This window comes from Vitis vinifera, chromosome 8 (assembly GCF_030704535.1).
Source record: "Vitis vinifera cultivar Pinot Noir 40024 chromosome 8, ASM3070453v1".
Lineage (NCBI taxonomy): Eukaryota > Viridiplantae > Streptophyta > Magnoliopsida > Vitales > Vitaceae > Vitis > Vitis vinifera.
In genome coordinates this window covers 3,185,994-3,258,082 of record NC_081812.1, presented here as the reverse complement: position 1 = coordinate 3,258,082, position 72,089 = coordinate 3,185,994, and the positions used below count along the sequence as shown (strand labels likewise).

Below are 72,089 nucleotides of genomic sequence, written 5' to 3'. Positions count from 1 at the left end.
TTCATGTTTTACCAATGTAGAACATGCTTAAAATTTAATCTAATTTTATTAAAAATTGCATGTGGGCTAAATCTTTAATTCAATCAAATTAATTATCTTTATGATAGACTTTATCAAACTATATTATTAAATTATGAAATTTATTACGAATATAGTTTGATATTTTCTGTCTATAATCTTTATGATAAACCTATTAAATTAATTCTTCCTAACTCCTATGGGTAAATTAGGAAAAATTAATTTTAATATTTTATCCTAATTAATTATATAAACATAATGAAAACCCTGTGGGGTAAAATCATCATATTTATATAATTAATTACAATTAATATCCATAATGCGATCCTTATTTACTTAATATATAATTTTTATATAATTAAGGATGTTGTGGCTATTCCTTAATTATTTAAAAAAATCATATGGTTTCACTAGACATTAAAACTATATGATATAATTTTAATATATCTAACTCAAATTCAGGCAATAATTGCATGCATTAAGAGATACAACTTTAATTTAGGCTACAAACATATAAAACAATATATAATTATTTATTTTGCATGTATAAAATTTACATGATAATTTAAAAAATAAATTAAAGGTTTCAGATTATGAATGAATGCCTAAATCCAAATAAAACACAATCAATTCCATGCCCAATAAAATTAAAATAAAAATTCAAATCGGGCCAAAGAGGGCCTAAACTGGCCCAATTTTAACCATCATTCAATGAACCAAAACTTAAAGCCCATAATTTTGTAAAATGGGCTATTGGCATGCATTGAGCTTAATGAGCCCAATAGCCTCTTATACCAAGGCCCAAATTTCCCATTTAATACATGGCCCGACACTTAATAGAACCCATTCTCTCTCTAGGTTCTAATTTACCGCCACCCTTGTGGATTGCTTCATCACCAGCTAACCATGGAGCCGCCTGCATCAAAGGCATAAAGAGCCTCACGGGTGTCTTCCGGCTACCAACATCACCAGCAAGTAAGTCGTCATTGGTGACTTCCAGCCGCTGCGAATAGCGCCTGAACAGCACTCCCAAAGGGCGCCTCTTGCCGGCGCGAAAAGATGCCTGAAACGGTGCTGGTATGGCGCCTAAAATGGACTGGTTACAGCCCCAGAAAATGGACTTTCAATGGTGCTGCATGTGGTGCCTGAATGAGGCTGGTATGGCGCCTGAAAATGGACTGGTTGCAGCCCCAAAAAATGGACTTTCAATGGTGCTACATGTGGTGCCTGAACGGGGCTGGTATGGCGCTTGAAATGGACTTGTTGCAACCCCAAAAAATGGACTTTCAATGGTGCTGCAAGTGGTGCCTGAACGGGGCTGGTATGGCGCCTGAAATGGCGCTAGTTGCAGCCCTAAAATGCACTCCCAATGGTGTCTCCAATGGCGCCTTAACAGCGCCGCTGAAGCTCCCGAAAATGGCTGCCTGTTGAACGCCTGTAATGGCTTTTTCTGAAAGAATTACGCCAACCCTTTGGATTGCCTCAAGCAACCATTGTTTAAATAATTTAGAGAGATCATAATAACAAGAATTTTCATTCAGAATTAATACAAAACAGAGGTAAGATTTAACGTGCTCTGATACCAAATGTAAGTTGTTTACATGCTATATATATATATGATTCCAATGAATTTGCAACATGAATCAAAACTGAAAAAGCCTAAGAATAGTCTACTTACCTCCAGCCATTGTAGTCGGTTTCAAAAACTTGATTTCCAAACTCTGATCTCCCTTTGTTTAGATGGTGTTTCTGAAGATAAAAACAACAGACGAGTTTAGGACCATTTTTCTTTTTAAAATCTTTATAACCGTGGCTTCCATCATACCACGTTGTTCTTGCCACCACGTTGAGCAGTTGCTGGAATGTGCTCCTTAACCGTAGCGGAAGAGAGATGGTGGAGGACGTGGTCAAAGTGCTGGACCACATCATGAAGTGAGAACGTGTGAACGTGTATTCAGCTTACAGTTTCCACCCTTGTGGTTTCATCCCCAGAAATTGCCAAAGAGTTTATGAAAACAGACGACGTCAGTTTTGCCCAAAGGCCTAATATATTGGTGACCAGCATCGTATCATATGGTTCTACTAACATTGGCTTTGCCCCGTACAGTGACTATTGGAGACAAGTACGAAAACTATGTGCCACTGAGCTTCTAAGCGCCAAGCGTGTTAAGTCCTTCCAATTGATCAGGGAAGAGGAAGTGTCAAATGTCATCAAAAGGATCGCTTCACATTCAGGATCCACAATCAATCTTAGCGAGGAGATATCTTCTGTGACGTTGCCATTATAGCAAGAGCGGCTTTTGGGAAAATATGCAAAGACCAAGATTCATTCATAGGGGCTGTGACAGAGATGGCAGAGCTGGCAACAGGTTTCTGCGCTGCAGATGTTTTCCCTTCTGTAAAATGAGTTGATCAAGTCACTGGAATAAGGAGTAAACTTGAGAAGCTGCATGAGAGGGTTGATAGAATACTTCAAAATATTGTTAAGGAGCACAAAGAGAGCATGACGACCAAGAGGGGCAAGTTAGAAGCAGAAGATCTTGTTGATACTTTCTTAAAGATTCAAGAGGATGGTGATCTTAAATTTCCCTTAACTGAAAACAACGTCAAAGCAGTCATATTGGTTAGTACTTTTAACTTTTGTTCTATCACAATATCATTTAATCCCAAAAATCTAATCCATTATAAAAAATCATAAGGAAAGAAGAAAATACTTCATCCACTTAGGCAATAAAATAGAAATATTTCTGATCATAATGAAAATCAGGAATAGATTTACTTCAAGTGCAATTAAAAAGCAAAAACTGATTCTCTAAAGAGACCATCAATGGTGGAATAATCAAGCTCATTAATCCTCTTTCAGGACATGTTCAGTGGTTGCAGGCGAGACTTCATCAACAGTTGGAGAGTGGGCAATGACTGAACTGATAAGACACCCCAGAGTGATGGAAAAGGCACAAGAGTAAGGCGGGAATTTGCTGGAAAAGGGACTGTGGAAGAATCCGGCATTCATGAATTAAAATTCATAAAAGCAGTAGTCAAGGAAACCTTGAGGCTACACCCTCCTGCTCCTTTGTTGCTTCCAAGGGAATGTAGGGAGAGGTGCGAGATTAATGGATATGAGATACCTGTGAAGACTAGAGTCATTGATAATGCCTGAGCCATTGGCCGAGATCCTGATTCTTGGACCGAACCTGAGAGATTTAATCCAGAGAGATTCCTTGACAGTTGGCTTGATTACAAGGGTACTGACTTTGAATTTATCCCGTTTGGTGCTGGAAGGAGGATGTGTCCGGACATGTCCTTCGCTATACCTAGCGTTGAGCTATCATTGGCAAATTTTATTTACCATTTTGATTGGAAACTCCCCACTGGAATCAAGCCAGAGGATCTCGACATGACTGAGATAATCAGCTTATCAGTTAGAAGGAAACAAAATCTGCACTTAATTCCCATTCCTTATAATCCATTTCCTGCAGAGTAAGACCACGTGAGGGGAAGCATTGGATAGATGCACTTGTTGTATTATGAATAAATTGTCCAACTATTGTCTTGATGAACTAAAAGCCGGTCACGTCATGATTAAACATGTTCCTTCTTTTGACCAAAAAAATCTAAATCTACCTTCCTTTTTAAAATATTAGTGTTTCATTCAACATTAGCATGCACTTCTTATTTCTCATTTCATAACTATTAACCAAAACCAACAAGCAAAAAACTAAAGAAAAATACAAAGTTTTAACGTTGTTTAATCATCTATGTGACCCCTACATCCATAAAGGGCATCAGTACTCAACAATCCATTAATCAAAAGAAAATAAGGGTTACAATGATGAAATTCTCAAAAGCTCCTCTCAATGACGGTCACATTCTCTAAAAAAAACCTAAATCATAATATAGTGTTAAATATATGACAGGGGCAAACTCATCATTCAATCCCGACATCTCGAATAAAATATAACAAAACTAATTTAGGTTTCACAACCAACAACACCAATATCCATCCTGTAAAAAGGACTCTTACTAACTATAGTTTAACTTTATTATTACATTTAATTTTATGATTACAACCACATTTGACTGCTATGGCTTTAACCTTGAAATTAAAATTATAATCAATAAATGTGATTTTGACAAGACAAAAGAAATAAAAGAAAAAGGTAATACATAAATATTGATACGGTAAGAAACAAATATTTTTAAAAGAGATTTTGATTTTAAAAAAGAATTAAAAAAAACTACTTTTATTGCAAACTCAACTGGGTTTGATTAACAAATCCTTCAATGCAATCCAATTGGAGCATTTAGATTAGCTTGGACATAAGCCTAATTCAACTCCCTTACGATAAGGAAAAAATGCGAACCAATTGCTTGATAGGAATTATATATAAATAATATCCCAAATAAATAATATATTTGTGGAGTAATTTTCTCACATGTTTGTTAGACATTAAATTTTTTAGTGGAATAAATTATTATTAAATTATTTTTTTAAAAGATGTGGTTCCTCAATTTGATAAAATTTTCGTGACATTTGTGTATACAGTTTGCTCCAAAATTAACAGCTTTTCAAATTAAGAATATTTTTATATTTATTTTCCTCTAAGAAAAAATTACCATCTTGTGACGTAGTCAGACCAAGGCTCTAAAAAGGGTTCCATCTGATATTGGGAAGACAAAGAATCCAATACAAAGCTTTTAGTAAGTTAGCATGGATTGCACTGCAATAATAGAATATTAAACTCTTTGAATACAAAGCTTACAGTAAGTGAGCATCATCAGGTGTTTTGAAAGGCAAAGGGATCCGGAGACCGGCAAAATGTACCTAAAATCCACATATGATATGACCAAAATAAACCTTGGGAGTCAAGTTAGAATTCCCATCTGATGATCAAGTTAGAATTCCCTAAGGAAAATAAGATCCAACCTTTTTTGTTTTTCATTTGGTACTGAGTCATTGATATAGCTTAATAACTAGCGTTTGGCTCTCATGTGGAGAGGAAGGGAAAATTCGGGGACAGCTGCCCTATTCCAGGTATTCTTTGTGAACTTGGAATGCTCGTCAATGCTATCACTGTCCGTATACTTACCTGCATGGATGCTCATCCCCAAGGTCCTGTATTGGGGAGAGACCTACGTCCAAATCACTTAAGTGAGATGGGGTTGCCTCTGCTTAGCACTCCATCTTCAAGACTACTCCTTGGTTGCCCCTTTTTTCGGGTTCCTGAAATTTTGACCAACACTAAGAGTAGGAAAAATGTTAGAGACGATTTGCTTCTGGGTAGTCCTAAAGCTAATAATGCTCATAAGGTTGACATAACTTGTATAATTGATATTGAGGACATGAAATATGAGAGATATTAATACCCTTATCCATTGTCATGTCAAATGACACATAAAACGGTGACTGGGTGCAGAAATGGCTATATGTTCTCCCAAAAATGGCAGCCAAATACGACCTAAAACATATTATTGCTAAACACACCATTGATGAAAAGGAAGTCTAACGCTCTCCATAAGCCTTGAACCCATTGAACAGGAAGGGAATAGCCGTAGAGGAGATAAACCAACGAATCTTATCAAGACTCTTAATCTCCGATGTGAGAAATGTAGGGTTGTTAGGTGATTTTTGGTTTGTGAGAGCATAACTGAGAAAAGTGGTGATAAGGATGATGATGGAAACAATTTCAAAAATCATGCAAATTATGGTGATGATCACTTTTAGATAGCCTTGAGAAAAACGGGTATTGCTTTAATACCACTTCAATAACAACCGAAAGTCTTGTGAAATTTATGTGTACAGTTTGATCCAAAATTATCAGCTTTTGAAATTAAGAATATTTTTATATTTATTTTCCTCAAATAAAAAATTACCCATCTTGTGACGTAGTCAGACCAAGACTCTCAAAAGGGTTCCATCTGATATTGAGAAGACAAAGAATCCAATACAAAGCTTATAGTAAATTAGCATGGATTGCACGACAATAATAGAATATTAAACTCTTTGAATACAAAGCTTACAGTAAGTGAGCATCATTAGATCATTTTGAAAGGAAAAAGGGATCCAGAGACTGACAAAATGTACCTAAAATCCACATATGATATGACCAAAATAAATCTTGGGAGTCAAATACGGCAGCTCCCAACCCCATTGATGATCAAGTTAGAATTCCCTAAACTCATGTTTAGTTGGATAGATATAGTATGGAATAAGATAAGAGAGGAGATATTATATTCTATATCATGTTTGGTTGGTGATGAGATGATAAATTATCTCATCATTTATCTTATCTTATGTTCAACCAAACATGGGATAAGATAAGTGATGAAAAATATTATTCACCTCTTTTTTTTTTTTTTTTTTTTTTTTTTTATCCCCTCTACATGGGATATGTTAATCACATGGTAAAATATGAGATTATATATCCCATGTATGATAAATTTATTTTTTATCATTTTTTTACTTTTTAAAATACTCATTTAACAAAATAATTTGTTATTATAAATTAAATTTATGATTAAAAAGGAAAAACTAAAAAAAATATTTATAAAATAATATTAATATATGATATATAAATTATTTTTATATATTAAATAATATAATATAAAAAATTTATTTATAAAGTTCAAATAATTTAATCATGAATATTGTTAAACATAACAAAAATTTCATTTTTTTTAAATTGAAAATATTTAAATATAATAGAATTTTATTTCATAAATTAAATAAAAATATAATATGGTATAAGATGTGCTACTTTAAAATATCATGTTTGTAAAATATGTATATCCAATGATATCATAATCCATTGGAAATTATATCCTAAGGTATGTATATCCTATCCAATGGGATATAATATCCTAAAATATACATATCATATCCTATCTTATCTCATCAACCAAATGTAACCTAAGAAAAATCTGATCCAACCTTTTTCCTTTTTCATTTGGCACCGAGTCGTTTACATAGCTTATTAACTAGCGTTTGGCTCTCATGTGGAGGGGAAAGGAAAATTCGGGGATGGCTGCCCTATTTCAGGTATTCTTTGTGAACTTGGAATGCTCTTGTCAATGCTATCATTGTCCGTATACTTACCTGCATGGATGCTCATCCCCAAAGTCCTGTATTGGGAAGAGACCTACGCCCAAATCATTGCTTAAGTGAGATGGGGTTGCCTCTGCTTAGCACTTCATCTTCAAGACTACTTCGGTGCGCCTTTTCTCGGGTTCCTGAAATGTTGAACAACATTGAAGAATAGGAAAAATGTTAAGGGACAATTTGCTTTTGGGCAGTCCTAAAGTTAATAATGAGCCTAAGGGTCACATAGCTTGTATAATTGATATCAATTGATAACCCGACTCTTGGTAGCTTGGCATGTAAGGGTATCAACAAAATTTATACCTAACGTCCTTACACTAAAGTAGCAAAGCTACTATAGCATAGTGGCTCTAGGATCGAACACTGGGAAGGGTTTTTACTTTAACTGGTGAAGTTCGGAGGATGGAGTGAACTTTTCTTAATAAAAATTAGTTTAAGATGAAAACATAAAAAGATGAAGGCGTTGTAAACTAAACTAACATGAAAATAGGTTAAAAGATGGAAAAAGAAGTTTCTCAAAGCTTTGGATAGCCATGCTTAACTCACTGTGTAAAAATGGAGATTTTGGAACTTTTCACCTCGAGTTGGGGAAGCAACTAAGGTGATGCTTACTTCCCGAACCGGTATGTGTTTAACAACTGAGTTTTAGTCCTTCAAAACTTACAAAAAGGGTAGCTGAACCTCATAAATGCTCTTTTAATGATATAGGTCATCTCCTCGACTTGCAATACAATGGCTCGTAGGAGATAACTAATGAACGTCAGTGGATCTAACAATAAGAATCCACTGAGACCAAAAGGTTATCAAGTATTGGCCATTCAAAGCAAGTCAGAGGGATTAAAAGCTTTACTTTGAATGAAAACATTTATGATGCTCAGCTACTTACATTCATGGCTTGGAAATCTCCATCCTGACACGGGAGCTTCACATGGCATCCATTACTTCAAGAAACTAAAAGGTTTTAGCCTCTCATCCTTGGGGATTTCATCCTCCAAGGATGTTTGGCTACTAAGAAAATAGAAAATAGTAGAGAGAAAAAGAAAGCAAAAGATATTTCGTATTTCACTAAGTGTAAAATTTTACAAAAGATGGTCTCCTGGGGAAAGTTCCCCGACGTTTTTAAAGTGAAAATTACAAAACAATACATATCAGGTTGTTTACCCCTGCATCCTTGCTCAACAACTAAGGAATCATCTAATTGGTGGATTACAAGGAGAGAATTGGCATTTAGACAACAAATATCTGAGGCAAAATAACAAAAAACGATGGTCGCAAATATCTGGAAGCACTCGGGAGAATTTCGCAGGCGCACAAAATGGCTGCGAAATTTCGCAGATGAACAAGATGGCTGCGAAATCATTTCGCAGCCGAAGGCTGATTTCGCAGCCAAAGGCTGATTTCGCAGCCCTGCGAAATTGGCCTTCAGCTTGGAGTGATCTGCTTCCATTGGCTCTAACTTCTTCATTTCAACTCCGATTTGCGAACCGTTTCAAGCATTGGATTGTTGACTTCCCGATCTTCGAAACGACATAAAGTATGCATAAATTGGACTTCAGGAAGTACTCCAAAAGTGGCTGAAATGACTGTCATCAAGAATGCTTCAAGGTGGATTCTCTCTTTACTTCTCCTCCTTGCAATCCGGATTGGTTATGGCAAAGGACTTTAAGGCTTCAAATCTCTGATTCTTCATGTTCCTGAGCTTTCTATTGCTTTACCATGGATTCCAAATAACTCTCCTCCATCTTGGATTGCTTTGGTGATCAAATTACTAACAAAAACACCAAAACTTACACAAAGTGATTAGAAGTGATTGCAAAGGTCCTTAATATGTTAATTGGGTTAAAGGGCAATAATTACTACTCAAAAGTGTTTAAAAGAGTTAATTACAAGCTATCAAATAGCCCTTTTTGAGTAGTAATCACTCCCCCCAACCGACATATTGCTAGTCCCTTAGCAAATAAGGAAAGAAAAACTAAGCAAACAAAGTGGTAAACAAAAAAGAGGTCATGCAAATCATTCAAAAAAAAAATAATTGAGTGGCATGACCGATATCAAAACACATCTCACATGGTGAACTAAAGATATGAAGATTCAAAATGCAATAGGAGTTGTCAAAGCTAAAAACTTAAACAAAAAGTACAAAGAGTGGAGATTATGCAATTAAGTGTCAAAAGAATCTCTACTCTCAAGGCTCCAAATCAAACTCTTCCATAATGAGCTAAGTGTTAACGAGATTAGGCTCCGGATATAGTATATACAACTATCCTCACCCTCCAACCTAAGCTTTTCTCGAACAAAGGCAAAATTAACCAACTCTTAATAGGTTAGGAACGCACCTTCTTATTCACAATTCTTTTTACTCACTAAACTTTAACCAATTCACCTATGTAGCAAGCAGAGGATCGATGACTCCCAACCAATCAAGGTTTAGGGCATCGGGTTTTAAAGGCTTTCGCCACCCCTTCGGATCATGCTTAGGCTTCAAGGAAAGAATAGAAGCTTATTCTCTTTTTCTTTTTCTTTTTCTCTTTTTTTTTTTTTTTTTTTTTTTTTTTTTTTTTTTTTTTTCTAAGACTCATTGGTCTTTTTGAGGTGTCCCAACACTATTAAAAAAGAGGTTAAGTAATGAACCAAGTCAAAATTTTCCTAAGCTTAGAAGGTGAGAAAGTTTTACATCATATATCCGGGATCTAATGTGCACTGTGTGTGTAAAGCTTGAAATGGAAGAAATAAGTTCGAAAACAAAGAGAGCTTTAATAGATTATCAACTTTGAAAGCATAAAACAAACTCAAAGACTTAAATAATTAAGTTAAAACTCGACTTATCCTATTTTATTTTTGAGAAATTATCTTTAACAACCATAGAGAAAAATTTTAAAATTAAACAAAAGTAACCTAAATTACCAAAAAATTTAGTATTAACACTAATAATAATAAAAAAAACTTCCTTCCTCAACTGTCTCCCCCCAACCAAGCTGAGCATTGTCCTCAATGTGGTATGAGCGATTGAAATTACAGGGAGGAAGTGGTGCCTCCTGAGTGGATGTAATTTGAGTAGACAAGGAGAAACCACATGTTTCAAAAAGAAAATAGATATGAGTAGAGGAATAAAAATAAAATAATACCAAGAGTATGCAAAAAATGATAGAGTTGTATTACTTCATGAAAGTACATTAAAGATGATAACAAGTAATACAACCAATCCCACAATATATAATAACAAAAGCATAGGATTGCAAGTGCTACTATAATAAGAAAGTGCATAAAGAAAATACATAAAGTAAACTATGGAAATGATCAAGTAGATGGGTGCTGATGATGTGAAGATAATGGCTCAGGTGGATGTCTGTGTGTCTCCTGGAGTCGGCTCTGTGGGCTCTAAGGGGGCAGGCATCTGGTGCTGAGGGGCTGATGGAATACCCAGATGGCTCTGAATTTGCCTCAGAATGGCAGTATGCTGAGTCTGAGTAGCAATAATTTGCTCCTGATGAGCACGAAGAGCTGCCATCTCCTGAGTAAGAGTGCTCTGTGAAGTGGTCAATGTCTGCAAAGTGTGACATAGAGCTCTGTACTCGGAAATGGATATGGTAGTCCTTGGCTCTGCTGAAGAGGAGGGCTGTGATGTGGCTGAAAAAACAGGGGAAGGCTGTGGTGTGGCAGGAGAAGCAGAGGGAGCAACCTCAGGTATGGGCTCTGCGGAGGGCACTGCAGGGGCAGGTGCTCTCGTGTCAGCTGGTGTCTCAATGGGCTGTAGCTCCTGTGGCTGCTCTGCATGTGGAATCTCTGGATGCTCTACTCCAACTGGGGCCCCTGGCTCTGCACTATAGGCTGTCATATTCGTCCATTTGTCAAGAGTGAATATCTCTCGACAAATCCGTTTGCGCTCAAATTGAGGCTCAGTTGGGTAGCCCAAGTGTTCCAAAATCTGACATAACAATCTGGGGAATAGCAGAGGAATGGCATCAGCTCTGAGCAGCTTCTTCTGATGGACCTTCTCTTCAAAATATAGAAGGGCGGCCATAATGAGATGATGAGGGCCAAAGAAGAATCCCTCAGATATCCGATATAATGCCTCCAGCAAAGCTCCTCGCCTCTGCACCCAGTGCTGTAGTGGAAAGATATTGTGGCGGAGGAGAGCATCTATGAAAAACATGCTAGGAGGGAGCTCCTTCCTCTGTAGATACTGGCCTGTGGATGCCCCTCTGGACAGAATACGAACTATGTCGCTCGGGGAAGGATTAGTCCAGACTCGATAATCCTCTGGCCTAGCTGGCTCGTAGGGAATGCGCAATGCCTCTGCTATGTGCCTAGCTCCCAGAATACCATGACGTCCGTCTATGGTGAAGTGGATGACAGTAGGATCGCGGACATGGTGTGTGGTCATGGATTGGTAAAAATCCATTGCCACACGGGGATAAAAGAAATCCCTTGGAGTAAGCAATTGTTCCATATGATACCTCCGGAGCAGATGGAAGGAGTCCCTGAGCTGGGGCTGAAGTCTGAAAGTGGCCACGTCAAAACAGAGCTCAGAGTGGAAAGGCCTAGCCCTGCAATCTAAATTACCCTCTATGGGCGGCTGAGTGAGCATGGGGCGCTTGATAATCATCTCAGGAGTCATGCCGGAGGGGATCTGAGAATCTGAAGGCGGCGGCTGAGACGACTGAGGCTCTGAAGCTGGCTGAGACGGCTGAGATGGCCGAGACGGCTGAGACGGCCGAGACCCTGAAGCTGGCCGAGATGGCGGAGACTCTAAAGCTGGCTGAGACGGCTGAGATGGCCGAGAAGGCCGAGACGGCCGAGACGGCGGAGACGGCTGAGGCTCGGTAGCTGGCTCTTCTGGCTCTGATAAATCGATTAACGTTGGCTCAGATACCTTAGCTTTCTTCTTGGGTGGCTGGCTACTCGCCCGTGTATGATAGCGCCTGACCGGAGGGCTCATTGGTGCGCCCTCAACTGGAGGTGGGACGCGCGGTGGTCGCGGAGGCTCAGATGTGGAGCCTTGGACAGGGGTCTTTGATGAAACCCTCGTACGGCTTGACGGGGAGGAGGACTTAGCTCCTCGGGTTCTTGCCATGGCGGGCCGGCGGAGATGAGCGGAGGTGCGCGCGGCCGAGGTTCAGGCGAGAAGGAGAAGATGGAAGGTTGCTCTGTTTTTGGGTCTTCTCTGGTACTATTTAAAGTTCAAATGACCGGTTATATTAGAAATTTGGAATTTATACCGTTAAAAATTGGATACCAAGGGTCACTTAAATTTTCGCAGCCGAGGGCGGATTTCGCAGAGAAAGGGCATTTTCGCAGAGGAGGGCCCTTTTCGCAGCCCATTTCGCAGCCCATTTCGCAGCTGCGAAAATGGGTTACTGTGTTGCGAAATGGCACACGAGTGCCAAAGGGGTGTTTCGCAGCTGCGAAACACCCTGCGAAATGAGGCTATCGCTGCGAAAATTGAAAATTTAACTCTTTGGGGATTTCGCAGCCATTTCGCAGCTGCGAAATGGAGTTACTGTGCTGCGAAATGGCACACGAGTGCCAAGAGGTGGTTTCGCAGCTGCGAAAATTTTCGCAGAGGAGGGTGTTGGGCTGCGAAATTTATTTCGCAGCGGAGGGCCATTTTCGCAGCCAAACCTCGATTTCGCAGCAGACACCAAGGGGCTGCGAAATTATTTCGCAGCCGATGGCCATTTTCGCAGGGGGCTATTTTGGGCTGCGAAATTTCGCAGACCATTGAAATTTCTTGGTTTTGAGCTCCTTTTTGCTCCCTGGGACCTTCTTTCATTTTCTTCGCAATTCCTCCTACAAAAGATCATTCAAAAAGATGAAGTTACATATAATTAACAAAACTTTAAACCAAAATTAAAATCAAAAGAATTAATAAAGCTTTCAAATTAATAAACTTAAGCAAAAATATGGACTTTGGTGAAACCAAGCCCATCTAACCCTTTTCTGATTATGCTTTCTGTGGCTCAAGGAGGTTGATTTCCTCCTTGTCTTGCTTGAATGGCTCAATGAATGGCTTGAGACGATGGCCATTGACCTTGAAGGTCTTTGCACTATTTGAGTTGAGTAACTCAATTACTCCATGTGAGTGTACTTGGTGGATGACAAAAGGCCCTACCCACCTTGATTTGAGCTTTCCCGGAAATAGGTGAAGCTTAGAGTCATATAGCAAGACTCTTTGTCCCTTGAAAAATTCTTTCTTGGTCACCAACTGATCATGCCATCTCTTTAGCTTTTCCTTAGCTATTTTTGAGTTGAGATAGGCATCATTTCTCAATTCCTCAAGCTCATTCAAATCCAAACTCCTCTTTAGCCCAGCCTTAGTTAAATCCATGTTGAGCTTTTTAATGGCCCACCATGCCTTGAACTCAATCTCGACGGGAAGATGGCAAGCTTTGCCATAAACAAGACGATACGGTGACATCCCAAGGATAGTCTTATAAGCTGTCCTATACGCCCATAGGGAATCAAGGAGCTTAACAGACCAATCTTTCCTATTGGTGTTCACCACCTTCATCAAGATGTTCTTAATTTCCCGGTTGGCTAGCTCTACTTGGCCACTCGTCTGAGGATGATAAGGTGTAGCTACCTTATGCTTGACTCCGTACTTGGCCAAAAGAGCTTCAAAGGGCTTGTTGCAAAAGTGAGTGCCTCCATCACTGATGATTGCTTTAGGCACTCCAAACCTCGAGAAGATGTTTTCTTTTAGGAATTTGAGAACCACTTTGTGATCATTGGTTCTACAGGGTATAGCTTCAACCCACTTTGAAACATAATCAACTCCTACCAAGATGTAGGAGTGGCCAAAAGACATAGGGAAAGGTCCCATGAAGTCTATGCCCCAAACATCAAAAATATCCACTATCAAGATGGGGTTCAAAGGCATCATGTTTCTCCTTGAAAGCTTGCCTAGTCTTTGGCACTTATCACATCCTTTACTTACCTCATGGGCATCCTTAAAAAGTGAGGGCCACCAAAAACCCGATTGAAGAACTCTCATTGCCGTCTTTCGAGAGGCAAAGTGGCCTCCACATGCATTCTCATGGCAATGAGATAGGATCCCATGCTTCTCTTGTTCAGGCACACACTTCCTTATAATTTGGTCCGCACAATACTTGAAGAGAAAAGGCTCCTCCCAATAATATGCATGGACCTTGGCAAAGAAATTCTTCTTGTCCTGAGAGCTCCATTCACTTGGTATTTCTCCCGTGACCAAGTAATTGGCAATGTGTGCAAACCATGGCACTTCCTCCACAAGCATCAAGGATTCCTCAGGGAAATCATCATTTATGGGAAGTCCATGGGTGTCATGAGCAATGTTGAGCCTTGACAAGTGGTCAGCTACCACATTCTCAACACCTTTCTTATCTCTGATCTGGAGGTTGAACTCTTGAAGCAAAAGTATCCACCTAATCAACCTAGCCTTGGCATCTTGCTTGGTTAGCAAATACTTCAAAGCTGAATGATCCGTGAATACCACAATGGAAGACCCTATCAAATAAGCTCTGAACTTATCCAAAGCATACACCACAGCAAGTAATTCCTTCTCAGTAGTGGTGTAATTCCTTTGAGCATCATTCAAAGACTTACTGGCATAGTAGATCACATAAGGTTTACCATCTTCTCTTTGTCCCAAAACAGCTCCAATGGCATAATCACTTGAGTCACACATCACTTCAAATGGCAACTCCCAATTTGGTGCTCTCACAATGGGTGCTGATGTTAAGAATTGCTTAAGAAGCTCAAAACTCCTTTGACATTTATCATCCCACTCAAACTTGGCATCCTTCACCAATAATTCACAAAGAGGTTTGGCAATCTTGGAAAAATCCTTTATAAACCTCCTATAGAACCCGGCATGCCCAAGGAATTGCCTTATTCCTTTTACATTGGTGGGAGGTGGCAACTTCACGATTAGTTCCACCTTAGCTCTATCAACCTCTATACCCTTCTTTGAGATTACGTGCCCAAGAACAATACCTTGATTTACCATAAAATGGCACTTCTCCCAATTGAGTACGAGGTCTTTCTCTATGCATCTTTTCAAAACATCTTCAAGATGTGACAAACAATCCTCAAAAGAAGTCCCATACACAGTTATGTCATCCATGAAGACTTCCATGATTCGTTCAACCATGTCACTGAAGATGCTAAGCATGCATCTTTGGAAGGTAGCAGGAGCGTTGCATAATCCAAAAGGCATCCGCCTATAAGCATAGGTGCCGAATGGACAAGTGAAGGTAGTCTTCTCCTGGTCCTCCACATCAATCTCTATTTGGAAATACCCGGAATAACCATCCAAGAAGCAATAAAAAGGATGCCCAGATACCCTCTCAAGGACTTGATCCATGAAAGGTAAAGGGAAGTGATCCTTTCTTGTTACTGCGTTTAGCTTCCTGTAGTCAATGCACACCCTCCAACCAGTTGTGAGGCGTGTGGACACTTCATCTCCATTTTCCCCCTTGACTACGGTTATCCCGGACTTCTTTGGAACAACTTGGGTTGGGCTCACCCAAGCGCTATCCGAAATGGGGTAAATGATACCCGCTTGAAGAAGCTTCAACACTTCAGCTCTCACTACCTCTTGCATATGAGGATTCAATCTTCTCTGTGGCTGACGAGTTGGCTTAGCTCCCTCCTCCATATAAATATGGTGCGTGCAAATCAATGGGCTTATCCCCTTCAAATCAGAAATTTGCCATCCGATGGCCTTCTTGTGCTTTCTAAGGATTCTTAGAAGATTGTCCTCTTGTGAAACGGTTAAAGAAGAAGAAATTACCACCGGGGCTTTATTGCCTTCCTCCAAGTAAGCATACTTCAACTCGGCAGGAAGGGTCTTCAATTCAAGCTTAAGAATTTCATCCTTAGCTTCTTTCATCTCTTCCTCATCCTTGAACAAAGGGAGGATCACTGGCTTTTGTCTCCAGTTTGACATAACGGCATTCATTCCCATGGGTTCAGCTAACCCATCATCAAGATCTTCATGGCTTTCATTTGGATTCTCTTCAAACTGATCAAGCATACTCTGATTACAATGCTGCTCCACCAGGGTATCTATCATACAAACTTCTTCTGGGCCCTCATCTTCTTCCGGATGGATGTGCTTTTGACATAGATGGAAGATGTTGAGTTCCAATGTCATATTCCCAAAAGTGAGTTGCATGACCCCATTCCTACAATTGATGATTGCATTGGATGTTGCAAGGAAAGGTCTTCCAAGGATGATTGGAACATAGTTGATCCCTTTGACAATGGGATCCGTATCAAGCACCACAAAATCTACTGGATAGTAGAATTTGTCAACTTGAACCAATACATCCTCTATTACCCCCCTGGGAATTTTCACTGATCGGTCAGCTAAGGATAGGGTGATCGATGTTGACTTGAGTTCTCCCAACCCCAGCTCCTTGTATACAGAGTATGGAAGCAAGTTAACACTTGCCCCCAAATCAAGCAATGCCTTCTCCACTTGGGTTCCTCCAATATTAACTGAGATTGTAGGACACCCCGGATCTTTGTATTTGATTGGAGACTTGCATTGGATTATAGCACTCACTTGCTCGGTTAGGAAAGCTTGCTTTGTAACATTGAGTCCTCTTTTCACAGTGCACAAGTCCTTCAAAAATTTTGCATATGTGGGTACTTGCTTGATCATATCAAGTAAAGGAATATTCACCTTCACTTGTCTTAGAACATCAAGAATCTCAGAAGCATTCTTGATCGGTTTCTTCCCACGCAAGGCTTGAGGAAATGGAGGAGGCATGTGCTTCTTCATCATGCCTTCCTTTAAAAGAATTTGAGGTTCCCCATCCATGCTAGGAATGATGCTTTCTTTCATCTGAACTTCCTTTCCTTTTCGTTCATTCTTCTTTTCTTCATTTCTATCAGCCTTGTCTTCTTTGGCTTTCCTCTGATCATGCTCTGGCTGATGCACTTCCTTACCACTTCTCAAAGTGATAATGGCTTGCACGTCCCTCACCTTTGAAGAATCCTCGTCTTTGGATTCCACTTCATGTATCCCCTTAGGATTTTGGTGAGGCTGAGAGGGAAACTTCCCTTTCTCATTGACAGTGTTCAAATTTGTGAGTCTTGAGATGGAATATTGGATGTTGTCAATTTTCTGAGACAACTCATTATACATCCCATCTATCTTCTTGTTCAATGTACTCTCAACGTTGTCAATCTTCTGATTTAGTTGAGAGTTGATGGATTTTTGCTCACTCACAAAGTCACCCATAACCTTGCTAAGGCTTACGAGTGCTTGCTCAACTGAGGATTGACCTTGACTCTGTTGGCTTGATTGGGCTGGTGACTGATATGGGTTTGGCCTTGGCTTCCATGCAAAGTTTGGGTGGTTCCTCCAGCTAGAGTTGTACGTGTTTCCATAGGGAGCATTTGAATTTGGCTTCCATTGGCCAATCAAGTTAGCTTGTTCCCCAAACATTTCTCTTACTGCCGGAATGGTGGGACATTCTTCCACCATATGTTCAAACGACTGACATATGGAGCAAGGATTGGCTGGTTGTTGAGGTTCTGAAATAGCTTGGACTTCGTGAACTTTTCTCAACTCCATTTCCTCTATTTTTCTAGCCATGGCAGCTACCTTGGCTTTCATCTCCATGTCTTCACTCAGATTGTACATCCCCCCTTTTGACATTTGCTGAACTGGTCTCTTCCCTATTTCCCTGTTAGTGGGCTCATCCCATCCACGGGAAACCTCTGAGACGTAACTTAGGAAATCCATAGCCTCCTCAGGGTTCTTGCTCATGAAATCGCCCCCACACATTGTCTCCAATATCTGCTTCATTGAAGATGACATGCCATCATAAAAATAACCCACCAAAAGCCATGTATCAAAGCCGTGGTGAGGGCATGCATTGATGGCTTCCATGTACCTCTCCCAGCATTCATAAAATTTTTCATTCTCACGTGCTGAGAAGTTGGAGATTTGTCTCTTCAATCCATTTGTTCTGTGAGTAGGGAAAAACTTCTTCAAAAAATCAGCTTGAAGTTCTGTCCATGTTCTTATGCTTCTCGGCCTCAAGGAATTGAGCCATATCTTGGCTTTGTCCTTTAATGTGAATGGAAAGAGCTTCAACCTCATAAGCTCAATAGCTGTTCCCCCTTCTTGAAAAGTATTGCACACATCTTCGAATTCCTTTATGTGTGCATATGGATTTTCACTTTCCATCCCATGGAAAGTAGGAAGCAGAGGCACGATGTGTGGCCTGATAATCAATTGCTCTGTAGGAGGAATGATGCAAGATGGTGCACTCATCCTCGGAGGGTGCATCCTGTCCCTCATGGACCTATACAAGTTCGGATCATTCCCCTGCCCGTGTTGTGAATGTTGATCCTCTGGCTGATTCTCCATGACTTCTAAAATAATCTCCAATTCAATAGCTCGTGGAGTCTCTATCCGCACTAACCTTCCCTCTTGGTCTCTAATCCAATAGGGCATGCACGGATTCAGCTGGAACAAAGTAAACAAACAAAACAAAGAGAAAGAAGAAAAAACAGAGCACGCGGAAGGAAAAACAGAGTATGAAAAATAAACTAAAAATGAAAGTTAAAAGCTAAAAGAAACTTATCTAAACTAAGTTAAAAATGTTCTAAAACTAAAATAAAAGGTTAATAAATGAAAAATGAGATAGAATTCACCTTACTCATGAGAAGTCTCACAAGTTACCTCCGGCTGATATATTCATAGTGAAGTAGCACCTTCCCCGGCAACGGCGCCATTTGATAACCCGACTCTTGGTAGCTTGGCATGTAAGGGTATCAACAAAATTTATACCTAACGTCCTTACACTAAAGTAGCAAAGCTACTATAGCATAGTGGCTCTAGGATCGAACACTGGGAAGGGTTTTTACTTTAACTGGTGAAGTTCGGAGGATGGAGTGAACTTTTCTTAATAAAAATTAGTTTAAGATGAAAACATAAAAAGATGAAGGCGTTGTAAACTAAACTAACATGAAAATAGGTTAAAAGATGGAAAAAGAAGTTTCTCAAAGCTTTGGATAGCCATGCTTAACTCACTGTGTAAAAATGGAGATTTTGGAACTTTTCACCTCGAGTTGGGGAAGCAACTAAGGTGATGCTTACTTCCCGAACCGGTATGTGTTTAACAACTGAGTTTTAGTCCTTCAAAACTTACAAAAAGGGTAGCTGAACCTCATAAATGCTCTTTTAATGATATAGGTCATCTCCTCGACTTGCAATACAATGGCTCGTAGGAGATAACTAATGAACGTCAGTGGATCTAACAATAAGAATCCACTGAGACCAAAAGGTTATCAAGTATTGGCCATTCAAAGCAAGTCAGAGGGATTAAAAGCTTTACTTTGAATGAAAACATTTATGATGCTCAGCTACTTACATTCATGGCTTGGAAATCTCCATCCTGACACGGGAGCTTCACATGGCATCCATTACTTCAAGAAACTAAAAGGTTTTAGCCTCTCATCCTTGGGGATTTCATCCTCCAAGGATGTTTGGCTACTAAGAAAATAGAAAATAGTAGAGAGAAAAAGAAAGCAAAAGATATTTCGTATTTCACTAAGTGTAAAATTTTACAAAAGATGGTCTCCTGGGGAAAGTTCCCCGACGTTTTTAAAGTGAAAATTACAAAACAATACATATCAGGTTGTTTACCCCTGCATCCTTGCTCAACAACTAAGGAATCATCTAATTGGTGGATTACAAGGAGAGAATTGGCATTTAGACAACAAATATCTGAGGCAAAATAACAAAAAACGATGGTCGCAAATATCTGGAAGCACTCGGGAGAATTTCGCAGGCGCACAAAATGGCTGCGAAATTTCGCAGATGAACAAGATGGCTGCGAAATCATTTCGCAGCCGAAGGCTGATTTCGCAGCCAAAGGCTGATTTCGCAGCCCTGCGAAATTGGCCTTCAGCTTGGAGTGATCTGCTTCCATTGGCTCTAACTTCTTCATTTCAACTCCGATTTGCGAACCGTTTCAAGCATTGGATTGTTGACTTCCCGATCTTCGAAACGACATAAAGTATGCATAAATTGGACTTCAGGAAGTACTCCAAAAGTGGCTGAAATGACTGTCATCAAGAATGCTTCAAGGTGGATTCTCTCTTTACTTCTCCTCCTTGCAATCCGGATTGGTTATGGCAAAGGACTTTAAGGCTTCAAATCTCTGATTCTTCATGTTCCTGAGCTTTCTATTGCTTTACCATGGATTCCAAATAACTCTCCTCCATCTTGGATTGCTTTGGTGATCAAATTACTAACAAAAACACCAAAACTTACACAAAGTGATTAGAAGTGATTGCAAAGGTCCTTAATATGTTAATTGGGTTAAAGGGCAATAATTACTACTCAAAAGTGTTTAAAAGAGTTAATTACAAGCTATCAAATAGCCCTTTTTGAGTAGTAATCATCAATTAAGGACATGAAATGTGAGAGATACTAGTACCCTTATCCGTTGTTATGTCAAATGGCACATAGAAAGGTGACTGGGTGTAGAAATGGCTATATGTTCTCCCAAAAATTGGCAACCAAATACAAACTAAAGCATATTATTGCCGAACACACTATTGATTAAAAGGAAGTCTAACACTCTGTGTAAGCCTTGAACCCATTGGAAAGGAAGGGAATACCCGTCGAAGAGGACATAAACCAACGAATCTTACCTTGGCCCTTAATCTACTATGCGAGAAATGTAGGGTTGTTAGGTGATTTTTGGTTTGTGAGAGCATGACTGAGAAAAGTGGTGATAAAGACGATGATGGAAACAATTCTAAAAATCATGCAAATCATGGTGATGATCACTTTTAGTTAGCCTTGTGAAAAATGGGTATTGTTTTAATATCAATTGAATAACAACCGAAAGTCTAACAGGAAACACCCAGAGTGGAGGTGAACGGATGATTTAAAATTTTAAATAAATATTTATAAATTATAACCAACTTGTTCTTACTACAATAGATATTAGGGATATCTCAATTAACTAATGGATTATACCTAAATGCCGTTGTAATACTCCGGTTGTAGTCAAAGCGGCAAGTCCACATGACAATCAAGAAGTTGTTAACACCACTAAATACCGTAGCATTATTGGGGTCTTATAATACCTTACGTTCATCCGCCTAACATCACACATGTTGTAAATCACGTGTGCCAATATTTTTAGAATGCAACAAAGGAGTATCTTAGTAAAAAGAATACTCATTTATCTCAAAGGCTCATTGACTTTTATCTTGCAATTTCTTGCTCAAAGTGCACTAACATTACCTAGTTTTTGTGATATAGACTAGGCTAGTTGTCCGACCACAAGAATAAGTACAACATGATATTGTATATTCTTTAGTTCCAACTACATATCATGAAAATCCAAGAAACAACCCATTGTTTCATGCTCCAACACAATAGTAGAAAATTGTACATTTGTTGTTAGGAACCCTTAGATCTCTCCATTTCAAGCCTTAGATCATTTAGGGTGCATGCTATTAGTCTTAGGCTTCTCTAGATCTAATTGGAGAAAAAAAAAACATGGCAATGACACCATAAATAATATAGATCTAGATGGAAGAGAGATCATACCTGTGATCTAAATATTCCCAAATCAATTCTAATTTAATGAAGTCGTGTAAAGTGAATTGCAAGCCTTGACAACTAAGCAGCCTTTTGCCCTATCACTCTCACATATCTAGACATCCGAGAAAGGTAATCTTCTCTCTAGAGAGGGCAGGTTAGGGTTTCCATCTGAATTCTAAAAGACAAAAGTGCAAAAGTGAAGCTTTATAAGGTTTATGTAGGCTTCCTTGTGAGTTTAAGGAACTTGAGACTAGCTTGGGCATAGGTTACTTATCTAGCCCACTTAGGTCCTAATTAATTAACCAACCCCATTGGGCTCTAATTAATTAGCCTATTCCAAAAGGACCATTCATATGATCAAGTGTAATTTTTTATTTTTAATAAAACGCCCTTATGTACACATATGAATTAAAAACCTAAAAATACCCTCAAAATCGTGTCATCATGAATTAAGAGCTTGAATAGGGACCATTGGGACCCAAGAAAATACAAGCTCCCTCATAATCTAATTTAAATTTGATTCAACATCCTACTATAAAAAATCAATTGCACTCCAATATCCTATAAAATTACAACGAGATATAACTTAGGTTTATGACTTACTATCCACTATTGCAAACTCCCTATAACCTGATGTGTAATTTAAAGAGATATATGTTGTCAACCTCTTAAGATTATTTCTTTAATCCTTGAGTTACAAATTTTCTTACTATGTAATCAATTGACATACCCTAGTTCACGAAAGCATATGTCAAATTCCACTTGAGGAATTATTATAGCCTTAGATTTCATGATCACATCTCCTTAGGATCACCCAAGAGGGCACACTTGGGTGATCATCCTCATGTATGAATGCACGAAAATATCTTTGAAGTTAGAGGCTAGCCCACAAAGTGCTTGAATATTAAGATCCTCATGTATGGATGCACTAATAATGGTTAGTTCATCAGCTATTCTTTTTAGAATTTTCAAATACTCAAATATGATAATGTGAATTTTCTAATTCACATTATTTTCTTGTGTATAATGAACAATTAGAGGATAGACTAAGGATTCTACCCCACACCTTTATGGAATTAATTAATAATAAAATTTTGAACTTATTTGCATATCTTTTCCATATATTACATTTATATATGTTTAAATATTCTTATTAATGCACTGGATTACACATTATTATTGGCTAATGTGATTACATGTAATTATGGGATATGATATATATATATATATATATATATATATATATATATATATATATATATATATATATATATGAGGTGCAAGATGATTTATTCATTGAAGACAAATTAAATATGTTCTCAATTTTTTCACTACTATAAATTCTATATATTTTTAAATCCTTAATTAAAATGGAGACATTTAAAGGCTATGTTTGGTTTCTAGATGATTTGAGGGATGGAAAAAAATAAAATAAAAATTATAGACAAAAAGAGAAAATAAACAAAAATTATAAATTTTTTCTTGAATATGGTTATTAATATACAAAATGAGAGAAAAAAAATAGAATTATACAAACTAGATCACATATTATCATGCCATACCAAACTTAATTCAATCCCTGAACACTGACTGATTTGATATATAAGCCAATTCAACACAATAAAATTACTATATCCTAACACTCAGATTCCCACATTTGAGCAGATTCCCGGAGAAGAGATTTCACACAACGCGTTGCCTCCAAATATATCTCCACACAGTAGACTCGAAATGATCTGCATGGCACTTTCAACATGAGGTCTACGGCCTCGTCATTCTTTATTGGGATGGGCTTATATTCCCTTGAAGATATAGGGTATCTGCATATGATGTTCAACTCAAAATCCGTCCTCTTTATGCCTGTAGTTGCGTAGATTTTATCCAACAATCCAAAATACGTAGTTCCATGGTTGAGCTTAATAGGCATCACATTCATGTCGCCACCTTCATAAACAACATCATATTTTTTGGTTTTCACTCTTCCATTCCAGTATAAATGCACTGCCACGTCGGTTGCAGCCATGAGAGCTACCATCCATACTCACAAGATTAGACAAAAGTGATTGATTTAGAGTCTATTTCACAGTGATTTTAAAAACGTTTTAGCATGAAAAGTTTTTTTAAAGAAAAACAATTTGGTGTTTAATAAAATTTAGGAAATGATTCTCCTAAAAACACTTTGGATAAAATACTTCAAGTAAGAATATTGTTAAACGCACTTTTAATTTGATGTCACTACTAATTAAATAATTAAGCATATAATGGACACTTGAAGCAATTTTATTAGAACATAAGCATGTTAATAGAGCATCATATATTTGGTACTGTTTAAAAAAAAAAAAAAAAAAAAACTAAAATGTCACCACTCCTATCCAATCCAATCATAAATGGATCATCAAAGCCAATTCTTTGTGGCATTTTCTTGTTGTTGTTAATTAATTTTTTTTTATTATTTAGTTAAAATATTTGCTTTGATTTTTGAGACTGTTTTACTTTAAAAAAAAAAAATTGTTTCTCTTTTACATCTTTTTAAAGATGATAAGGTTGGTGCATTGATGCTTGAACCTCATCTATAGATAACTCAACATGAAAAAATTGACCATCATGGCTAGCTCTTATGTAAATATCAACTAAAATTCAACATTAAAGAAAGAAGTGAAAATAAAAATGGATTTACCTGAAGCTGATAAGAAACTGGTGCAGGAAAAAAAGTGGTGAGATCTCTCAGTATATATGAAACTGGTGAGAGAGAGAGAGAGAGAGAGAGTAAAAGTGATGAAACCTGTGAGAGTTTTCTTTCTAATTTATAAAGAACAATTATTCTTTGTTCTTTATAAAAGATTATAAGGCACCCATATTCTTTGCCCTGTGCTGACTTCAAGACTAAGGACTAAAGAGAGATGATTTCTTCTTTTGTTCCAGATACACTAAAAGCTTGGAAAGATAAAGCTCTCCCTAGTGATAAAGCTTTTTCTAGAGATTGGTTAAAGAATAAAGAATGAAAAAGAAAAAGGAAGAGTAAGAAGTAAAAATACAAAAAAGAGAGGATGAAGGGAGATCTAGGTGGTTCTATATTTATTAATTATTATTATTTCTAATAATGAAAAAATATATATGAATTATACTTTTTGATTTATATATATATATATATATATATATATAATTGGCTTCAAAGCACAAAAAGTAGTATGACAAGTTTGTTTTAGAACTTCATCATTGTACTCCTCTTTTCTTTGATTAAGTATTCATGCACTCTGTAAATATAGGGATCACATCGAAAATTTTATGTTTTTTTTTTTTTTCTATTCATGTGTATGCATGGTTTGATTAACAAAAATACAAAAGAGTGAGGATAAAAGGAGATATACGTCTTGCACTATTATTTTTATTGTTCTATATTTATTAATTATTATTATTATTATTATTATTATTATTATTGCTAATAGTGTAAAAGTGTTTTTGAATTGATTTTTTTTTTTTGGATTTATATCTTCACCCATTAAAAAAACAAAATTTAATTATTTTTTTTTTGGGCAATTTGATTAAGAGGATCATTGGAAATCCAATTTTAGAAATCTAACATTTCATCCTTTTTCAACCTTATTTTGACAAAAGTACATTTTTTGTTTTCTTGTAAAAATAACCATTTCTTTCAAAATATAGAATGACATTTATATAAAAAAAAAAAATGAGTTACTCTTTAGACAAAAGCATGGAAGGGGATAAATTCACAAATATAAGGATTATTTCATCATTTTTAATCAATTATTATATTTTTTTTCAACATTGGCTTCGGGGCACAAACACTACTCAGATGTTATTACCATGCATCACTATGCATATTATGCAAACTTTATTTATTTATATTTATAAAAAATGAAACAACTTTAATTACACATTAGATCCCTTCTGAAATATATTTAAAAGTGATTTAAAACGACATTCCCTTATAATTTTATTGACAAAAATTGATAAAAGATGTGATTTTTTAAAACATTCATGTAAAACAATTAAAAAAATATGATTTTTTTTTCCTCAAAGTTACGACTTCAATCTCAATGTAGAAAGTGATTTTCAAACATGAACTTTATTAGATTGTGAAACCTAAATTAGTTTTGTTGCATTTTGCTTAGAATGTCAAAAGTCGAGTTATTTGGTTAGCTAGTTGAAGGGGGCAACACCTCTTGGAGATTTTTTTTTTTTTTTTTTAATGATGACAAGTTTGTCCCCATTATATATTTAACCCTTCTATGTTTAGGATTTTGTTTTTTAGAAAGTGTGACCACAATTAAGAGGGTTTTTTTGAAAGTTTTACCACTATAATTCTTCTTATTTTTTATGATTAGTGGATTATTAAGTGTTGGTGCACTCCATAAGCATAGGAATCACATTAATCGTTGAACCACATTAAAACTTTTGCATTTTTTCTTTATTTTATATTCGTGTGTGCATGATTTGATTAACAAACTTCAAGATGTCAAAACGGAAAAGCAAATAGTTTAATGGAATCTTGAGAGCATGAAAACAAAATTAGCCAAGAGTGAGAACTCCTCTCATTTTTCTTAATTTTCTAGCTTTTTTTTTTTTCTATTTTTTCTATTGGAAACAAAAAATATTTTATAGTTATTTTATTTTTTGCATGACCTCTTATATTTTTCTGAGTTGTTTGTATTTAATTTTGTATTAATTTATTAATTATTCAATTTAGTTAATTAAAAAAAATTCAGTGTAAAATTTATTATCTATATATTTTAATATTCCTAAAAATATTAGTGAATATTCATAATAGGGATTATTTTATGATTTTTTAATTTATTTTTCATGTATTTTATTTAAGCAAATTATTATTGTAATAATTATTTTTGAGGCGTGAAAAATTATATAAAAAAAAATTAGGGCAACTTTGTAAAAATGATTTTCTATGACACTCTTGATAGAATAAATATAGACCTACATTATATTAAACATTGTCGGGATTTAGCTATCCATATATATATGATTTCTATTTGATCAAGAGTATGGGCCATCTATGTGTAGAGCCCAATGCCATCACGGGCCTTAGATGATGGGCTTAAGACTCGTGAGGCCCAATAGCCAAAGGGTATGGTCCCTGAGGCAAGAGGGTATAAATCCAAGTGTCAGTTTCTTATATGAGAACAACGTTTTGAAACAAAAGAAACTTGTTCTCTCCCGCTCCCATCATCAGAGAGAATTCAAAGAAAAGTGGTGCCCTCCACAGCCTTAGAAGATCCATACATCTTCAACAAAATCTAAAATGGATTCAAGTTGGTTCCTTATCCAAAGATCAAAGATCAAAAGAATGTTTTGAATGTTTGATATACATATATATATATATATATATATATATATATATATATATATATATATATATATATCATGTTTTTTTGTGTCTTGAGTGATAATGGAAAATAAATAAATCTAACAATTGGTATCAGAGCCTCCCATTTTCACCAAAACACTTATTAATACAGAAACAACAGAAAATAAATCTAGGCTAATTCTAGGTGCCATTCAGCACCATTTCAGGCGCCGTTAAGACGGCGTTCAAAATGGATGCAGTTTAGGTGTCATTCTGGCGCCTTTTTTAGGCATTCAAAAGTCACCATTTGAGGCGTCGTTCAGGCGCCATTCAAGGCACGCAACAAGACCGCTTCAGACGCCAATCCAGGCACCCTTCAAAGGCTATTCCAGGCGCACTCCAAGCGCCCTTTAGAGGCTGTTCCAAACTGTGTTGCAGGCGCTGTTCTCAAGCGTCATTTCGAAGTCGTTAAGGCGCCATTTTTTAAGCGCCATTCAGGTTCTTTAACGACGCCGTTCAGGCGGTCTAGAAGCACCGTTTTCAAGTGCTCCAGAAGCGTCATTTCAGGCGTCGTTTAAGGCGCCTTTGGAGGCGCCATTGGAAACGCCATTTTTTGGGGCTACAAGTCATCATTCATGCTCCGTTGGTGTGCAATTCGAGCGTCACTGGTGCGCCGTTCGTGCACTATTCATGCTTTAATATATATATATATATGGAAAGCACAAATACGTGTGATTTGTCCAAGCCCAGTAAAAAAAAAAAGAATAAAAAAAAATGCCCACTAAGGAAGCTCGAACACATGAGCACAAGGTTGAAAGCAATGTTTTCAGAACCAGACCGGTCATTGAACTAGAAAAGTTACTGGTTCACGGTTCACCGGTCGAACTGGTGGTCGAACCGCGGTCGAACCGGTGACGTCATAAATATGTAATTTATATATTATTAAAATTAAAAATAATTATAAAAATTTTAAAATATATATGAATATATCAAATTAATATTTTAAATTTTATTAAATGAAATGTGTATAATATTTAAATGTGAATATATTAAAAATGAAAATTTTAGCTAATTTTATAATTTTTAAAAATATCATATTATTTTTATTTAATATTATAAAAAAATTTAAAATCAAATATATATTATTTTGTTTGGAAAATCAAATATCAAATAGCTTGTAGCCGAGTGGTGTCAAGTTTACTTCCAAACGTAAGGTCCCAGCTTCAAATCCTCTTGGCTGAAGTTGTTAGTTTTTTTTCATTAATACTAGTTTGCAATCCCACATCGAAATTTGAGAGAAATAAGGGTGCAAAGGATGCCTATAAAAGGTATCCTCGTTGAAAGCAACAACACTATCCCATCTTGTGGGCTCAAAGATTCAGCCTGCTTAAAACAATTGAGTGGGTGTGGGCTTTGTCACTAAGCTAGGCCCAGTATGGTTTTTTGTCATGGTCCAGTATGGTGTTTTGTTTAGTTTTTATATGATGGGGTCTTCTGCTTGCAAAATGATGGGCCAATTTGAACCGATCGGTTCATTTAGAACTGTCCGGTTCCATCGGTTCACCGATCCGACCGCTGATTTAGGTGGTTCATGATCGGTTCAATGTCTAAACGGTTTGATAAGGCAAACCGGACCGGATTGGTGAGCGGTCGACGATTGAACCGGTTGGACCGACCGGTCCGGTCTGGTTTTTAAAACATTGGTTGAAAGCCTTGTGCTCAACCAACTGAGCTACAGAACCATTATGTTTCTTGATGATTCTGTACCATAAATGTCAAGCCCAGTGAAAAAGGAATAAAAAAAAAACGCTCACTATGGAAGCTTGAACCCATGACCACAAGGTTGAAAGCCTTGTGCTCAACCAACTGAACTATAGAACCATTATGTTTGTTAATGATTCTGTATATAAAAATTATGATTCTGATGAATTTCTGTATTCTTTTTGGAAATTTATTATTTCTTGTTATGTTTGTGTTTAATATTTTAAAATAAATAAATTATGTATATCAGTTGCCAAAGTAACTTATATTATATAATTTGTTTATTTTTATTTTATAATATCTAAACATGTTATTATTATTATTATTATTTAAAATAATCGACCCAAAGGAAGATTATTTTAATATAATAATAAATAAAGTAATCATAAATATGTGACATATAAAGTTTATCTTGTATTCAGTATGTTAGTCCAAAGACAAACATATTGTTTTTGGTTTTATTGTCAATATTTATAAATTAATATTGAAAATGATGCCAATTACAAGTTGATATTTATGTCCAAAGACTGAATATTGATGTTTGTGTTAGGTATATTGTTATATGTCCACATGCATATACATATATATGTTAAATTTTTATTTATTCATGTATGTGTGATGATTATATAACTGATTGTGAGCTATATTATTATGAATTTAGCATCTTCTATATCTGCAAATGTCAATAACATTCTTGTGCTTAATGGAACAAACTTCAAGAAATGGAAGGAGCATGTTATAATTGTGCTCGGGTGCATGGATTTAGACTATTCATTAAGAGAGGATCGCCTTTCAGATCTTACTAGTGCCAGTACTACTGAGCAAAGGTCTACTATGGAAAAATGGGAGCAATCCAATCATATGAGTCTAATGATAATGAAGCACTCAATTCCAGAAGTTATAAGGGGTGAATACCTGAGGAAACCTGAGCCAAGGCATTCTTGGACCAAATAGCAAAACGATTCGCTGCAAACGAAAAGGTTGAGACAAACACTATTCTTAGTAAGCTTGTCTCTATACGGTATAAAGGGAAAGAGAATATAAGGGAGTACATTATGGAAATGTCTAATCTTGTGACTAGACTCAAGGCACTAAAGTTAGAGTTTTCGGAAGACATACTCGTGCACTTGGTCTTGATCTCTCTGCCTACACAATTTAGTCCATTCAAAATCAGTTATAACACATAAAAGGAAAAATGGACTTTGAATGAGCTTATTGCTTAGTGTGTACAAAAGGAAGAGAGATTGAAACAAGAGAAGATAGAAAGTGCTCACTTGGCTTCCACATCTTAGGGATTTGGTACTAACAAGAAAAGAAAGAGGGACAATAAAGGAAAACAAACTACAGTTTCTAGGACATCAAAGCAAAAGGTGCAGAAGAAACAAGATAAGGAAATCACTTGTTTCTTTTACAAAAGGGCTGGTCATATGAAGAAGACATGTACCAAATACGCTGCTTGGCGTGAAAAGAAAGGTACACTTCTCAACTTTGTTTGTTTAGAAATTAATTTAGTTGTAGTGCCTACTGACAATTGGTGGATAGATACGGGTGCAACTACTCACATAAGTGTCACTATGCAAGGTTGCCTAATGAGCCGAATACCAACTGATGGTGAAAGATACATTTATGTGGGAAATGGCAACAAGGCTTCAGTCAAGGCTATTGGTCTTTTTATATTACAGTTAGACTTTGGATATACTTTGGATTTGGAAGAGACTTTTGTAGTATCGTCGTTTAGACGGAATTTAATTTCTATTTCATGTCTGGACAAATTTGGATATTGTTGTTCATTTAGAAATGGAATGGTTAGTCTTTATCTAAATTCAAACGTTATCGGTACAAGTAGTCTAACAGACAAATTATACAAATTGAACATAAAGGTCACTAATGGAAATGAAACCTTGCATTCAAGTAATTATGGCATTAAGCGAAAATTAATGAATGAGAATTCATCAATGTTATAGCATAGGCGTTTGGGTCATATTTCAAATCAACGAATTCAAAGGCTTGTGTTAGAAGGAATTCTTGATCCACTTGATTTCTCAAACTTTCAAGTCTATATAGAGTGCATTAAGGGTAAACAAACAAATATGAGGAAAAAGGATGCCAATAGGTGCAGTGACGTCTTGGAATTGATACATACGGACCTTTGTGGTCCATTTCCTACACCTTGGAATGGACAACAATATTTTATCACTTTCATTGACGATTACTCACGCTATGGCTATCTTTATTTGATTCATGAGAAGTCTCAGTCATTGGATGTGTTCAAGAATTTCAAAGCTGAAGTTGAGAACCAATTAAGCAAGAAAATAAAGGTCGTCGGATCTGACCGTGGAGGTGAATACTATGGTAGATATGATGAATCCGATGAACAACGTTCAGGGCCATTCGCCAAATATTTGATGGAGTGTGGTATCGTTCCTCAGTACACCATACCAGGGACTCCAAGCCAAAATGGTATAGCATAAAGGTGAAACCGTACTCTTAAGGATATGGTAAGAAGTATGATCAGTCATTCCACCTTACCAGAATCACTTTGGGGCGAAGCTATCAAAACTGCAGTTTACATTTTGAATAGAGTACCAAGCAAAGCAGTAGCCAAAACCCCATATGAGTTATGGACTAGCAAGAAACCTAGTATTAGGCACTTGCATGTTTAGGGTTGTCCAGCTGAAGCTAAACCTTATAAGCCAAATGAAAAGAAATTGGACTCCAGAACAGTGAGCTACTACTTTGTAGGGTATTCTGAAAGGTCGAAAGGCTTCAAATTTTATGACCCCTCAAGTAGATCCTTCTTTGAAACGGGCAATGCTAAGTTCATTGAGGATGTTGAGTTAAGTGGGAGAGAACCGTTAAGAAAGGTGGTTTTTGAAGAGGAATATGTTAGTATTCTTATTATTACGACTGGACATCGTTATATTATGTTTGATGACACTATTCAAAATGTATAGTCGATAACAGAAATTCAAGACACACCTGAGATTCCTCCTACTCAAGTTATAGAACTGATTCAAGTTCATGAAGAGGTAACTCAAGAACCTCAAGTACAAGTGCCACTAAGGAGATCCACTAGAGAAAGAAGAAGTACAATTTCAGATGATTATGTTGTATATCTCCAAGAACATGAGTTTGACATGGGTATGGAAGACGATCCAATTTCAGGTAGCCAAGTCAAACAAAGTTTTGACTCTGAAAAGTGGATAGAAGCCATGAAGGATGAGATGAAATCAATAAAAGACAATGGTGTTTGGGACTTAGTAGAGTTGCCTGAAGGTGTAAAACCGATTGGTTGTAAATGGATTTTTAAGACCAAGCGGGATTCAAAAGGCAACATTGTTATGTATAAGGCACGCCTAGTCGCAAAAGGTTTCACTCAAAAGGAAGACATTGATTATAAGGAGACATTTTCACCGGTTTTGTCAAAGGACTCCTTTAGAATCATCATGGCACTTCTAGCTCATTATGATTTAGAGCTGCATCAAATGGACGTTAAAACTGTGTTTCTTAATGGTAACATTGATGAAACAATATACATGGTGCAATCGGAGAACTTTGAGTCTAATGATTCAAAGCAACTTGTATGCAGATTAAAAAGGTCCATATATGGTTTAAAGCAAGCATCCCGACAATGGTACCGAAAGTTTGATCAGGTGATCACTTCATTTGGTTTTAAGGAGAACACCGTTGATCAATGCATATACCTCAAGTTTAGTGGGAGAAAATTCATTATATTGGTGCTATATGTTAATGATATTCTACTTGCAAGTAGTGATGTAGGACTTTTGCATGAAACCAAACGATTTCTATCTAGTAAATTTGATATGAAGGACCTTGGTGATGCATCTTTTATGTTGGGTATACAGATCTATAGGGATCGTTCAAGAGGTATACTTGGGCTATCACAAAAGGCCTACATTGATAAAGTGTTGAGAAGATTTGGCATGAGCAATTGTACACTAGGAGACACGCCTGTGGCAAAAGGCGATAAATTTAGTTTGCACCAATGTCCGAAAAATGAACTTGAGAAGAAGGATATGGAGAGGTTTCCCTATGCCTCGGCAATAGGAAGTCTCATGTATGCACAAGTTTGTACGCGCCCGGATATTGCGTACATTGTTGGAATGTTAGGCAGATATTTGAGAAACCTAGGTATGGATCACTGGAAAAAGGCAAAACGGGTTTTGCGGTATTTACAAAGAACTAAAGATTATATGCTCACATACCGTAGATCTAGTCATTTAGAGATCGTGGGATATTCAGACTCTGATTTCGCGGGATGTCTTGACAGTAGGAGATCCACTTCAGGCTACATCTTCATGTTGGTTGGAGGAGCAATTTCATGGAAAAGTGTTAAACAAACACTTATTGCTTCTTCCACCATGGAGGCAGAATTCATAGCTTGCTACAAGGCATCAAACCAAGGGATATGGTTGCGGAATTTTATCACTCAGTTGCTAAATGTTGGTGGGATTGAGAAACCATTGAGAATCAATTGTGATAATAAGGCCGCAGAATTGTATTCTAAGAACAACCGAAATTCATCAAAGTCTAAACACATTGACATCAAGTTCTTGGTTGTGAAAGAAAGAGTTCAGAGTCTTCAAGTATCGATTGAACACATAAGCACAAACTCCATGATTGCGGATCCGCTCACTAAGGGTTTGCCACCCAAAGTATATCATGAGCATGTCACACATATGGGTGTTGTACCCATTGATGATGTGCTAGTATAGTGGGAGTTTGTATTTAGATTTTGTGTTTGTTTTCTTGATGTGATATTATGTTGTGTTATCTGTACAGACCTTGATTTTAAAAGACTATTGTGTTTGAATATTCTGAATTGAAATGATGACTTTCAAAAGCAGTTTAGCATCAAGTGTTGAAAGTGGAATTTGACTATTTTTTAGTCATAAAGTGGGACCAATTGGAAATAGACATATTAGAGATCACATTCTATGTAATTTCCATGCTACACATCCATACTTGATCCATGTTGCTAATTTTGTTAATATTGTGATCATTGATGAGTCTAGTTATAATTATGATTAACGAAGACCACTTTGATCCTATGTTAGCATAATTAGTAGACCGGATTGTTTAAGGATATTTGAATAGGATAGCAAAGATGACCTCAATAAAGTACTATCATGAACATTGTTTTGTAATATATGTGGTCCAAGTGGAAGATTGATAGAATAAATATAGACCTACATTATATTAAACATTGTCGGGATTTAGCTATCCATATATATATGATTTCTATTTGATCAAGAGTATGGGCCACCTATGTGTAGAGCCCAACGCCATCACAGGCCTTAGATGATGGGCCTAAGACTTGTGAGGCCCAATAGCCAAAGGGTATGGTCCCTAAGGCAGGAGGGTATAAATTCAAGTGTTAGTTCCTTGTATGAAAACAACATTTTGAAACAAAAGGAACTTGTTCTCTCCCGCTCCCATCATCAGAGAGAATTCAAAGAAAGATGGTGCCCTCCACAACCTTAGAAGATCCATACATCTTCAACAAAATCTAAAATGGATTCAGGTTGGTTCCCTATCCAGAGATCAAAGATCAAAAGAATGTTTTGAATGCTTTATATATATACATACATACATACATATATATATATATATATATATATATATATATATATATATATATATATATATATATATCATGTTTTTTGTGTCTTGGGTGATAATGGAAAATAAAGAAATCTAACAACTCTTGCACAAAAATTATTAAAAACATCAATAATAGAATTATGTGGTGCAAGACATTTTTGAAAACTTAGTTCTTTTTTTTTATTATTTTGTGACAAATAAATTATTATTATTTTTCCTAAGATTTATATGGAAAAAATTATTAAGTTATGTCAATCAATTAATATCATTTTTTTATGCATTTATGGACTTGTATTTTTCATATATGTTCCCACTCAATGTCATGACTCAATTTTTATTGTGAAAAAATGATTTTTGAAAAATTGGAGTTGTCATTTATTTTACTTTATTTTTAAAAAAAGAAAACAAAATAAGAAAGAAAACTTTATGTGATTTCTTATTTGGAAAAAAGACAAGTCTATAAATCAAAAACGGATTTAGAGATCAGGTTACCCATCCAGAAGTTATGATGATAAGTCATAACACCCTTCTAAGCCCTAAGAAAAAGACCTTTCTAGTAAGCAAGTGTGGAGTATGGCAATTAGTTTGTAAATCATGGATACCACAGAAGAATAAAAAAAAAGTACATCAAAACAATGATAAAAGTGAATTACACAAATATATTATAAAGACTTTATTATTTCAAATATCATAATACAATTTTAAGAAATTTTGAAAGATTTTTTTTCATATTAAAAACCAACTTGATTATTCACAAAGCTTCCATTTATTTATCAAAATATTTTATTTTATTTAGATTTAAATTTATTTTGAAAGACTGTTTCTTGTTTTTATTAAAAGAAGTTATTAAGTACAATTTCATTTAGAGAGACAAATGTAAATTTGATTTTATTTACAAGGAGATGATTTTTATTTATTTTATTTACTTTTACCAAAATGATTTTTTACCATTTTTATTTTCAAGAATATATTTTATTTCAAATTTTATTTAAGAGAAGTGATTCACTACAAAATTAAAAAAATATTTACAAATTTATTTTCAAGAAACATTCCAAATCAAATTTATTTTTATTTTAAAAAAAAATGAATTTTTTGAAATTTTTTTTTTTAAATGTACAAATTTATTTACAAAAAATATTCTAATTTGATTTTATTTACAAAGAAATTGATTTTGATTATTTTTATTAAAAATAGAGTTCTATAATTTTATTCAAAAAGTATTAAGTCAATTTCTATTCACAAACAAAGAATTTTCACTCGTTTAATTATAGGGAAAATCATCTAACCATACACCAATTACAAAAAATATGAGAATTTGAAACTTCACTTTTTTCTTTTTAATTTTGGTGTAAAATGGAAAAAAAATATTGTCTATTCATGCACTCCAATAGTGCTTTCAAATTTATTCCACAATTACCCTCAAAAGTAAAGGACAAAGTACACAACTATTTAATACCACCTATTAACAAGTACATGTGTCATTTATTTTTTATTATTTTTCTCAAATCAATAAATATCCCTTACCATTTGTCACGTTTCCACTTTTTACTTTTTTCTTCTTTTTTTCCTATTCTGCCACCATAATCCATTGTCACCTATTATAGGTTTTATTATTATTTTTCTTTTCTTTTTTCCTTTATATTCTTTTTAACACGCTCGTGCATTTTCTCATAAAACTTCTTTAATTTTAATTTATTTTTACTCTCTAATTTATCTATATTTATTGATTTTAATTATTTTTTTAACATATTAAACTTAAAATGATAATATATAATAAATAATTAATATAACAAATTAAATAAAAACAAAATATATAATGGACAAAAATGAAAATATTGTCCCACAAATAATAATGATTTTAAATATTAATTATAATAATACATTTTATAAATTAAAGTTTAAATTTAAAAATTCCATTTTATTATTTAGAACTTTATGATATAAGATTTTTTATATTAATACTAAAAAAAAGATTTATTTATTTTGTAAATTCTATCACATGTAAAAGTAAAAATATCATTGCAATACTATTTTATTATTTACATTATTTTTCTTTTAATTTTCATTTTAAATTTATCATATAAAAATCACAATAAGTGATGGTGCTTTTATCATTTTTCTTATGATTTTAAATTGATTGTGGATCTAACTTTTTTTGGGTTAAAATCTTTAATTTTTAATTAAAATAAAATATAAAAAAAATCTATTTTTCATAAAAAAAAAATGTATTTAACCTTTTATATTAATCTCATAAAAAATAAGTACATCCTTAAAAAAAAAAAAAAAAAGGTAAATTAATGCTTAGGAGAACCGTAAACACTATCATACGTATCATGGTGTATATATTCCTTTGGGACCCTCGATAAGTAATTGGAGGTATTTGCCCACCCCAAAAAGAACTTTGGGATCCTAGGTATATCCATTTTTAGAAGAACCAAGACCTCTATTTTCATTTTCATGGTTCATATATTCCTTTGGGGACTCTTGAAAAAGAATTAGAGGTTATTCCCCACCCTAAAACGGACATTGGAACCCAAAGTACATCCTAAAAACAATTTGGTATATCATTTATAAAATTTGGTATATATTTCATAAAATTTAGCACATCCTTAAAACAATTTTGTACATCCAATCCATGAGCTACCAAGACCTCTATATTATTACCCGTGGTTCGTTTTATTTCTTTAGGGATCTTTAGGAAGTAATTAGAGGTCGTTCCCTACTCCAAAACGAACTTTGGAACTCTAGGTACATCCTTAAGTAAATTTGGTGCATCGTTAAGAAATTTTGGTACATCCAATCCTCGGGCTATTGAGACCCCTATCTATCTTCCCATGGTCCATATTATCCTTTGAGGACCCTTAGGTAGTGATTGAAGGTCATTCCCCACATTGGAATGAACTTTGGCACTTTTGGTACATCCTTTAAAAAATTTGGTTCATCCTTAAAAATATTTGGTACATACTTGAGCTATTGAAACCTCTATCTTATTACCCATGATCCGTTTATTCCTTTAGGGATCTTTGGGAAGTGATTGGAGATCGTTCCCTACTCCGAAATAGACTTTGGAACCCTAGGTACATAATTGAGAAAATTTGATACATCCAATCCTTGAGCTAACGAAACACTTATCTCCATTTCCATAGTCCATTTTTTCCTTTGGAGACCCTCAGGAAGTTATTGAAGGTCGTTCTCCACCTCATAACGAACTTTGGCAACATTGGTATATCCTTTACAAAATTTGGTACATCATTTATAAAATTTGGTACATCCTTCACAAAATTTGGTACATTATGAAGGATGTACCAAATTTTGGGCATGATGTACCAAGGGTTCCAAAGTGCGTTCCGAGGTGGGGATCGACCCCCAATCACTTTCTTATGGGTTTCTAAATGAAATTATGGGCAATCTATGTTCAGATGGGGTTCTCGAAAGCAATGAGATCGGATGTACCAAATTTAATGAATGATGTACCAAATTTTGTGAAGGATGTACCAAGCGTTCCAAGGTAGGGATCAACCCCCAATCACATCCTTATGGGTTTCAAAATGAAATCATGGACCATTCATGTTCAGATGGGGGTCCCGAAAACAATAGAATCAGATATACCAAATTTAATAATATCAAATTTTGTGAAGGATGTACCAACGGTTCCAAAATGCGTTCCGAGGTGGGGATCAACCCCCAATCACGTCCTTATGGGTTCCAAAATGAAATCATGGATCATTCATGTTCAGATGGGGAAGCCAGAAGCAATAGGATCGAATGTACCAAATTTTGTGAAGGATATACCAAGGGTTCCAAAGTGCGTTTTGAGGTAGGGATCAACCCCCAATCACTTTCTTATGGGTTTCTAAATGAAATTATGGACCATCCATGTTCAGATGGGGGTCTCGGAAGCGATAGGATCGGATGTACCAAATTTTGTGAAGGATGTACCAAGGGTTCGAAAATGCGTTCCGAGGTGGGGATCGGCCCCCAAACACTTCCTTATTGGTTCCAAAATGAAATTATGGACTATCCATATTCAGATGGGGGTCCCAGAAGTGATAGGATCAGATGTACCAAATTTAATGAAGGATGTACCAAATTTAATTAAGGATGTACCAAATTTAATTAAGGATGTACCAAATTTTATGAAGGATGTACCAAGGGTTTCAAAGTGCGTTTCGAGGTGGGGATCGACCCCCAATAGCTTTCTCATGGGTTTCTAAATGAAATTATGGACCATCCATGTTCAGATGGTGGTCCCAAAAGCGATAGGATCGGATGTACCAAATTTAATAAAGGATGTACCAAATTTAATGAAGGATGTACCAAATTTAATTAAGGATGTACCAAATTTTGTGAAGGATGTACGAAGGCTTCCAAATTGCGTTCCGAGGTGGGGATCGGCCCCCAATCACTTTCTTATGGGTTTCTAAATGAAATTATGGACCATTCATATTCAGATAGGGATCCCGAAAGCGATAGGATCGAATGTACCAAATTTAATTAAGGATGTACCAAATTTTGTGAAGGATGTACCAAGGGTTCCAAAGTGTGTTTCGAGGTGGGGATCGACCCCCAGTAGCTTTCTCATGGGTTTCTAAATGAAATTATGGACCATCCATATTCAGATGGTGGTCCCAGAAGCGATAGGATCAGATGTACCAAATTTTGTGAATGAGGTACCAAGAGTTCCAAAGTGCGTTTCGAGGTAGGGATGGACCCCCAAATACTTCCTTATGGGTTCCAAAATGAAATTATGGACCATCCATGTTCGAATGGGGGTCCCGGAAGTGATAGAATCGGATGTACCAAATTTAATAAAGGATGTACCAAATTTAATGAAGGATGTACCAAATTTTGTGAAGGATGTACGAAGGCTTCCAAATTGCGTTCCAAGGTGGGGATCGACCCCCAATCACTTTCTTATGGGTTTCTAAATGAAATTATGGACCATTCATATTCAGATAGGGATCCCGGAAGCGATATGATCGAATGTACCAAATTTAATTAAGGATGTACCAAATTTTGTGAAGGATGTACCAAGGGTTCCAAAGTGTGTTTCGAGGTGGGGATCGACCCCCAATAGCTTTCTCATGGGTTTCTAAATGAAATTATGGACCATCCATATTCAGATGGTGGTCCTAGAAGCAATAAGATCGGATGTACCAAATTTTGTGAATGAGGTACCAAGGGTTCCAAAGTGCGTTTTGAGGTAGGGATGGACCCCCAAATACTTCCTTATGGGTTCCAAAATGAAATTATGGACCATCCATGTTCGAATGGGGGTCCCGAAAGTGATAGGATTGGATGTACCAAATTTAATGAAGGATGTACCAAATTTTGTGAAGGATGTACGAAGGGTTCCAAATTGCGTTCCGAGGTGGGGATTGACCCTCAATCACTTTCTTATGGGTTTCTAAATGAAATTATGGACCATCAATGTTCAGATGGGGGTTCTGGAAGTAACAGGATCAGATGTACCAAATTTAATGAAGGATGTACCAAATTTTGTGAAGGATGTACCAAATTTTGTGAATGATATACCAAGGGTTCCAAAGTGTGTTCCGAGATGGGGATCGACCCCAAATCACTTTCTTATGGGTTTCTAAATGAAATTATGGACCATTCATGTTCAAATGGGGATCCCGGAAGCAATAGGATTGAATGTACCAAATTTAATGAAGGATGTACCAAATTTTGTGAAGGATATACCAAATTTTGTGAAGAATGTATCAAGGGTTCTAAAGTGTGCGTCAAGGTGGGGATCGACCCCCAATAGCTTTCTCATGGGTTTCTAAATGAAATTATGAACCATCCATGTTCAGATAGTGGTCCCAGAAGCGATAGGATCGGATGTACCAAATTTTGTGAATGATGTACCAAGGGTTCCAAAGTGCGTTTCGAGGTAGGGATCGACCCCCAAATACTTCCTTATGGGTTCCAAAATGAAATTATGTACCATCCATGTTCGAATGGGGGTCCCGAAAGTGATAGGATCGGATGTACCAAATTTAATAAAGGATGTACCAAATTTAATGAAGGATGTACCAAATTTTGTGAAGGATGTACCAAGGGTTCCAAATTGCGTTCCGAGGTGGGGATCGGCCCTCAATCACTTTCTTATGGGTTTCTAAATGAAATTATGGACCATCGATGTTCAGATGGAGGTTTTGGAAGTGACAGGATAGGATGTACCAAATTTAATGAAGGATGTACCAAATTTTGTGAATGATGTACCAAGGGTTCCAAAGTGTGTTTCGAGGTGGGGATCGGCCCCAAATCACTTTCTTATGGGTTTCTAAATGAAATTGTGGACCATTCATGTTCAGATGGGGATCCCGGAAGCGATAGGATCGGATGTACCAAATTTAATGAAGGATGTTACCAAATTTTGTGAAGGATGTACCAAATTTTGTAAATGATGTACCAAGGGTTCCAAAGTGTGTTTTGAGGTGAGGATCGGCCCCCAAACACTTCCTTATGGGTTCCAAAATGAAATTTTGTACTATCCATGTTCGAATGGGGGTCCCGGAAGCGATAGGATCGGGTGTACCAAATTTTGTGAAGGATGTGCCAAATTGTTAAGGTGGGGATTGATTCATATTATGTGAGAAGTCAGTAAAAGGGAGGTTGGCCCATTAACACCTTCGGAAGGCATTCGAACATTTACATTGTACCCTTAGATTCAATGGAATTTTCTTTGTACAATAACATTAGTTTGGTATGTTATGTGTAGAAGACAATCTAGGGGCGCACCTTCCATTTGAAAGGCATGCCTGTAAATGACATTATATTACTATGCCACATGCAGAAAGTAAAGTAGGGGTGCACCCTTCGTTGCATTGGCATGCCCATGGGCATGATAACATTATTTTGGTGTACTATATGCAGTATGCAAACTAGGGGCACACCCTTGATTTTAGAGGCATGCCTATTGCTGAAACCATTATATCGGTAGGCTATGTGCACTAGTCAAGAGCACAAGCTTCATGGAAGATGCATGAATGTGGGTGAAAAACTTATTTTTGTTAAGTTATGTGCAGTAGGAAAAAATATAGGCATGACTCTTTGTCAGAGGCATGCCTTTAGGATGACTAGATTTGAAGTGTGGGTTGGGTAGTAAGGCAAATGGAGGCATGTTGATAGCTTGAAAGGTTGGCCCTTGACATTCATATGAAATAAGCAATGGAAATGATTGCTTGTTGATTTAAAATCATAGATTTTTTTTTTAAAATATTTATCATTTAAAAAAAATTGTTCATTTTTAAATTTTTTTATTTTAAATCTATATTATTATTTTATTTATATTTTTTTTATTTTTAACTACTTTTTTTATTTACCTCATTACAGGAAACTAGCTAGTATATTTTGTTTCATTCACATAAATTTCAATATGTATTATAAAATGGTACCAATTGAATCTCTATACCAAAAAATTGGTACATCTAATCCTTGAGCTACCAGGACCCCTATCTTATTACCCATGGTCCATTAATTCCTTAAAGGATCTTTGGAAAGTGATTGGAGGTTGTTTCCTACTCTGAAATAGACTTTGAAACCCTAGATACATTCTTAAGAAAATTTGATACATCCAATCCTCGAGCTAACAACACACCTAACATCCTTCTTATGTTTCATTTATTTCTTTGGACAACCTTAGAAAGTGATTAGAGATCGTTCCCTACTTCGGAACGGACATTGGCCCCTTTGGTACATCCTTTACAAAATTTGGTACATCATTAATTAAATTTGATACAATCTTCATTAAATTTGGTACATCTGATCCTATTGCTTCTGGGACCCCCATCTCAACAAGGATTGTCCATAATTTCATTTAAAAACCCATAAAAAAGTGATTGGAGGTCGATCCTCACCTCATAACGCACTTTGGAACCTTCGGTACATCATTCACAAAATTTGGTACATCCGATCCTGTCGCTTCCAGGACCCCCATTTGAACATCGATGGTCCATAATTTCATTTAGAAACCCATAAGAAAGTGATTGGGGGCCGATCCCCACTTCGGAACGCATTTTGGAACCCTTGGTACATCATTCACAAATTTGGTACATCCGATCCTATCGCTTCTGGGACCACCATCTGAATATGGATGGTCCATAATTTCATTTAGCAACCCATGAGAAAGCTATTGGGGGTTGATCCCTACCTCGAAATGCACTTTGGAACCCTTGGTACATCCTTCACAAAATTTGGTACATCCTTAATTAAATTTGGTACATCCTTCATTAAATTTGGTACATTCGATCCTATCGCTTCTGAGACCCCCATTTGAATATGGATAGTCCATAATTTCATTTTGGAACCAATAAAGAAGTGTTTGGGGGCCGATCCCCACCTCGGAACGCATTTTTGAACTCTTGGTACATCCTTCACAAAATTTGGTACATTCGATCCTATCGCTTCTGGGACCCCTATCTGAATATGGATGGTCCATAATTTCATTTAGAAACCCATAAGAAAGTTATTTGGGGTCGATTCCCACCTCATAACACAATTTGGAACCCTTGGTACATCATTCACAAAATTTGGTACATCTTTCACAAAATTTGGTACATCCTTCATTAAATTTGGTACATCTAATCCTGTCGCTTTCGAAACCCCCATCTGAACATCAATGGTGCATAATTTCATTTAGAAACCCATAAGAAAGTGATTGGGGGTCGATCCCCACCTCGGAACGCAATTTGGAACCCTTCGTACATCCTTCACAAAATTTCGTACATCATTCATTAAATTTGGTACATCCTTCATTAAATTTGGTACATCTGATCCTATCGCTTCTGGGACCCCAGTTGAACATGGATGGTACATAATTTCATTTTGGAACCCATAAGGAAGTGTTTGGGGGTCGATCCCCACCTCAAAACGCACTTTAGAACCCTTGGTACATCATTCACAAAATTTAGTACATGCGATCCTATCGCTTTCGGGACCCCCATGTGAACATGGATGGTCCATAATTTCATTTAAAAACCCATAAGAAAGCTATTGGGGGTCAATCCCCACCTCGAAACGCACTTTGGAACCCTTGGTACATTCTTCACAAAATTTGGTATATCCTTCATTAAATTTGGTACATCCGATCCTATCGCTTCTGGGACCCCCATCTGAATAAGGATAGTTCATAATTTCATTTTGGAACCAATAAGGAAGTGTTTGGGGGTCGATCCCCACCTCGGAACGCATTTTCGAACCCTTGGTACATCCTTCACAAAATTTGGTACATTCGATCCTATCGCTTCCGGGACCCCCATCTGAACATGGATGGTCCATAATTTCATTTAGAAACCCATAAGAGAGTTATTTGGGGCCGATCCCCACCTCGGAACACACTTTGGAACCCTTGGTACATCATTCACAAAATTTGGTACATCTTTCACAAAATTTGGTATATCCTTCATTAAATTTGGTACATCTGATCCTGTCACTTTCGGTACCCCCATCTGAACATCGATGGTCCATAATTTCATTTGAAAACCCATAAGAAAGTGATTGGGGGTCGATCCCCACCTCGGAATGCAATTTGGAACCCTTCGTACATTCTTCACAAAATTTGGTACATCCTTCATTAAATTTGATACATCCTTTATTAAATTTGGTACATCCGATCCTATCGTTTACGGGATCCCCATTCGGACATGGATCGTACATAATTTCATTTTAGAACCCACAAGAAATTATTTGGGGGTCGATCCCCACCTCGAAACGCACTTTGGAACCCTTGGTACATCATTCACAAAATTTGGTACATTTGATCCTATCGCTTCCGAGACCCCCATTTAAACATGGATGATCCATAATTTCATTTAGAAACCCATAAGAAAGTGATTGGGGGTTGATCCCCACCTCAAAACGCACTTTGGAACCCTTGATACATTCTTCACAAAATTTGGTACATCCGATCCTATTGCTTCTGGCTCCCCCATCTGAACATGGATGGTCCATGATTTCATTTTGGAACCCATAAGGAAGTGATTGGGGGCCGATCCCCACCTCGGAACGTACTTTGGAACCGTTGGTACATCCTGCACAAAATTTGATACATTCTTTATTAAATTTGGTATATCCGATCCTATTGTTTTCGGGACCCCCATCTGAACATGAATGGTCCATGATTTCATTTTGGAACCCATAAGGATGTGATTGGGGGTTGATCCCTACCTTGGAATGCTTGGTACATCCTTCATTAAATTTGGTACATTCGATCCCATCGCTTTTGAGAACCCTATCTGAACATAGATTGTCCATAATTTCATTTAGAAACCCATAAGAAAGTGATTGAGAGTCGATCCCCACCTCGGAATGCACTTTGGAACCCTTGGTACATCATGCCCAAAATTTGGTTTATCCTTCATAATGTACCAAATTTTGTGAAGGATGTACCAAATTTTATAAATGATGTACCAAATTTTGTAAATGATATACCAATGTTGCCAAAGTCTGTTATGAGGTGGGAAACGACCTTCAATAACTTCTTGAGGGTCTCCAAAGGAAAAAATGGACTATGGAAATGGAGATAAGTGTTCCGTTAGCTCAAGGATTGGATGTATCAAATTTTCTCAATTATGTACCTAGGGTTCCAAAGTCCATTTCGGAGTAAGGAACGATCTCCAATCACTTCCCAAAGATCCCTAAAGGAATAAACGGACCATGGGTAATAAGATAGAGGTTTCAATAGCTCAAGTATGTACCAAATATTTTTAAGGATGAACCAAATTTTTTAAAGGATGTACCAAAAGTGCCAAAGTTCGTTCCGATGTGGGGAATGACCTTCAATCACTGCCTAATGGTCCTCAACGGATAATATGGACCATGGGAAGATAGATAAGGGTCTCGATAGCCCGAGGATTTGATATACCAAAATTTCTTAACGATGCACCAAATTTACTTAAGGATGTACCTAGAGTTCCAAAGTTCGTTTTGGAGTAGGGAACGACCTCTAATTACTTCCTAAAGATCCCTAAAGAAATAAAACGAACCACGGTTAATAATATAGAGGTCTTGGTAGCTCATGGATTGGATGTACAAAATTGTTTTAAGGATGTGCCAAATTTTATAAAATATGTACCAAATTTTATAAATGATATACCAAATTGTTTTTAAGATGTACCTTGGGTTCCAATGTCCGTTTTAGGGTGGGGAATAACCTCTAATTCTTTTTCAAGGGTCCCCAAAAGAATATATGAACCATGAAAATGAAAATAGAGGTCTTGGTTCTTCTAAGAATGGATATACCTAGGATCCCAAAGTTCTTTTTGGGGTGGGCAAATACCTCCAATTACTTATCGAGGGTCCCAAAGGAATATATACATCATGATAAGTATGATAGTGTTTCCGGTTCTCCTAAGCATTAATTTACCTTTTTTTTTTTTAAGGATGTACCTATTTTTTATGAGATTAATATAAAAGGTTAAATACAATTTTTTTATGAAAAATAGATTTTCTTTTATATTTTATTTTAATTAAAAATTAAAGATTTTAACCCAAAAAAAGTTAGATCCACAATCAATTTAAAATCATAAGAAAAATGATAAAAGCATCATCACTTATTGTGATTTTTATATGATAAATTTAAAATAAAAATTAAAAGAAAAATAATGTAAATAATAAAATAGTATTGCAATGATATTTTTACTTTTACATGTGATAGAATTTACGAAATAAATAAATCTTTTGTTTAGTATTAATATAAAAAGTCTTATATCATAAAGTTCTAAATAATAAAATGGAATTTTTAAATTTAAACCTTAATTTATAAAATGTATTATTATAATTAATATTTAAAATCATTATTATTTGTGGGATAATATTTTCATTTTTGTCCATTATATATTTTGTTTTTATTTAATTTGTTATATTAATTATTTATTATATATTATCATTTTAAGTTTAATATGTTAAAAAAATAATTAAAATCAATAAATATAGATAACTTAGAGAGTAAAAATAAATTAAAATTAAAGAAGTTTTATGAGAAAATGCACGAGCATGTTAAAAAGAATATAAAGGAAAAAAGAAAAGAAAAATAATAATAAAACTTATAATAGGTGACAATGGATTATGATGGTAGAATAGGAAAAAAAGAAGAAAAAAGTAAAAAGTGGAAACGTGACAAGTGGCAAGGGATATTTATTGATTTGAGAAAAATAATAAAAAAATAAATGATACATGTACTTGTTAACATGTGGTATTAAATTGGTGTGTACTTTGTCCTTTACTTTTGAGGGTAATTGTGGAATAAATTTGAAAGCACTATTGGAGTGCATGAATAGACAATATTTTTTCCCATTTTACACCAAAATTAAAAAGAAAAAAGTGAAGTTCCAAATTCTCATATTTTTTGTAATTGGTGTATGGTTTGATGATTTTCCCTTAATTATAAAAGAAGATTTCAATTCAATTTTATCGGGAAGATGATTTTTTTACAAATTTTATACAAAAAATATGCTCAACTCAATTTTATTAGTAAAAAAGATTTTTAATAGGGGCAAAGACATTTCAAAATTATTTACAAAAGAAACTTCAAATTTTTTTTTTATTTACCAAAATTATTTTTTTATTAGATAAAAAAAATTTGGACATTTTTATTATATATATAAAAAAAATTTCTGGACAGTTTATTAAAAACAAATTTTTGGATTTTTATGAAATTTTATTAAAATCAATTTTTTTAACTTTAAAAAAAAACAATTTTTTAACTTAAAAAAAAACATATTTTTTTAGAACTTTCTAAGATGATTTTTTTGGAACTTTACATTTATTTGAAAAATGATTTTTGAACCTTTTAAAAGAATATATATATGGAATATTTTTTATTAATAAAAATATTTTCTAAAATATTTTTATTTAATAAAAAAATTGTACTGTTTTTATTCAAAAAATAATGTCCTGGATTGTTCTTAATGAAAAATAATTTTCTAGTGTTTATTAAAACCAGTTTTTGGATCCTTTTTCTTCAAAATCATTTTCTGAAAAAAAAAAAAAAAAAAAAGGGCACCTTGTAAAAGTCTTAGCGAAAATCCTAGAGTAGGTGAGTTGTCCTCCCCTCCCCTTAGCTGCCTAGGGTTCCATGCCCTTAACTACAGCTTCCCGAACATTCCTTTCTTCCATGAAATCTAGCCCTACACGTGGTGCACATCATAGCTCCCTCCAATAACGACCTCAACCAATGAACAACACCCATGCAAAATAAAACAAGGTATAGCCCAATAGAAGTCAATACAGTCTAAGAAAACATGCCCAAACTCGACTTCTCAAAATACTAGGCCGAAGCAAGAAAGCCAAAAATTATAGCTGAGTATCATAACCTAAAGTTCCAAATAAAACCAAGTAGATAATTGTGCAAGACTAAACCCAAGTCCAATATTTTCAAAACTCAAAAACAATATTGAGGCCCAATATTAATATAATTCAACCCAAATCAATAATAGGCCGGTACTATATATTTGGAAGAATGCTTAGCCATGGATGAAGATGGGTGGAGATGAATCAGTACGAGAGACGGTGGTGCAGACTGTGGACATGGGATACCTCCTTGACTAGCACGTGATGGGATGGTGGCTAATTTATCTCAAAGGCTCATTAACTTTTAGCTTACAATTTCCTGCTCAAAGTGCACTAACATTACCTAGTTTTTGCGATGTAGACTAGGCTAGTTGTCTAACCACAAGAATAAGTGCAATGGGATATTGTATATCTTTTAGTTGCAACTACATATCATGATAATCCAAGAAACAACCCATTGTTTCATGCTCCAACACAGAAGCAGAAAATTATACCTTTATTATTGGGAATCCTTGAATCTCTCCATTTCAAACCCCAGATCATTCAAGTTGCATGTTACTAGTCTTAGGGTTCTCTAGATCTAATTGGAGCAAAAAAAAAAACATGGCAATGAAACCATAAATAATATAGATCTAAACAAAAGAGAGATCATACACATGATTTAGGTATTCCCAAATCAATTCCAATTCGATGAAGTTAAGTAGAGTGAATCGCAAGCCTCACCAACTAAGCAACCTTTTGCCCTATCACTCTCATTGATCTAGACACCAGAAAAGGGAAATCTTCTCTCTAGAGGGGGAGGTTGGGGGTTTATCTTTGAATTCTAAAAGACGAGTGCAAAAGTGGAGCTTTAAGAGGTTTATGTAGGCTTCCTTGTGAGCTTAAGTAACTTGAGTCTAGCTTGGACTTAACTTACTTATTTAGCCAACTTAGGTCCTAATTAATTAACAAACTCTATTGGGCTCTAATCAATTAGTACAGTCCAAAAGGATCGTTCATATGATCAAGTGCAATTTTTTATTTTTATTAAAATACTCTTATGCATACATATGAATTAGAAACTTAAAAATACCCTCAAAATTGTGTCACCATGAATTAAGAGCTTGAATGGGAACCAATAGGACCAAGAAAAATACCAGTTCCCTCGTAATCCAATTTTAAGGTTGATTCAACATCTTACTACAAAAAGTCAACTACATTCCAATATCCTATGAAATTACAATGAGATATAACTTAAGTTTATGATTTACTATCCACCGTTGCAAACTCTACAAACTGATGTGTAATTTAAAGAAATATATGTTATCAACTTTTTAAGATTATCTTTTCAATCCTTGAGTTACAAATCCCCCTACTATGTTATCAATCGATATACTCGATCTAACTCATAAGAGCATATGTCAAATTTCACTTAAGAAATTATTATGGCTTTAGATTTCATGATCACATATCTTTAGGATCACTCAAGATGATACACTTAGGTGATCATCCTTGTGTATGGATGCATGAAGATATCTTTGAAGTTAGGGCCTAGCCCACAAAGTGCTTGAATATTTAGATCATCCTCATGAATGAATGCACTAATAATGGCTAGTTCATAAGCTATTCTTTTCAAAATTTTCAGAAACTTAGACATGATAATGTGAATTTTCTAAGTCATGTTATTTTATTTTGTATATTGATCAATTAGAGGATAAACTAAGGATTCTACCCCACACCTTTATGGAATTAATTAATAATAAAATTTTGAACTTATTTACATATATTTTCCATATATGACATTTATGTTTAAATATTTTTAATGCATTAGATTACACATTATTATTAGTGAATGTGATTACATGTAATTATGGGATATGATATGTATATATGAGGTGCATGATAAACATTCACGGGATGGTTTTTAATTTTTTCACTACTGTAAATTCTATATATTTTTAAATCCTTAATTAAACTGTGGACATGTAAAGACTACATTTGATTCCTAGATGGTATGAGGGAACAAAAATAAAAAATAAAAATTATAGAAAGAAAGAAAAAATAAACAAAAATCATAAAATTTTTCTAGAATTTGGTTATTCATATACAAGATAGAGAAAAAAATAAAAATAAATTTTAGAATTATGCATTTTCCTTAGAATTATGCAAACTAGATCACATATTATCATGCCATACCAAACTTAATTCAAGCCCTTAACACTCACTGATTTGATATAGAAGCCAATTCAACACAATAAAATTACAATGTCGAGAGCAGATCAGTCCAGAGATCAACACGGAAACGTGATTTTCACACATTGCCTTGCTTCTTTCTCCAAATATATCTCTACACAGTAGACTCTAGATGATCTGCATGGAACTTCCAACATAAGTTCTACGGCCTCGTCATTCTTTATTGGGATGGGCTTATATTCCCTTGAAGATATAGGATATCTGCATATGATGTTCAACTCAAAATCCTTCCTCTTAATGCCCGTAGTTGCGTAGATTTTATCCAACAATCCAGCATACGTAGTTCCATAGTTGAGCTTAATAGGCATCACCTTCATAAACAACATCGTATTTCTCGGTCTTCGCTGTTCCATTCCAATATAAATGCACTGCCACACCGGTTGCAGCCATGGGAGCTACCATTCACAGTCACAAGATTAGACAAGGTGATTGATTTAATTTGATGCAACCATGAATAAACCACAGACAGAGAACATGCTAGTGGTTATTATATTTCAAAAAAATAAAAGTAGAAAAGTCACCACTCCTCTCCAACCCAAGCATAAATGGATCATCAAACCCAATTCTGCATGGCATTTTCTTGTTGTTTTTAATCAATTTTCATTATTTACTTAATATTTTTTTTTCAGAGATTGTTTTACTTCAAAAATTTTATTTCTGTTTTACCATCTTTAAAGATGATGAGATTGTTGCATTGATGCCTCAACCTCCTCTGCAGCTAACTCAACACTAAAAAATTAAATATCAACTAAAATTCAACATTTAAGAAAGAAGTGAACAAAAATGGATTTACCTGAAGCTGATAAGAAACTGATGCAGGAAAAATAGTGGTGAGATCTCTCAGTATATATGAAACTGGTTTGAGAATTGAGAGAGAGAGAGAGAGAAGGAGAGAGAGAGAGAGAAAGAGAGAGAGTAAAAGTGATGAAATCTGTGAGACTTTTCTTCCTAATTTATAGAGAACAAATATTCTACATACTTCTGACTTCACTAAAGACTAAAGGAGAGAGAGCTCTATAATTAATATGAATTCTCCTTGCGTCCACCCAGATACACTATTAAAATTTAGAAAGGTAAATCTCTCCTTAGTGGCTAAGCTTCCTTGCCAGATTGGTTGAAGAGCAAAGAATTAAAAAAGAAAGAAGAGAGAAAAAGTTAAAGGAAAAAGGATGAAAGGAAAAAGATTAAAAAGATTAGAAAGCACCCATATTATTTGTACTGTGCACTTCATGACTAAGGACTATATGAAGAGATAAGATTTCTCCTCCTGTTCCAAAAAGATAAAGCTCTCCCTAGTGATAAAGCCTGCTTTAGAGATCGGTTAAACAACAAAGAAGAAAAATGAAAAGAAGGGAGAAAAAGAAAAAGGTAGAGTAAGAAGTAAAAAATACAAAAGAGAGAGGATGAAAGGAGATCTAGGTTTTGCACTATTATTTTTATGGTATTATATGTAGAGTGCGTTAGATAGTAACTTTAAAAAATGTTTCTAATATTTTTAATACTTGAAAAATAAAAATTTTCAAACATTAAAAATTATATAAACACTTCATAGAATCACTCCCAAACATATTTTAAAAGTGCATTTGAGAGTAATTTTAAAAAACGTTTCTAGTATTTTCTAATACTTAAATAATAAAATATTTTAAGTATTAAAAATATTAAAAACACTTCATATAGTTACTACCAAACGGGTTATTATTAATTATTATTATTATTGCTAATAGTGAAAAAGTGTTTTTTATGGTACCCTTTAGTTTGTTTTTCTAAAAACCTAAAGGAAGAAAATGGTAAAATTTAAAACATTTGCTTCTAATGGAAAATTTGGTAAGAATTGGACCAAGTTGGCTAGTTTGCTTTACTTGAAGGCAATTCTTGTACATTAAATTTTTTCCTTTGTGAAAGAGCTTGGGCATGGAGGGGCTGATGTGGTTCCGAAAAAATTAGAGAAGTGAATTACAAAACTATCAGCAAATGGGCGAAAAATTAGTCATTGGATGTAAAGATCAAATAGTCGATATATCCATACCATTATCATATCAAACGTCTTCAACATTGGATAGCACCTTCAATTGTTATTGGAAACTTTTAGGAAGAAAATGGTAAATTCTAAAACACATCCTTTGGTTATGCTTGCTAGTTTGTGTTGCTTCAAGCCCATTATTATGCATTAAATCCTTCTTCTATGGGGAAAAAGGTTGGGCACGGAGGAGCTGATGTGGCTCCAAAAAAACTAAAAAAAATGGCAAAATATTGGTAAATCAATAATAAGGCTAATTAATTAATTAAAATTCAGTGGACTACTTAAGCGACCCAAGTCTACCATAAATTCAAGTCACTTATCTCCACAAGAAAGTTTATATAAACCCCTTATATTGAGGTTAAACATTTTTATTCATTATCTTTAAGAAAGAAGGCCCTAATCTACAGCCCTAAGAAAAGAAAAGTTTGCTCTTCTTTAATGCTAAGGTCTAAAAAAAAGTCATCAAACAGAAGATTGGGAAGTCTTCGAGATCCACTTTACCAACAAGATTTGATCAGAAAACATTTAAATCAAAAGTAAAATTTTTGAGCCCTAGATCTAAGCATTCATGTATTAAATGCTTCTAATATTGTCTTAGATCTAGCATCCCTAGGAATACGGATGCACGTGCACTACCAATCCAAGGCTTGGAATATAATTTTTCAGATATTCCAACAACTCGTACCATGACACTTGAAATATATGATAGATTCACTTTGAATTGAGTAATTGGTTGATGAATCACCTAATTCTAGTTGGTGCTCTTAGCCGATTACTTTAAGCATGGATAGTCTCTGATAACATTGAGGCTTAAACTTCCCCAAACCATTCATAATCATTAAATATGTGCAATATATAATTCGTAGTAGTAGCCAAATTGCATTTTCTTTAGTCGTGCAACCCTTATGATGAAAACTTGGCCTTAATCCTCAATGCCAAAGAGCTCCAAGAAAGATTGGTCAATAATTGTGTCACGACCCAAATTCCAGGCGACCTAAAATTTGGCCCATGACCCCAGGTCAAAGGTTTAACCCTAAGGGTTCCTCTTAATCCAAGTTAGCAGTCAACCAAAATGTTCTGAATTTTATTTTATTTTTTTAAACTTAAATCACACTAAAGCTCCCTCCAACTAATTTTTCAATTTATCAATATACCAATCACTACTCAAGAGCAACAAGAAAGTTCAATAACAATAAGATCTCCAATTCAAGTCAAAAATGAAAGTTCACAATATGAACAATTAATCAATTAATCAAAATAAAGTCTCAGTACAAATATATAGTTTCAAAATTTGCTAATACAATTTCCAAAATAAACCAACATAACAACTACACTACAATCACTAGGCTACTCCAAAATCTCCTGGGGCATCCTGAAGCCCTCCCTGCTCTATCTGTTGATCCTCAGGGGTTATATTTACATCTAAAAGTTTTAAGAAAGAATGGGTAAATATTTTCACATTGCTCAGTAGGGTGTCTTACACCCAAGATGGTTAATTTATATTACTAAGGTTCAAGATATACAAAATAAATATTCAACCATAAAGTCAACAACCCAAACGTTTCATTCACTCTAATTGTAACACTTCAACAATTAAATAAAATGCATGTGGGAATGTGACACAATCATACAATGTACTGTCATTCTCCGGCTTTCACCGAAAGATACGTGTTTGTACTCAAATACACTCCACATTCGAAGTCTTCTTGGGGTAAATTTTTTGGTCTTTTACCTTAAGGATCTTACTCCTTTCTTAATTTGCCTCTCATGGGCTTTTACTTTTCATCATTATTTTATTTTTCTTTCTTTTCCATTTCATGCAACCTTACAACAAATTTTTATTTTCCTTCACACAACCATGATGCATATGAAATGTAATGAAATTACATATCGTCCTCCACAAATGTCATAGAAAATTCCCACTAATCCAAATATCAATAAAACATAATATATACTACAATTTTATTTATTCTAAACAATCCCATTAATTTTAATAATCAAACACAATCATTTAACCACAATTAAATTATCAAAAATATCTTAATAGATTCTCAATAATCCCAATATCAATCAAACATAATTTCTACCATAATTTTATTTATTCTTAATAATCCCAATAATTTTTAATAACCAAACACAATCATTTTCCACAATTAAATTATCAAAAACATCCAAATAAATTCTCAATAATCCCAATATTAATCAAACATAATTTCTACCATAATTTTATTTATTCACAATAATCCCAATAATTTTTAATAACCAAACACAATCATTTTCTACAATTTAAATTACCTTATTATCACAAAATTCTAAAGAAAATTCCTAAATCACTTAATAAAATTTATCGTATCACAAATATTGCCTATTTAACTTTCAACAATGAGATTTGTAAGTTTTTGAAGAAAAATGCATTAAATAAAAGTTTTAATGTTAAGTCTCCCTACCACAGATCTAACAATTCAACCGTTGAAAACAAAATCTGACATCGTACAAATGTCCCTCGTGTCAAGTAGAGTATTTCCCTAAAATTTCACGAGAAAAGGAACTCGTTTAACGGTATGGCCGGAAGAGCAATGTGGTTTTTCCCACTATAGTTATCAGTGACGCCCCGCTCTCTGTCACTTTTTTTTTTTCCTTTCCCACTTTCTAATTCTTTTCTCTTCTTCACCCTTTTTCTTTTCTAATTGAGTAAATCACTAAATGTGGCAGCCAACCCAACCCAAATATATTATATATATTTATTATATTATTAATTTAGTTTTTTTTTCTTCAATTCAATTCCTTTTCTTTTTTTCTTTCATTTTTTCAACTACACTTCATCAAAAAATTATCAAACACGAATACAAATATTTTAATTTTCTTTAATTTATTAATTACTAATTTAATTTAATTTTTTATTTGTTTATTTATTTTATTTTGTTTTCATTTCCGTTCTTTTTTTTTTGGAAAATTTTGATTTCTACAACCCTAATGAATTTCCTACTAAAAAGTTGATGTGAGACAAAAATTTAATTTATTTGATTGACCAATAAAATCTTTCAAATTTCGCCAACCCAAAATTGACACGTATTCTTCATTTTTATTTTTATTTTTTATTTTTACTTTTAAACCACCCAAAATGAAGAATTTTCAAACTTGAAATTCCAACATGACTTAAAATACCCGATCACTACAAGTTGATCTTTTATTTCGAAGTACTAGGTAAACAACTCGAATGGAATTGCCAATACAATTTTTTTACATATATAATGTCCATGGGAATGGATCAATTATTGTCATGAATAATTCAACTCATTACATAGAGGCATACAGAAGGGAACTTCTCATAGAGGCTTTAGGTTAACAAACTCAACTCACAAACTCTTAACCAGAATAGTAATCAGAATCGACATCACCATCAATATATGTGTCATATTCCTCATAGATAGAACCTTCACACATGAATTTAGGAATATGGGAAGCGAGCTCTAATATCTCAGCATTACCCTCCCAAAATCCAATGCAATCCCTGACGTCTAAAAGTTGGAGCTCTTTGCAGCCTTGCAATATCATCACTAGATTTTTCTGCTCAATCGTTGATCCCTTTAGATCCAAGTACTTAAGGTTTGGCAATGAGGTGATCATAGCTGTTACTTCATCTTTCCCAACATATATTCCTGGAGCAAATAGCTTAATGAAGTTGTTGCAGTGAAGACTGATTTGGGATAGGATTTCCACCATGTTTCGTCTGCTCCCCAATGTCAACATCTCCAGATTTTTCCACTTGCTTATCAGTTTTGGAATAATAGTTGATTGTTTCAAAAGTAGAATAGCATCCAAATCCAAAGTCTTCAATGTGGGAGACCTGGAACAAGTAAAAAGAAACCAAGGAAGCAGGAAATTAAACAATGCATGTAAAAGCCAAAAAATGCTAGTTTGTAGCCAGTGGTTTTCCTCACACCTGGAATGACTAGAGAAAACCACACCTGGTAAAATGATATTGGACCATGTGAATTTGTCATCAATCCCTTGAACTTGTAGGCATGGGGTCATTTTATAGAAGTCTAACAAGGTATCCAAAATCACTATGCATATTAAAAATTGATTTCATTCTCCCATTTCTTAATTGTGCAGTCTTTTTAAATAAGTTAAGATGAATGGAAACCACAATATTGGCAAATCTTGTGTAAAAGCTACCAAATCAATATAAAACTGCATCTTGAGCAAGGAATTACAGAAGCCAAAAAGAAAAAGAATAACAGCAGAAAAATAGCATTTTTCCGAAGTGAAATAATTTGATAGATAATTTAAGGTGGCTTACTCGTTAGCAGCGTACTCCAATGCCTCTTTGGTGCAGCAGATGGGGAGCCTAAGTAGAGTAGCGTGTCTCTTGCTACGGGCAACCACAGACTTTATGAATGCAGTGACAGAGAAACTTTCTCGATATTGCATCATCAACCTTTCTCCCAAGGGGCTGGTGTCCCATATACCATCAGGTTTGATGTATTTTGGAAAAATCAGATGCTCCCAGCACTTAGGATCAAGGCTTGCTTTGTACCATGACTTGCATACAAAGGGAACATCCAAGAGCAACGACTCCATTCCCACTCTTCGAAACACATTCACCAAACAGTCCATGTTTAGCTCCTCCCACTTTCGTCCCTCCATCTGAGCAAATGAAAAAGGAAAAAAAAAGAACAGTGCGACTAAATTTATCATGGAATCAAAACTGATATTATGATTACTATTAATTAATCGATCTATTATATTCTTGACATAAAATAATCTTCCCCATCCTCTGAATTTTCCCTAGCCATTCATGGAAGACATTAATGTGCCTGGGCTCCAGATTATTACAAGGCTGGTATGATTAGTTTGAGTCTAAGTGCCTCAAACTTAGAAAGAAGGAATAGGACTATTTTCCCTCCAAAAAGAATTGCATGCAAAAAGTAAATGCCATTCTTTATGAAATGAATTAATTAGACAGAACTGCATTTAAAAATACTAATAGCATTTACCAGTACCTTGCTATGGTCACTTTTAGAACCATTATTTGAACGCTTGGATGAAGTCTCTCCAATATAGTAATTCGAAGGCATTGGAAGGTTATTCAAGCTAACAGAAAATTTACACTTGTCGTGCTTCGACTGGATTTTATCAGCTAAATTATCGTAACCCAAATGATCTGCATTGGTCTCTTCTGTTAGATAATGAGAGAAAGGAAGAAACGTAATATAATGGATTTACCTGAAGCTGATGAGACACTGAAGCCGCAAGAGTAATGAGAAGAAAGGGTTTGAGAAATAGAGAGAGGGTGAAGATGATATAGAATCAGTTCTCTTTGCTGACTTAAAACTGAATAGGGATAGCTCAACATACAAAATAAAATGATTGGTCTTTCCATCCACCCACTATTCAAACTTTAATAATTTTTTATCACATCCTTGTTTTAATTTAAGTCATTTAATTATAAAATTTAAACTATGAAATAAAAGTATAATTATATAAAGCTAGGTACAAACATATAAAGAAATAAATTAAAATTAATATATTTGGTTCTAAATTTGGTCTTCATACCTGAGATCGTTCTCATTTTTTCTTATCAATTCTTAGTGATTAATTATCATTGAAACAAGTGGCCAGTTGTTTTTCTCTAATTCTTTTTTAACTTAGTGCTTAAGTAATTGATGAATTTAATGAGGACTGCCACCATGTGCTCCAAGGAATTTGGACAGGACGAATTTTCCTTTGTGCTTAAGCTCTCATTTGAGATTGGCTCGAAAACAAAGGGAACGAAAAAGTTAGAAAAAGAAAGAAAAAAAGGTAAAAGTAGGAACAAAAGTAAAACTTCAGGCACAATTAATATTTTTTGTATCAAGTTCTTTGTTAGGATTGTATCTTTTAAGTCACTTTATTCGATATTTTATCTTATTAATAAAATTGTTTATTATGAATTTCATTGTATATCTTGAAAAGGTTTTATCTATTTTGGTACATGTACATGGATAATGTATTAATTTACTCAAAGTTCGGATTATAAATATCATGATACATAGCATTAAGCATGTATAAAGGTTTGTAGTTGTTAGTTCCTTTCAAACTAGAACTTAGTTTTCAATCACAAATGAAAACGTGGAATTCATTTGGACAATTGCAACACATAGTTGTTACATTCGTAGTGTGACCTACCTCAATGATGTGAATGTAGGGACCCCTCCCCCTGTTGACACGTGGCACACATTTCCTGATGACACGTGTCACGCATTCTCATCCGGATCACCCCCATCCGGATTTCCCCAAGAGTACACGTGGCGCGCTTCTCCTATTCGGACTCCCTCTAGGAGAGGCACACGACACTCACAAACATAACATCCGGACGACCGCCACATCGCATCCGGACGACCGACATATACTATCCGGATATGTTTGTCCGGATCATTGACTGAAGTAAGCAAGTCTTGCACGTCATCATAACAGCCTGCCATGGCCCACGTTCCGCCACTTGTAGAGTGAAAGGACAGGAATGAAGTGACGGCAAGTCACTTCCCACGATCTCTGACAGCCACGGTGCCTCCCACGATCTCTGTCAGCCACCCGTAGGGTGATGATGGCCCTGCCACCACCTAGTGGCATCATGACAAGCCAAAATATCTCCCTACCATTAAAGAGGGAAACAAAGCTTCTGGTACTATATATATGAACCTTCACACAAAGAGGAAGGTAAGCTTGCTATACCTAGTAAAAGGCCAACTGATTATTCTCTCTCACCATGGCTGACAAAACCATCGGAGGGTGTGTCCGGACACCCTGTCCGGACGCCTTTTACAGGAACAACTGAACCAGGAATCTATATTGGTTGAAATCGTGCGTCCATCCATTTGGCAACTACGTGGATCACCAGGGACACGAGGCCTCAACATTGGCACCGTATGTGGGAAATTTCGCTGATTCAGTCACCGGTAAAGATGACCACACCTTCCCGAAGCCGTTCATCTGGTAGAGGAGAGGAAGATAATTTTGAATGGCGTCAAGCCATCGAAAGAAGACAGTTGGCAAACGAACGACAACTACAAGCTCTCCTCCAGGAGACCGAAAGGTTAAGAGAAGAAAACGCGGTACTACGCATCCAGGCTTCGTCGACGGGGCCTCCCCGTCATCAGCGTTCAAAAGGCCAGGTAGCAAACTCAAGGCCACCAGAGCTAGAGTCAATATACCCTAGGACAGCAGGAGCCATCCCAGAAGCATACAACGTTAGGCCACATGAGCCACCCACTCCCATGAACCGAGCTCCTCATGAGGAAAGCTCAGACTCTACTCATTTTTCAGCGAAAAGACAACGCGACAAAAGGCCCCAGTTGTCAAATTTGATGCGCGCAAGACTTGGCCCACAGGATCCTAGGAGGCCAAGGCCACCAGTAGCCACAACCTGGGAAGCGCATCCTGACCCTATGGTCGCCCCTATGGTGCAAAACGTTCTCCCACACCGTGACCCCATGGTCACCCCTATGGTGCAGAACGTTCAACCGCACCTAACGGTACGACAATCTGGGAGAAACCTCCCAAATGAGCCACCCATTGACTCCATCACCAAAAAGGCTGGACGACATGCTCTCCACGCCTTTCTGCTCTCATATCATTCATTACGAGCCCCCAAGGGGATTCCTCGTGCCCAAATTCTCCACATATGATGGGTCCAACGACCCCTTCGATCATATCATGCATTATCGACAGCTCATGACTCTCGATATAGGCAACGACGCGCTGCTATGCAAAGTATTTCCCGCCAGCCTACAAGGGCAGGCCCTCTCATGGTTTCATCACCTACCTCCCAACTCTGTTGGTAATTTCAGAAACCTATCAGAGGCCTTCGTGGGACAATACTTGTACTCCGCTCGACATAAGCAAAACATCAACACTCTGCAAAACATAAAAATGCAGGATAACGAATCCTTAAGGGAATTCGTGAAGCGATTTGGTCAAGCCATACTGCAGGTAGAGGCTTATAGCATGGATGTTGTCCTATAGATCTTCAAGCAAAGCATCTGTCCAGGCACCCCATTTTATGAATCACTCGCTAAAAAGCCTCCTGCAACGATGGACGACTTGTTCCGGCGTGCGAACAAATACTCAATGCTCGAGGATGACATGCGAGCAGCCACCTAGCAAGTCTTAGTTGCTGGACAGACATCTAGTAGTGGCGCGGAAAGAAGTGTCAAACTTCCGGACCGGTCAAGGCCGTCCGATCGAAGGCAGGAAGGGCCGAGTCGCCCGAAAATGCCACCCCTCACACCCCTTTCCATATCATATGAGAAGTTTCTCCTTATGATCCGAGACATGTCCGACTTCAGGTGGCCTAGACCCCTCGGAACGGACCCATCCAAAAGAGATCATAGCAAGAGATGCGCCTTCCATAAGGAACATGGTCACACAATAGAGACATGCAGGTGCCTCCATTATTTGGTTAAAAGACTCATCAAGGCGGGACATTTAAAGTAATACCTCCTCTCAGATGCCGAAGGTAGAGATGCTTCCCAAAATCACAACTCTGGAGCCCCTAGGGCCCCAACCGTCCCCAAGGTCGTTATAAACTATATTAACGGAGGCCCATCTGACGAGGAGTATGACTCCAAACGAAAGAGACAAAAGTTGTTGCGGGCCGCATCGGTGCGAGCGTATCAACTCCATCTGGCCTGGGATAACTGGAGGGGGCCCTCGCCCCATAGATGGGACAATTATTTTCCCACCAGTAGACCCCACCCGGATATTGCAGCCGCACCGCGACGCCCTCATCATGTCCCTAGAAATAGGAGACTTCGACGTGAGACGCATCCTAGTTGACCCAGGCAGTTCGGCCGATCTTGTGCAAGCATCGGTCATTAACCACATGGGGCACAGTCTCACAGGCCTCGAAAACCCTGGGCGAATCCTATCCAGATTCAACGGGTCGTCAACTACTTCCTTGGGAGACATTATACTGCCGGTCCAAGCTAGCCCAGTCACTCTCAACGTACAATTTTCGGTGCTACAAGATTTATCACCCTTCAATGTCATCTTGGGGCGCACATGGCTACATTACATGAAAGCCATCCCCTCTACATATCATCAAATGGTAAGTTTCCTTACCAAGGATGGGCAAATTGACCTATATGGCAGCCAGTTAGCCGCTCGCCAATGCTACCAGATAGCACGAGAAGCAGGGACCAACCAGGAGGATGCATCCCTCCCTGAGTCCAGCCATGCACGCGACCAATAGCAATTATTGGGTCCGGCGGACAAAGATCCCTCGACAGCGGATCCCTTGCAAGCAATCCAAATTTCGGAAGAAGATACTCACCTTACGAATATCAGTTCCCTCCTAACACCAGAAGAGACCCAGAACATACAGAACGCCCTCAGACAAAACCATGACGTCTTCGCATGGGCACATTCTGATATGAAGGGAATTCATCCCTCCATTACCTTTCATAGACTTAACGTCTTGCCAACAGCCAAACCCATCCGGCAGAGGGTTAGGCGTTTTCACCCGGACAGACAAAAAATTATCCGGAATGAGATAGACAAATTGCTAGAAGCCGGATTCATCAGAGAAGTGGATTACCCGGACTGGTTGGCAAATATAGTAGTGGTACCCAAAAAAGAAGGCAAATGGCGGGTATGCATCGACTATACCAACCTCAATAATGCATGTCCAAAAGACAATTTCCCTTTGCCGTGAATAGATCAAATCATGGACTCCACTGCTGGGCAAGGGATGCTCTCTTTCTTGGACGCCTTCTCCAGATACCACCAAATCCCCATGTCCCCAGCTAATGAAGAAAAAATAGTCTTCATAACGCCACATGGTCTCTATTGCTATAAAGTCATGCCATTCGGACTCAAAAACGCTGGCGCCACTTATCAGAGACTGATGATGAAGATCTTCAAACCTCTGGTCGGCCGCACAGTAGAGGTATATATTGACGATATCGTGGTTAAAAGCAAAACCCGAGAGGGGCATGTTTTCCACTTGCAATAAGTCTTCCACCTCTTAAGGAAATATGACATGAAGTTGAATCCTTCTAAATGCGCCTTTGGCGTAAGTGCTGGCAAATTCCTGGGATTTATGGTCAGCCAAAGGGGGATAGAGGTCAACCCAGATCAAGTCAAGGCAGTCATAGAAACACCACCCCCCAGGAGCAAAAAGGACTTACAACGCCTCACAGACAAACTTGTCGCGCTAGGGCGTTTTATAGCCCGCTTCACTGATGAACTGCGACCATTATTCTTGGCAATACAAAAAGTTGGAGCCAACGGATGGACAGACAGTTGTCAAAACACTTTTGAAAGAATTAAACACTGCCTTAGGCAACCGCCCATCCTGAGCAGCCCCATCCCTGAAGAAAAATTATACATATATCTGGCTGTGTCAGAGTGGGTGATCAACGCTGTTCTATTCCGCTGCTCCTCACCCAAGGAGCAGAAACCTATCTACTACGTCAACAGAGCATTGGCGAATGTAGAAACCAGGTATTCAAAGATAGAGCTAACTGCCTTAGCTCTTCGAAGTGCCGCCCAGAAGCTCCGCCCCTATTTCCAAGCCCACCCGTGTGATCGTGCTAACTGACCAACCCCTTCGCAACATTCTGCACAAACCAGACTTAACCGGAAGAATGCTTCAATGGGCCATAGAATTGAGTGAATTTGGAATCGAGTTCCAACCCAGATTGTCCATGAAAGGCCAAGTGATGGCTGACTTCGTGCTAGAATACTCCCGAAGGCCCATCCAACACAAAGAACCAAGCAAAGAAGAATGGTGGACTTTGCGAGTCGATGGAGCCTCCCAATCGTCAGGATCCGGGGTAGGGCTCCTGGTACACTCCCCAACAGGAGAACATCTGGAGCAAGCCATCCGGTTGGGGTTCCCCACCTCTAACAATGAAGCGGAATATGAGGTCATCCTATCCGGATTGGACCTCACCCTGACTCTATCCGTTTCCAAGCTCCGGGTCTATAGTGATTCCCAACTTGTGGTAAGACACGTCCAGAAGGAATACAAAGCTAAGGATGCCTGCATGGCGCGATATCTAACTAAAGTAAGAGACACCTTACAACGATTCACCGAGTGGACGATCGAAAAAATCAGACGAACTGAAAATGGGCGCGCCGACGCCTTGGCAGGCATAGCTGCCTCCCTCCCTATCAAAGAAGCCATATTGTTGCCTATACATGTGCAAGTCAACCCTTCCGTCGCGAAAGCTTTCACTTGCAACACCATTGAGGCAAAGCAGGCAGATGGCCAAGAGTGGACGAACGACATTATAAGACCTTCGGGCAGGCACTCTGCCCAAAGATCCCAAGCAAGCACACAAAATTTGGGTGCAAGCCACCCGTTTCACCCTGATTGGGGGGCATTTGTATAAACAGTCCTTCACAGGTCCCTACCTTCGATGTCTAAACCATTCGGAGGCCCTGTATGTATTAGCTGAATTGCACGAGGGAGTATGTGGAAATCATTTTGAAGGACGATCTCTGGCGCATAGGGCTCATTCGCAAGGATATTATTGGCCCACGATGAAGAAGGATGCGGCAGCCTATGTCAAAAAATGCGACAAATGTCAAAGGCATGCCCCCATACCACATGTGCTGTCGGAGACATTGAAACCAATTTCAGGCCCCTGGCCCTTCGCACAGTGGGGCATGGACATAGTGGGACCCCTCCCAACCGCACCCGCCCAGAAGAAATTCCTGCTCGTCGCCACGGATTACTTCAGTAAATGGGTAGAAGCTGAAGCGTATGCTAGTATCAAAGACAAAGATGTCACCAAATTCGTATGGAAAAAAATCATCTGCCACTTCGGAATCCCCCAAATCATTATAGCCGACAACGGTCCGCAGTTTGATAGCATCGCATTTCGGAATTTCTGTTCGGAACTAAACATCTGGAATTCATACTCCACACCGCGTTATCCTCAAAGTAATGGGCAAGCAGAGGCCACAAACAAGACGTTAATTACTGCCTTAAAGAAAAGGCTCGAGCAAGCAAAAGGAAAGTGGGTGGAGGAGCTACCTGGCGTCCTATGGGCTTATCGAACCACACCCGGACGCCCGACAGGAAACACTCCCTTTGCCCTCGCATACGGTATGGATGCAATCATTCCTATTGAAATAGGGCTACCCACTATCTGGACCGAGATAGGAACGCATGATGATGCAAATGAGGAGTTAGGAAGAAATTTGGACTGGGCAGACGAAGAAAGAGAAACTGCATCCATTCGGATGGCAAACTATCAACAAAGGGCATCCGCTCACTACAATCGCAAAGCAAGACCCAAAAGCTTCAAAAATGGTACGCTAGTCCTTAGAAAAGTTTTCGATAATACTACTGAAATAGGAGTGGGAAAATTTCAAGCCAACTGGGAAGGACCCTATATAGTATCTAAATCAAGTGAAAGTGGAGCTTATCATCTACAAAAGCTAGACGGAACTCCATTACTTAGACCATGGAATGTGTCTAATTTGAAACAATATTACCAGTGAAAGAAAAAGACAAGTACAAATATGACTAAGTATGTTTTATTAATATTTGTGAAGTTGTATACAAAGAGTTCTTCGGACTACAAGATACAAAGAGAGGGTAGTAGTAAAAAATTACAAAAAGAAAAGCTCTCATTAAGCAGGCTTGCCGCGCAGCTTCTCCTCTTCACCCAAGGGAATTGAAGGAACGTCCCGTTTGATACTGTGTTTTTTCATACAGCAACGGTAGCCGAAAAAGTACATTTCGTCTACTTGCTTCTGGTAGTCCGCTTTAAGCTCCTCCCTTTTCACAGCAAACTCACCCTCCAACTCTTCTTTTTGCGTTGATAAACGTAGTTGCAAATCCTTTCTCTGCTTTTTCTCGATAGATACCTCCGTCCGGAGTTGCCTCACCTCCCCTCTCAGAAGGGCCATCTCGTCCTTCACCTCATGCAGACGGGTGTCCACAGATTCTTCTCGGCTCTTTGCCTCAGCAAGCTCTACTCGGAGAGCCTCGTTGTCCTTTCGAGCAGCGGATAAACTGGCTTCGGCCCGCTCCAGTCTCAAGCGCAGCTCCTCTTCACTGTTTCTGCGCTGAGAGGCGAAGGCCTTCATATAATCAGCGGTCCGTAGCAGGTCAGAAAACAGGTCATGTTGTTGGGCCATGCCGCGAAGACCGCTCACCAGCTGCAGAAAAACCCATAAAGCAAAAAAAATTTTACAATCCATGTGACAAACACATCAGTATGGCGAGAAAAATCAAGAAAGCAAACTATACCATTTCCACCGCTTTGAACATTTTTGCTGAAGGCATAGCAACATTTGAGCCGGGTGGAATCCGTTTTAGCTTCTCTTCCAACTCCGCGTAGCTGAAAGAGTTAGCGGAAATGCAAGCTGCATCATCAACAGAACTCTCCTATGATGAGGCATTAGAGAGTGACCCCCCCTCCGGGTCTGGGGCCCCTTCATTCTCGACCGGCTGGGCCTCTTCAAGTAAACCCCCATTCGGGACCAGCGCCGGGGCAGCTGGGTTCTCTTCTGCCATCTCCACCTCACTGCCCTCAGGATGATCATCCTGGACGGATGAGCAACTGACTTTGATGGTTTCCAAGAAACGATCCTGAAGCCGCCCGACGAGGCCAAACTTTAAGTCACAGGCCGGACGAGACCTCCTTGTAGCTGGCCCTTTCACCGGTACAAAGGCAAGGGGGTTTGGCTCGCAAGGAGGCAAACCTTGACTTTCTACTCCCATTTCTTCCGTTGGGGGTGCCATAGGAGGCGATGCTGCAGCACAAGAGGCCCCGGCTGCGTCCGCATCCGGATGGGGAGAGTCGGGCTGATTTATTGAAGTCATATCCTCAGCCAGAAGAGTCAGACGTCCAGCCACTGACAATGAAGGCCCCGAATGGTTCAGACCCGTAAGGCGTCCGAAGCCGTTAGAGACAGAGGGCAAGGGGGGGACCTCGGGCTCTCTTATTGTTATTTCCTTCACAAAAGTTGGAGGCGGCATTACCACTTCCTTAGGAGGAGTTGGAAGTTTTATTTTTTTCCCCTTATTAAGAACCAACTTCTTCTTGTTCTTCTTTTTCGCTGGGGCGCCAGTAGGAAGTGAGGGTGCGGAGCGTTTTTTACCAGGATCCTTCCTCAAAGTTCCCTCTTTCCTCCTCCCCTCCCGATCGTCAAGGCGTGTTTGGCGTTTCTGAGCGTCTGCCTTTTGCACCTCCTTGTAGAAAGGGAGATCTTTCAAAACGTAATGCTCCCCAGACACTATCTTCTTTGGCAACTTCCTGGGGAGAATATTGATGTCGTACGCTTGGGGCTCCCGGACAACGACCAGCAGGTTTCGCGCAGTGAGCAGTATCTCATGATGCCTCTCAATGGCAGTAATCTCAAATAACTTGTTCAGTCGAGCGAACGACGCTTTTTCTACCCACTCGACTACGCGATCCCTCTTGTCCGAACCTGCATTATCAGCAACCAAAGATGTTAAGCCATCTGATAACCCCAGCAAGAAGAACAACAAGACAAATGTCGAACAAACCCCGCAAGCTGACTTACCCGGAAGCACCAGCGAGCGGTTTGGGGAAAATGGCCTCTCTGAATGCTCCAGTAGCCCTGCCCAGGCACCCCGGACCAACACATGTCCCTTGGCTCCTCCCTTCGTCGAATCCGGTAGCTCAATCACCAATTGAAGAAAGGGCAGGTGGGCAACCATGCTAAAAATGTCATTTTTACCCTTCTTCAGGGAGTAGACGAAAAGAACCTCCATGATCACATATTATCATGCCATACCAAACTTAATTCAAGCCCTTAACACTCACTGATTTGATATAGAAGCCAATTCAACACAATAAAATTACAATGTCGAGAGCAGATCAGTCCAGAGATCGATCTACACAGAAACGTGATTTTCACACATTGCCTTGCTTCTTTCTCCAAATATATCTCTACACAATAGACTCTAGATGATCTGCATGGCACTTCCAACATAAGTTCTACGGCCTCGTCATTCTTTATTGGGATGGGCTTATATTCCCTTGAAGATATAGGGTATCTGCATATGATGTTCAACTCAAAATCCTTCTTCTTAATGCTCGTAGTTGCGTAGATTTTATCCAACAATCCAGCATACGTAGTTCCATAGTTGAGCTTAATACTTTCATGGCATCACTTTCGTAAACAACATCGTATTTCTCGGTCTTCGCTGTTCCATTCCAATATAAATGCACTGCCACATCGGTTGCAGCCATGGGAGCTACCATTCACAGTCACAAGATTAGACAAAGGTGATTGATTTAATTTGATGCAACCATGAATAAACCACAGACATAGAACATGCTAGTGGTTATTATATTTCAAAAAAATAAAATTAGAAAAGTCACCACTCCTCTCCAACCCAAGCATAAATGGATCATCAAACCCAATTCTGCATGGCATTTTCTTGTTGTTTTTAATCAATTTACTTCAAAAATTGTATTTCTCTTTTACCATCTTTAAAGATGATGAGGTTGGTGCATTGATGCTTGAACCTCATCTATAGCTAACTCAACACTAAAAAATTGACCATCATGGCTCTTATGTAAATATCAACTACAATTCAACATTTAAGAAAGAAGTGAATAAAAATGGATTTACCTGAAGCTGATAAGAAACTGATGCAGAAAAATAGTGGTGAGATCTATCAGTGTATATGAAACTGGTTTGAGAATTGAGAGAGAGAGAAAGTAAAAGTGATGAAATTTGTGAGAGTTTTCTTCCTAATTTATAGAGAACAAATATTCTAGGGAAAGTTAGATTTTGGGTGGGTGATGTGGAAAATATATGATTTTGATAACCCAATTTTATGTATTTCAAAATTAATAATGTAATTAGAAAATATTTGGAGAATCATGCACTTTTAGCTTATGTGTATTTTAATGCCAAAAATACCCTTCACCTTGCCAGCTAAGCGTTCCACATCTGAAAATTCAGAAGAGAAAAAACCCTCCGAAAAGCCACAAAGCCAATATTTCTCTCATATACTGTTTTTCCTCTTCTCTCTCCCATTCTCAATCTCAGAAACCCAAAATGCTGTAAAACCTAAACTCTTTCATTTCTGTAACATTCTCGTCTCCCATTTTGTTGATAAACATCAACAGCCCAAAACCTAATTTTCCCAAAAAAAAGTTACAATGCTGCGGATGAGAAGAATTTATCAAGTGGATGTGTTGGTAAATGAGAAACGAATCAGAAGGAAGAGACACGGGACTACGGGAGGAAACCAGGAAAGGTGATATCCTTTTTGTTCCCAAATTACTTGATCCAGAAACCCTAATTTCTGAAATGAAGATCAGATCCGGGGAAAATTGGTGATCGAAATCAATAGTGGGTGCATCAAGCTCATGGTCTCGCACACTGGTTCAGATCTCACCTTACACCTTCTCCACCATCGGCGTTTCCGTCTTGGGTGCCACTTGGTACTTTCTCTTCCCTTCCTCCCTTGTAAAATCCACTAAAAGAAAACAACTACTAAAATTTTTGCATTCTTGTCAAACCAGCGGAGGTTTAGGTTAAATTGATACATTATATTTGTTTTTTTTTTTTTTTTTTTGTTGGATCGTTGTTTTGATGGTTGCGTTATTGCTGCATTTTTAAGGGAATTTATATAACTGCAAGTAGTTTAATTGGTGTTGCCATCAAAGCTCCTCGGATTACTTCAAAAAATCTGATCAGTTGAGTACTTCAACTTTCTTTCTTTCTTTCTTTCTTTTCTCGCTGGTTTTATGGATCATTGATGTGGTATTACATGGACTGGCTTATTAATGAGAGGTAACTGACAACTTCCATGTGTAAAAAAAATTGAATTATGCCACCACTTACTAGATTGTCCGGGCATAGGTTACATGGTCGTAGGATAAGTTGATACACCTATTTACCGTCAATATCAATGTGTGTCAATTCTGAAATCTTACTGAACTTACATTTGGACAAATCAATATCAATATTTCGGCCAATATTTCAGTATGGTTCATGTTGATATTCTATAATATTATTGGTATTCCTCATTTACTTTGATGAGCTGAAGATTTTTGTGCTCATTTCCATAGCAATACTTGCTTGTTTTGAGCTTAATTTGAAGACTCATTCAAGATTGATGCTAAATTCACAAAGTTTCGGCACTATAGAATTGTAATAGACTTTGTTTTTTTTTTTTTTCATTTGGATTACAGCCTGTTTGTTTATTTGGATTATTCCAGCTACTTCAATGTGTTGGAATTCATTAATATTGAAACCCTAGTGTTTTTTAGCGGCTATTGATTCTTTTTTTTTTTTTGTCTCTTGCATTGTAGATATGTGCCTAGTGGAGTGAAGGCAGGTTCTTATTATAAGTTTTTATGCATCTTTGAAATTCTTGTTTTTCTCTGTCATCCAAGATGGGTACTTGTTGATTGTTTAAGTACTTGATGTATTATCATCTGTGGTATGCATCCTCTTAGAAGGTATAAGGTCCCAAATAAAGAAGCTGATGTTGATCTCCTATTAATTTTCAATCATTCTTCTAGTGAAATATCTTGGTCCCATTAAGCAAATTCAATTTAGTTTACCAGGTCCAACAAGGGAATTGACAGTAGTCACTATTTTCAAACATCCAAGATATAGAAACCAAGTAAAACAGAGGTCAGTTATACCTCTATTGCTGCACCTATTGTCTGAATGATACGATCAAATACATTGGTTCTTTCAACCTCAAATGACCTCCATTGGAGGAGGGATTTGTAAATCAGGCAAGCAGCAATAGGCCTGCCCCCAGAGAATCCTAGATCTTGTGAAATAAACTTGATTAGCAGGTTTTGGTTTTCCTGCACCAGAAAAAATGATTAGCATGAAGAAAAAGGAAGACCGAAAGAGAATATCCACTTGCTGCTTTTCAATGAGAGATTTCTGGGGCTTTTCCTCATATTGAGGTTCTTGTGGAGAAGAAATGGCAAGACTTGAATCCTGAGACATTTTAAAGATGGTGGGACACAAAATACAATTGTGGATAATAAAACTTAAAATTGAAAATCAAGAAAATATTACAGATTATATGTGAGCAAAATTTTGGTGGTGGACTTCCTCCCTTCTAGAGTTCCATTAGTTAACATAGGGGACTAGCTGATCTACAACAACTCTAAACACCCTAATTGATGGACTATATATGTATAATATATACATTTATGAAGAGGGAAAAAATATCTACACTACCCTTAATTGCTTCTCCAACTGCAATCTCCATGTAAATTCCTTCACCCGCTTTTGTAGCTTGTCCTTAGCTTCTTTAAGGGCCCGTGTTTCTCTTGCAGCCTAAAAAAGATAGACAAAGAATCAACACTAACCTTCATTCCTCACTCACAACGAGTTTCATAACAAATGTGCTCAAATAATAAATTAATATTAAGAAAAGTAAACTGCATCAATAGTATTAAGAGAAGTCAAATTCCAAGTTACAATAGAGAAATTTCTTCCTTCTATTTGTAACATTAACTCAATAGATTTTTCCAAAGATAATGAATCACTTACCGGGGACATTCCATGGAAATCAAGAACATCCGATGGATTATGTAGCTATGCTTAAAGTTAGTATGCCGGCCTATGGAAGTGATTTATAGATTACCTTAGGGCTCTCAAGGTAGTACCTAAGGTACAGTCCCAAAAAATCATTGGTGGACCATTTGAGCACACAAGAGAAGCATATAATGGCATAGTGTAAGGATCACAAAGGAAAGCCCGAGGCTTGGGAGAGGTAGAGTTCAAGTTTAGCTAAGGTAGTACCTAGGGTCCGTTAAGGTAGTACCTAAGGGCCATTAAGGTAGTACCTAAGGTACAATCCCAAAAAACCTTTGGTGGACCACTTGAGAACACATGAGAACCACATAATGGCATGGTGTAAGGGTCACGAAAGAAGGCCCGAGGCTTGAGAGAGGTAGAGTTCAGGTTTAGCTAAGGTAGTACCTAGGGTCCGTTAAGGTAATACCTGAAGGCCACTAAGGTAGTACCTAAGGGTCATTAAGGTAGTACCTAAGGTACAGTACCAAAAAACCATTGGTGGACTGACTCATGCCCAATTGGTGTCTCAGCTGATTTGTGTTCAGCTGGTGCTCCTTGATTGAGGAAGTGATCAACAAAATTTATACCTATAACACCATACACTAGGGTAGCAAATACAAAGCTACTATAGTATAGTGGCTCTAGGATCGTTCACTGGGAATGATGAACAAGCAATCAAGGATACCAATTCCAAGTGAATTGGTCTTGTTTCATTTCACGGTTAGCTTAAGAAGTAAAACACAAAGTTTGATTGGTAAAGGTTTAGACTTAAACTACCTAACTTAACAGAAGTTTGGAATAATTTAGGAAGAAAAGCATTCCTTGGAGATTTAGGTTCACTGGGGTGGTTCCTCATGCAAAAGACATAGCTCCGGTCAGATGGTTCATTTCCTCGCATTAGAGATTCAACTTATAGTCAATTCTCTAACCGGTGATGTACAGAGACTCCTTCGATTAGATTTCACTTTAATTCTCTCACTGATGCAACTTGCAATGGTTCATGCCTCTCACGAGCACTTACCATTCAAGGTGATCTTTAACCTTGGACTTCCCTTCACAAACTCGCAAGAGATAACTAATGGATGTCTCTTAGGAGTCCGAAAGCTTACCAAGTGTTGGTAATTCCAGAAAATCCTACCTTGAAGTCACCTACCAGAGGCTCGCAAGGGGTAAACTAGTGCATTTCCATGGTTGGAAATCACTTGCCTTACCAAGTGTTGGCCCAGGTGACTCCAAGGTGTTTTAAGTTAACTAAAAACATTGAAATCACTAAAGGATTTCACTTCCTCTTCATTACTAGCTAAAACCACAAAGCTTTGCATTCTTGCACTTGGAACCTTCCCCGGCAACCTTAGCTCCAAGGAATTGGAGGTTTAGTTACTCATTCTCTGGGGAAAACTCCTCAGAGAATTCATAACTTAGAAATAAAATGAAAATACAAAGTGAGAAGGTAAGGCAGTAGAAAGAAAAGTCTTTACTTGCTTACCAAAAGGTTACAGAAGGAACTCCTCTCTGAGAACAGGCTCCCGAGAGGTATATATATCAAAACAATATAAAACTAATTGTTACCAAGATATTTGGTCTTTTTACTAACTTAAAAACTAAGGAATCA

The 72,089-nt window shown here is 37.0% G+C and overlaps 2 protein-coding genes, 1 long non-coding RNA gene and 1 pseudogene across 4 annotated transcripts; 1 reads left to right on the top strand and 3 right to left on the bottom strand.

Moving 5' to 3' along the window:
* LOC100261559 (desmethyl-deoxy-podophyllotoxin synthase-like) overlaps positions 1-3,502 on the top strand; it is an 8,513-nt pseudogene extending 5,011 nt beyond the window's left edge.
* A 19,639-nt stretch (positions 3,503-23,141) lies between these two features.
* LOC132254158 (uncharacterized) lies at positions 23,142-24,523 on the bottom strand. Its single transcript, XR_009466329.1, has 2 exons — positions 24,361-24,523; positions 23,142-23,711 (listed from the first exon to the last, which is right to left on the bottom strand). It is a non-coding gene; the product is annotated as an uncharacterized LOC132254158 (long non-coding RNA).
* Positions 24,524-49,726: 25,203 nt separating this feature from the next.
* Positions 49,727-67,684, bottom strand: LOC104879975 (uncharacterized). Of its 2 annotated transcripts, XR_009466328.1 has the most exons (3): positions 67,547-67,684; positions 67,069-67,166; positions 49,727-50,228 (listed from the first exon to the last, which is right to left on the bottom strand). XR_009466328.1 is itself a non-coding variant. In XM_059738886.1 (2 exons), the coding sequence occupies exons 1-2, from the start codon at positions 67,171-67,173 to the stop codon at positions 49,956-49,958; spliced, it is 378 nt and encodes a 125-aa protein (XP_059594869.1). In that variant the 5' UTR covers positions 67,174-67,342; the 3' UTR covers positions 49,727-49,955. The 2 variants fall into 2 exon arrangements, 1 of the variants encoding a protein (XP_059594869.1); XM_059738886.1 differs by lacking the exon at positions 67,547-67,684 and having other exon boundaries at positions 67,069-67,342.
* Positions 55,123-57,315, bottom strand: LOC100249588 (F-box/LRR-repeat protein At3g48880). The gene is made up of 4 exons (XM_002264228.5): positions 57,167-57,315; positions 56,944-57,104; positions 56,241-56,587; positions 55,123-55,784 (listed from the first exon to the last, which is right to left on the bottom strand). The coding sequence occupies exons 1-4, from the start codon at positions 57,294-57,296 to the stop codon at positions 55,304-55,306; spliced, it is 1,119 nt and encodes a 372-aa protein (XP_002264264.4). The 5' UTR covers positions 57,297-57,315; the 3' UTR covers positions 55,123-55,303.
* Positions 67,685-72,089: the final 4,405 nt, after the last annotated feature.

What these genes read in the sequence shown, in the direction of transcription:
- LOC104879975 (XM_059738886.1), bottom strand. Translation starts at nt 67,173, where the DNA reads ATGGTAGCTCCCATGGCTGCAACCGATGTGGCAGTGCATTTATATTGG. An exon ending in ACGAAAGTGATGCCATGAAA is followed by an intron (nt 50,229 to 67,068) that starts GTATTAAGCTCA and finishes TTGTTTATGAAG; the next exon opens with GTGATGCCTATTAAGCTCAA.
- LOC100249588 (XM_002264228.5), bottom strand. Translation starts at nt 57,296, where the DNA reads ATGTTGAGCTATCCCTATTCAGTTTTAAGTCAGCAAAGAGAACTGATT. An exon ending in CTAAAAGTGACCATAGCAAG is followed by an intron (nt 56,588 to 56,943) that starts GTACTGGTAAAT and finishes TCATTTGCTCAG; the next exon opens with ATGGAGGGACGAAAGTGGGA. An exon ending in TTGGAGTACGCTGCTAACGA is followed by an intron (nt 55,785 to 56,240) that starts GTAAGCCACCTT and finishes TACTTGTTCCAG; the next exon opens with GTCTCCCACATTGAAGACTT.